The sequence below is a fragment of the Callithrix jacchus genome, chromosome Y (genome assembly GCF_049354715.1).
Source record: "Callithrix jacchus isolate 240 chromosome Y, calJac240_pri, whole genome shotgun sequence".
NCBI lineage: Eukaryota > Metazoa > Chordata > Mammalia > Primates > Cebidae > Callithrix > Callithrix jacchus.
Window position 1 is genome coordinate 7,869,997 of NC_133525.1, and position 72,089 is coordinate 7,942,085.

Consider the following 72,089-nt stretch of genomic DNA (forward strand, 5'->3'; position numbering starts at 1 on the left):
CCAAAGTAGTAATAAATGGCCAATCCAGAGTTCTTCACTTGCAAGCCATGTGTCACCAACTCTTAATTTAGAGGTCAGATAAAGGTCTGTGAGGAACTGAGATAGGAGAAATCTGAAGAAAGAAGGAAGGATGTGGAGAAAGCTTGAAAATGGAATCCATATAGAATCCATGGAAAGGATCAGATGGCTGTTCATGAGATGGTAAGGGATCGCAGGTGTTCAGACAGCAGGTTAGGTAAGGACATGGTATAAGCATGAACAAAGGGGAGATTGATTGCTGGTTGTGTATATGATAAGCAGCTGTCAAAGAACTGCAAAATGGTTAGACTAGAGACTTGAGTGTTTCCAATCCAGGCTCTGGACAATTCATTTGTCTTACACTCCATTTTCTGATTTGTGAATGAGGATTAAGCATCCCTTTCTTACGTGGTAGAGTACCCCAGAGCTAAGAGAAATTGAGTATGTTAAGGGCCCCATACATGGGAATAGTTCGTTATCAAAACACTATAGCTCTTCCTCTTCCTCCTTTGATGAGGATGATAGAAGGAGACTTATCATGAAAATGAATGAATGGAAGGCCAGATTTTAACTAAACATGAATGAAAGAGAAAAGAAAAACTGATAATTCTGAATTCTTTAATTTTTTTGAGACAGGATCCTGCTCTGTCACCCAGGCTGGAGTGCAGTGGCATGGTCATGGCTCACTGCAGCCTCAACCTCCTGGGCTCAAGTAATCCTCCGACCTTGGTGCCCCAAGTAGCTGGGACCACAGGCTCATTCCCCCACATGCCTGGCTAAATTTTGTTGTCATTTTGTTTGTTTGTTTGTTTGTTTGGTAGAGGTGGATTTTTGCCATGTTGCCCAGGCTGCTCTCAAACTCCTGGGCTCCAGTGATCCACTGCTTTTGGCCTCTCACAGTGCTGGAATTACAGGTGTGGGCCACTTTGCCTGGCCACTTCTGACTCCTTGTTAACAGGAACTGAGAAAAGACATTTTCTTTGGTTTTTGCTATTTCTGTTAATATCAGTGGTATGGATCTTCATTTACTTTTTGTGACATTGTTGAGAACTATCAGCCAAAAATTTGTGGATAGGTTTTCCATCATTACTGATTCCAAGATATCATAAGCAAACCGATTCATTAGCCAAATATCGATCAATAGCACTATCTGAAATTTTGCTTTCCTGCTATTTTTAGTAAAAATGAACAAACCCCTCCCAAAAAAAGCCTCTTGACAATTACATCAAAGTTCAGTTTACATCAACACAAACTCTTTGCCCCTTCTCCAGCCTCAATTCATCTGTATTTAAAATCTCAACACATCTGTTACACTAACTTTTACTGTCTAAAATCGAACCTCTCTTTCTAAGCACCCAGGGATTTTTATCTAAGGCAGCACTAACTCTAAGTTTTATCTAAGTCACTCTAACTCAAGAATGTGATATTGTCTTTGAATAATTCCTGATATTTATAGGTTTGACCTCCTCTATTGCTCTATTTCCACTGCCATTGCCTTTCTCCAGGTGACCTCTACCTTGAAAGACTAAAATAGACCCTGTTACCTTGTAGTGTCGTCTGTCTGTGGGCCATCCAGTCCCTTTGTCAATGTTGCCAGGCTATTATTGCCAAGATAGCACCCTCATCCCAATGCTTCCCACTTCCAGTACCTACAGGATAGTTTCTTCTTAAATAGCATGTATTTTTAGTCATTTATTGCTGCATAAATAAGTACTACATAATACCTTAAAGTAATAAGCACTGATTGTAATTCACAGTTTCCCATGGGTCAGGAATTCTGAAACTGTTTATATGGGAGGTTCCAGCTTGGCATTATCGATGAGGTTGCAGTCAAGGTGTTGGTCCAAGCTTCTGTTACCTGTAGGCTTAACTGTGGCTGACTGATCCACCCCAGATTCACTTACATGGCTAGCAAAGTGGTACTGGCTTCCAGCAGGAAGCCTCAGTTCCTCTCCATGTGGGTCTTTCCATAGGCTTGCTCGAATGTCTTCACAACATGAAAGCTGGCCTCCCCCAGGGGCAGTGATGCAGGAATCAAAAACAGGCAGAAGCTACATCCCTTTGATAATCCTGCAAGTCATAGAATTCTAATTCTACCACATCCTATGGTTCCAAAGAGATCATTAAGTCTGACCTACATTCCCGGGGAGGGGAAGTAAGCATCACCTTTGGAAGGGAAGACTGTCAAAGAATTTGTAGACCTATTTTAAAACGACTACAACTTTAATTACAATTTCTAGTAATACACTCAATCTACTTTTTCTTACAGTCTCCAGTATCTCTTTAGGTAGAATACTTTTGAATTTAAATCCATGAGTCTCATTGTTAATTTGAACAAAATACAGTAAGTATACTGTTATTTTCCATGTCTTTCTAGGCTTATGAAACTCTGCAGCATATATACTATACTTTTGTAGAAGAAGTGGCATCAGCTACAATTGTTACAAATTGTGCTTATTTTTCCGCTGTTTTCACTCTCCCAAAACATGTTCCCATTCAACCAGGCAGGTTTTTCTACTCTTCTTGTGCTCCTTGTTTTTCACACTGCTTCCATTGCTTTACAGAGACCCTTCCTCTTTGCTTTGGTCTGCCTTTCTAAACCCTCAGGACTTATGACAGGCAAACTCAAGTCTCAAATTCTGCATGAAGAATCAACTCATATCTCAGTCATGTATGGCCCCCTCAGTTCCCATCACTCATACACTCACATACACTTATTTTTATCTGATTCTATTCAGTGCAGCACAATTTTATTAATCCCTTTTTTTCCTAACAACGTACTTTCTACCAAGTACTCATGAAATATTTGTTGCAGGATGGAATTAATATTAGATTAAAATGTTTCATGTAATGCAATTATCCAAAGTATATTATTTAAATGTGTATTCAATATAACATTTTTAATAACATATGTTTGCTCTTCTTTGCACTGCATACAAATGCTGCAGACTTTTTTTACATATTTTAATTGAAATTTTATAAAATTTACAGTTCAAAAAAGCAGATCCACAAACATAGTATTTAAAAAATACTTGAGGCTGGGTGCATGCCTGTGATTCTAGTGCCTTGGGAGGCCAAGGTAGGGGGATTGCTTGAGGCCAGGAGTTTGAGACCAACCTGGGCAACACACTGAGACTCCTGTCTCTCCAAAAATAATTTTCTTTTTAATTAACCAGGTGTGGTGGCACGCGCCTATAGTCTCAGATACCTAGGAGGCTGAGGTGGGGAGATTGCTTGAGCCCAGGAGGTTGAGGTTGCAGTGAGCTATGATCATGCCACTGCATTCCAGACTGGGTGACAGAGCAAGACCCTGTCTCCAAAAAACCCCAAAAATTGAAAAAAAAAATACTTGAAGGTTTCCTGAAACAACTAAATTGTTCTCAATTTTTAAGTTTAAATGTAAATCAAATAACATAAAAATTAAGTTTCTCAGTCCCACTAGCCACATTTAAAGTGCCTAGAAGGAATATGGGGCTGGTGGTTGCCATGTTTGACAGTGAAGCCCAATATCATAGAAGAACGAAAGAAATTTGGGATGTCACTGGTTTGTGAACTAACCTTTACTAAAAGTAATGCTTAGAAGTGAAATAGTAGAAAGAAATATAGCTTGTGTCAACACTGTGTCTGATCACACTCCACTAATGAAATTTCCTCAGCAAGTCACTGTAATGAGAATCATATCAGACTTCCTTGTGATCAAATCCCACAGCTTAGTTGTTGAATCTAAAAGAAATATAATTTCAAATCTAAACATAGCAGAGCAAAGTAATTTGGTTTTAATAACATTACTCAAGTCTAAAAGATTAATTAATTGCATTGCATTGAAATCACTGAATTGAAACAATTGCACTGAAAACAATTACTTTGCAATGAAACACAGTAAAACATCCTGAAACATCTCTCCTCAAACCCTCACACCACAAGAGCTGTCCCTGATGCCACTACTCTTTCTCCTTCTGAAACTCTCCCTCAAAATCCTTAGCCTGTCTTTTCTTGTCTTCTCCTTCTCCTCTGTGCCTCCTTGAAGAATCTTAGAATTTATGTTGATCTGAACTTCATTCTTGCAATTTATCTCTTTGAACATTCTTCTCATTAGCAAAACAGGCTACCCTCAATAACCACTCAACACTGAGTTCTCCTTGGAAGGCATAAAATTATGACACAGAATTTGGGAAGCCTCTGAATGTCAATGTTTCTGTATTATCATATTACTAGATAGTACAAATCTTATCTTGGTTGCTCCTAGGACTAAAAGACACTTATTGCTCTTTGATTTAAAAATACATAGGAAAGGTTGCACACGTTTTTGAAGTGGACCAAAAATATTGGATGTCCTCAATGTATACAGGCTTTGTTTTGGTTTTCCGATTCTTTAGTGTCTTTGGGTATTTTGAGCTATTTTATAACTCTGTAAATTATCTATAGAAAGAGAGTTGTGGCCTAGAGAAATTCAGTTGTTTATTTTTTATTTTTACTTTTTGCCCTGTGAATATTGATCAGTTTGGCCAATGTTGCATTTAATGAGTAAATTTATTTCAGCATTCCTGATAACCTATATCTGCAAAATTATTACTGACTATGACTTTTATTATTTTTCTTAACTATCTGGATTGGAGGAGGGACAGCTTGTCGACCAATAAAACAGGTCTTTCTCAGTAAAATTAGGTTACCTGCCTAAAAACTGGCACGGGAAATGAAGGAATGTATACTTGTAAATTTTTAGTGATTTCAAAATGTGCAATAGTCTATTAGTTAAAAGTTTAGGTTGTGGCAATCATCTGATATCAGTTCTAGCTTAGCCCACAAAGCTGTGTAACTTTGTTTAAGATATTTAGCTGCTCTGACCCTGAATGTATTAGAACTTACAATGTTTATTTATTCATTGATTCATTCACTCAGCAAACATCTATTGAGTACATAATTTACCCCAGACACTGTTCAAGGCTGTGGGACACACAGGAAACAAAAGAGACAAGTTCGCCGCTTCATGGCACTTACGTTACCTTGGAAAAGACTAGCAGTAGTTAATAAATTGGTCAGGAAATGCCCAGCAAGTATGAGTAAAATGAGGAAGAATAAAGATATGGAAGGAAGTTACTTTGGATAGGGCTAATATGGGTGGTTTCTTTATGGAGGCTGAATTTGTTGAGAGATTTGAATGAGGTGAGAGCCTGCCATGTGACTCTGTGGGAAAGAGTTCTCCAGGTAGAGGGAATTGTATGAGAAGAGCCAAGAGGCATACTAAATAAAACAAAGCAAAACATAAAATAAGAGACCAATCTTGTTAGAAGGCAGTAAACACAGAAAAGATGAGAAGAGATCCTTGTCATGCCATATATCTTGTGATCACTGTAAAAATCCTTTAGTTCTATTTTGAACTTTGAATGTATCTTTTCTCTATGCATAATGTTGAAAAATATTGATTTATTAAGTTATATACATTTCTAAGTGTTACCAAAGTTTTTATTTTATGATATCAAAAATCAATATTTATTAAAATGACTATCAACCTAAAAATTAGAAAAGACTTTAAGAATCACAAAACTGCTAAGCTCTAAGCTCCACGCAGCAGATATGAGTTTTTCGAAAATCATTTTTGCCTGAAAGCTCAGATTTCCTCATTAGTCACCAATACTGTCAATTGTTTCCTGAAGGTACCGCTTACTTTGCTCATCTTTAAGAAAACGTCTGGCAAATATCCAGGTCTGAATTACTATAGATTGTCAATAGCTCTCTCAAATAAAAATATTGGTTCTTGAACAAGGTGGCTGATCCAGCTCAAAACTCAATCAGTTACACCAGTGCTTTTCCTTGAGATAATTGTTATGTTTATGTAGGCAATGGGCTTATCTTACATATATTTCCCATTTTGTCACAGAGAATATTATAAAGATGTGCTCAAGAGTTGCAGTTTAATAACATTCATAATTTGTATTGCTTAATTATATATATATATATATATATATATATATATATATATATATATATATATTATTAATTGAAACTGGCCTATTTGCTTTTTGCTCATGGGTGATGGTGAGGAACACAGTGACTACTAGGGCTGTTTGATGCCACTCCTAAGATGCTGGCAGTTAGAAAATATTTCTATATTGTTGATGCTTTTGTTTATGCCCTCTGCACTATTAGTTTAGGAGGAAGAGACAGAAGAGGGTTATAATGCCTCTCTTTTAAAGAGTTTGACTTTTTTACCCCAAAAATAGTCTTTAAAAGTTCTGTAAGTTTCCATTTCCTCAGCCACACATTAGCTACTTAGCTGCAAGAGGCTGAGACGTATTGGCTTTCAGCTGGAGACCAAGGCCTTCTGTCTTTACAGTTTAAAAGATGACAGGCCACTAGCTGTGATGGACTGAGACTTCTCTGATGATGAGACGGAGCAACCTCAGACTGCCCCAACAAACTATATCCAGTTTACATTTTTGCAGCTAATACTTGGACTAACAGAAATAGCAATGATAATGATAATGGCTCATATTTATTAGGTCCTACCATGTGTCATGCATGATGCTGGGTGTTTAAAACTTCTCAGGAAGAATACAGAGGAAAACCAAGTTGCTGAGCTCGAAACTGGACTGGCTTCACTCCTGCGAGAATCCATAGACTGAGCTCTTCTAAGCACTGCCTTGCCAAATACTCTGGGCTCCAATTATAGAAAGGAAATACCTGCTGATGTGTTTCTTTGAAAGGGTCTAATTTAGAGGACAGTCTATCGGAATTTTTTTTTTTTGAGTTAAAGTCAAAATTACTCAATGATACTTATTAAAGCACAATAAGGAATAACTCATGACTTGTTCAAGCACAATGAGGAATAACTCATGAGCATTGCAATGGGTATAGCTACCACAACAATGAGATTTTGCAGTGGGAGAGAGAGACTGATCTCACCTCTAAATGTAGCATGGGAAAGTGGGGATTAAATTAAAAGAGTCAGGGATAGGTGGAGTGTCAGTGGATGGAAGATAATGAAGAAGAACTTCAGGGAGACAGGGGATTCTGGCCAAACCAATCTAACAAGTGTCTTGCGGAAGACAGGCTAGGGAGATCAGACCTGGGGGAGGTTGGAGGATGGAGGATGAGATTAGGTATAGAGGGGATGATCAGATAAACCCAGAGTGTGGGTGGGTATTCCTTCTAAACTGGCATCAGGGTTCTTGCTAAAACCGGTTTTTACAAGGAAGTGCACAGATAGGCCTAGAAGAAGATTCAAAAGCTTGACCAAACTTTGGACAAAAAGTTTTTGTCAATTACAAAACTATTAAAAAAGATTTAGTTATGCTAGAACTAACGTGAGAGTGTAGTTACCAGTTACTTCTTTGATATGTAGCAAATCATATGCAGTTGCCATCTGTCCCAGACTAAGATTTAACCATCATTTTAGAATTTTTTCTTATTAAAATAATGTATAAATTTACTTATTAGTTGTTTCATAACATAATATTTCTTAACTGCTTTAACATTCTTAGACTATGTCTACAATCCTATGTAGTAATACCTTTTTGTATTAGCCATTCAATAAATCATTGAATATTATTAATATGCTATGTATATGTGTACATGTATATAAAAATGTGATGTGTGTGTTTAAGCTAATATTGTGTGTGTGTGTGTGTGTGTGTGTAGGTTTAGAATACTGGTGAATAGAAAAAACACTCGAAATCTGAATTATGTCCAGAGGCATGAGGCTGTATCACAGAGGTGGAGATGCATTCAGCCATAGAAAAGGAACCAGCAGTGTTCTAGACTTGAAGGAACAGAAGGGAATAAAACAAATTCCTGCTATTATGAAGCTTGCATTCTAAAAGAAGCAGAAGAAAACAATAATAAACAAGTAAATGTTTTTGTTATAGTAAATACAATGAAAAGCAAAGCAGGTGGATGAGAACAGAGAGTAGTGAGGACACAAGGTACAAATTTATTGGATGATATCTGAGTTATTTGGAGAAGCAAGCCACGGATATGTGTTGGGAGAGTCCTCCAGGCAGAGGAATCTGAGAGCAAAACCCTACAGGTGGGAGTGTGCTTGGAGCATTCAAGAAACTGGGAGAAATTCAGCATGGCTACCGGAAAGCACGTGCTGTGGTTGGAATGCATGTGTCTCTTCATAATTCCTATGTTGGAACCTAATCTCCAGTGTGACAAGACTTTTTTTTTTTTTTTGAGACAGAGTCTTGCTTTGCTGCCAGGTGCCAGGCTGGAGTGCCATGGCGCGATCTCGGCTCACTGCAACCTCTGCCTCCCGGGTTCAAACAATTCTCCTGCCTCAGCCTCCTGAGTAGCTGGGACTACAGGCACGCGCCACCATGCCCAGCTAACTTTTGTATTTTTAGTAGAGATGGGGTTTCACCATTTAGCCAGGATGGTCTCGATCTCTCGACCTTGTGATCCACCAGCCTCGGCCTCCCAAAGTGCTGGGATTACAGGTGTAAGCCACCGTGCCCAGCCTAGTGTGACAGTATTAAGAAGTGAGGCTTCTGAGGGAGTGATTAATTTGTGAGTGCTCTATCCTCATGGATGGGATGTGTGCTTGTATAAAAGTGGAACAGAGCACCTTAGTCCCTTTTGCCTCTCTGCCATCCCTCCATGTGTGGACACAGCATTTGTCCTCTCCAGAGGAGCAAGAGGACACCCTCTTGGATGTAGGGCATGATTCCTTACCAAAAACTGAATCTGTTGCACCTTGATCTTGGACTTCCCAGCCTCCAGAAACATGAGAAATAAATGTCTATTATTTATAAATTATGCAGTCTGCGTTATTTTGTTAGAGCAGATGGAATGGATTAAGGCATTACATAAAGGACAGGGATGTCATTCTATTAGGTTATAGAGATGATGCAGAGTGCATCATGTGGAAATTTAAAATTTTATTCTACTTGAAAAGTGGACAAATGAGGTTATATTCAGTGTCAAAACAACAGACTGAAAAGATCTGACATATTTTTAGAGGATAGACCTGGCTGCTTGGCAAGGAATAGATTGTAGGTGGCAAAACCATCAGCAAGGCCACTTTTTAGGAGCGTATTTCAATTGTACAGAGGTGAGAAGATGGTGACATTCACTAAGATGATAGCAGTGGAAATTGGTTATAGGTTCCAGATATATTTCAAATATAGCCAATAAAATTTGGATGTGAGTGAATATGGAAACTTACAGAGATTTCGAGACAGACCCTGAGGTCTTCCAGGATGTAAAATTCTTTAAGCTTATACTTAATAAATAATGGAGACCAAGAAGAAACACCCTGGAGGCAGAAAACTTGCCAAGAGCATATTACGGAATCCAGGGGAGGAAAACACTTCAAGGAGCAAACACTTACCAACTCCCAAATGCTGCGGATCACTACAGTAAGACGAGGACTAAAAACAGTCCTTGATGACCATGACAATAAAATGGTGTAGACCACAGTCTGACTGGAATGGGCTTGTGGGCTCAGAAATGCCTTAGAAGGGATGCCAGAGCAAAGGAACTTAATACAGAATATAGGACATCTTAGTCTAGAGAGGGATGAGAGCACCTATGGAAGTCTTTTAAAAAATAGGATGTAGCCAGGCGTGGTGGCTCACACCTGTAATCTCAGTACTTTGGGAGGCCAAGGCAGGCGGATCACCTAGGTCAGGAGTTCGAGACCAGCCTGGCCAATGTGGTGAAACCCTGTCTTTACTAAAAATACAAAAATTAGCTGGGCATGGTGGTGTGTGCCTGTACTCCCATCTACCCAGGAGATTGAGGCAGGAGAATCGCTTGAGCCTGGTAGGCAGAGGTTGCAGTGAGCCGAGACAGCGCCATTGCACTCCAGCCTGGGCAATAAGAGCAAAACTCCGTCTCAAAAAAAGAAAGAAATAGGATGTATTATAGAAAGCTTATATGTTAATGATCCAGTGAAAGAGAAAAATAGTGATGAAGAAGAGAGTAGGTACATCATTCAGCAGAGGTGGGATCCAGAGAAGAGTGAAAAAAAGATCTGATTCTGGTTGTGCATCTGTAACCAAAGAGAGCAATCTGTGTAGGCAAAGAGAGGTGGGACATTTGGTGGTGGGATTGCATTTCATGCTGAAGGTTTCACTGTAGAGCTGAAAACTTTAGGAAACAGCAGGAAAGGACAAAGGCAAAAGGAAGAGAGTTAGCCTATCAATACAACTACCCTTGTTAGGAAACCAGCAAAAGAGTGGAGTTATTTCTGCCTCAAGGAAGTCTTGGGGAATTGGCAAGGGCTGTTAGCCGCTAAATGCTTTGTCTTTCTCTAAGAGCAGAATTCCATGATGAGCTATTCCTATTCTGTGTTACCATTTGGTATAATATCCACAACTGTGAAAATATGAAGAGACAAAGTACTACACAGAAACTTGCTGTGACTCATTTTCTATTCGAGGAAGAAATAGTTATTTATGCTTCCATTGAATAAATCTGAATTTGCAGCCATAGCGTATTATCCTTTTTGAATAACTCCACTTCCTTAAAAAATATAGCACTAAAGTTTGGGGAAATTGAAGTACATGCAGAGAATCCATCTAGACAGTGAATTTGAAGAAGACAGATAATGTTTTTCTCATTCTGCATTTCAAAGGGGTTAAGAATGTGTCTACTGTAAGTAACATGGAGGAGAAAGTATTTGTGTTTTAGAAGTTGAATTGCATCAAAGACCCTTTAATGCCTCATTTAAATTAATAGGACATTTCTTGCTTTTTCATCCAGGACATGCTAAAGATTCATTTCCTTGAATGTGAAAGTGGGTACTTCAGGAAAAGTAAAAATCAGCACCATTCTTTTACTATTAAAACATCAGGGGCTAGAGGTATAAATAGCATGGGCTTTTGGAAAACATAGACCTGACTTCTTCCTTCATTAAAGGACTTCCTCATGCTTGCCTGGAACCTCTGTTTTCTAGAACTTGCCCTCCCTTGAGAAAGGCCCCAGAATCTTGCTAAATTATATAATGGGCTCACAACGTAAGTATAGAGAATGAGCTATGAATTAGCACATCAGACTCATTTTCACTGATAACCTGATTTTACACTGTACATCTCATTGCTATAAGTAAAAGCAGACGGGATACTCTGCTCTTTAATTCTCTGTTGCTGGCCTTTTCTCAGCAAATCAGTCCAAGTATTTTAAGAATCTGGAAGTGATTTCTTTTCTTGCTACATTTATATATGAAATAGGGAAATACCAATTTATCCCAAGTTCAGTAGACTCACATCCAACATGAACAAGTTAACTTGCTGCTGAATTTTCTGAACAGTGACACCTTAATGGGTCTGCCCCAGAAAAAGACAAATGGAAGTGTTTGGGGAGCCCCTTGGGTTTCCCTTAGTACATGGGCATAGGAGATTTGTAAAATGGGACAGTCTTTACACATCGTCATTCCTTAAAGAGAGAGTCCTTGTTTTTCCTTTGAGAAATATCCAAATGAGATTATTCTAGGCTGATGGAAAATGAAATGAAAATAAACTTCAGCTGTATATTTTCCCCTGCTACGCTTTAAGAGAGAACAAAATTAAGACATAAAGCCTGCTAGTTTAATGGCCTTTAGTAGGTGAGCAAGCTTGGATTCTAAAGTCAACCTCATTGGTTTCTTTTTCATTTTTATTTTTTGAGACAGAGTCTCACTCTGTCATGAGGCTGAGTGCAATGGTACGGTCCCAGCTCACTGCAACTTCTGCCACCCAGATTCAAGTGATTCTCCTGCCTCTGCTTCCCAAGTAGATGGGATTGCAGGTGCCCACCACCACACCCAGGTAATTTTTATATTTTTAGTAGAGACAGGGTTTCACCACATTGGCCAGGCTGATCTCAAACTCCTAGCCTCAAGTGATCTGCCCACCTCAGCCTCCCAAAGTGCTGGGACTACAGGCATGAGTCGCCATGCCTGATGTAACCTCATTGGTTTCTAGTCTCAGATCTGCAACTATTACCAGTTACCTGATCTCACATTTGTTCTCCCACCTAGAAAGTCAGGGATTGGTAAAGGTCTCTTCCAGCTTTAAAATTCTACACATTTGCTGAATGCAACCCATACAGAGTTTGAATTTTCTATAAGAGTATATTATTTCATATTCATGAGCCCTAACCAATCCAGCACCGTTTGGATGTTTGACCACACCCCTATCTTAAGATTTGCACTTGATGGTGCTAATTTGATAAACAACATTATAATTACTAGTAAAGCAGGAGAAAAGAAAGAAGAGAAGAGAAGAGAAGGAGCAGGAATTAAAAGAGCAAGTGGCAAGAGGATGTGTGTTTGAGATGCTTGAAGCATGGTCCATAGTAAAAGTGGAATACGAGTCTTATTGATAGTAACTATTCATTCTGAGTAGTTGGTGCTTCGCTTATGCAGATTCTAGGTAGCTATTTAAAGAATAAATTTCATCTGTGTATGCAAATGTACATGTGCATGTGTATGCTTTAAAATTATTGCTCAATCACTGACACCAAGTTGGTTTTCCTCTTCAAATTAATTTATGGGAGAGCAAAATGAAACTGAAACCTCAGATGAATGATCAGACTCTTGTGATTTTATTTCAACATACCATACCATTAAAATGACACAGGTCATCTTTGTGCCATTAGGATTAATAGAGATTTGTGAGCTTTTGAAAGCCCTTTGAAATGTTCAAATTAGAGGAATTAAGTTCAATTTTAACATAATAAATCTAATTGCTGGTTTTTCTGAACTTCAAATTAAGAAGAAAGGCAATGTCTCCTCTTCCCACCTTCAAATGTCTTTTAATGTGTGCAGTTACCACAGAAACTTCAAGTTCAAAGGCAGGTTTCATCATTTTAGCTTGAATTCTTAGAAAATATACCTGAATAGACTTACCTAGACTTAACCATGACAAAAAAAAAAAAAAAAAAAAACCCAGAGTCCAACAGGCCCCAGCCTCAGCTAAAATTGCAGCTGCCTAAAATGAACTTGTGAGGTCTAACTTTTCAGCCTCATTCAGATATGTCTCCAAATAATCTCGGCAGAATGTGACCCCACAGTGTGTGTGATTGTATTTCTTTCCAGTTTTTGGAAAATTGCTTAAGTACGAGATGTTCTGTACCCAGCCGTCTTAGAATAAATAGCATGTCATTTTTATGACTTTTAATCTTATAGCCCATCACCCACCTTCAATTTATAGATGCAAGGTAGAACCCCTTTTAGGGAAAAATGACATACTCAAGGGCAGAGAACCATTGAAAACAGAGCCCCCACTTATTTATTGACTTATGGTCCCCATTCTTTCATAGCAAAAGTGATCAATGATCTACTGCTGTACTTTGCTTTTCGATAGCATCATCACATTCATGAAACTAAGTCTAGATCATTGGATGAGACAGAATAAATGTTTTCTTTAAAAATATTTAGAATATTTATTAACACTGATTAGTAAATCTGTTTAGTATCTCATTTTGAGGGATAACGTAAAAAAACACTCAGTGATTTAGTATGCTTTAAAAATATTTTTAATTTTATTTTAAGCTCCAGCATAGAGGTACAGGGTGTGGAGTTTGTTACATAAATAAATTTGTAACATGAATGCTATGGTGTTTGCTGCACCTATGGATTCATCACCTAGGTATTAAGCCTTGCATACATTAGCTATTTATCCTAATGTTCCCTCTTAGTGTGCTATTATTGATAAATGTGATGATATTCTTTCATGGATGAAAATATGAATCTCAATGTCTTCCTCATTTCAGGTGTTTCCAGGTCATTTTGTAATGTTGAAACACCAATGGAGTGTTTTAAATTGATATTGCAGTGTCAGATGAAAGGTTGTCCAAGATTTGTCCCCTTGCTTTTTGGATACAACTTTTATTCATATTAGCATATAAGCTATAAGGGCTTTTGCTTCAGATTTAATTTCTGATGGGGTCTGAATGTGTGACCCTATCTTCTCAATTTTTTTTTTTTATTTTTCTGCCTCATTTATGTTCTGAAAGAGCCTCCCCAGTTGCCAAGGCAGGTGTCATGTAAATACTGCTTTTTATTTTCCCCACTGGGAAAAGATGATGTAAGATTCTCTTAGTTTCCTATTGTAGCTATAATAAATTACCACAAACTGAGCAGCTTAAAATAACACATTTACTCTCTACAGTTTTGCACATCAGAAATTTGAATTAGTTTCACTGGGCCAAAATCAAACTATCAGCAAGGCTGGGCACCTTCTGGAATCTGTAAGAGAAAATCTGTTTTCCAGCCTTCTTCCAGCTTCTAGAGTCCAACCTTATCTTTTGGATCATGCCTTCTCATTACTCCAGCTCTGCTTTCACCATTCCAGCTTCTTCTCAGACTCTGATTACCCTGCTGCTGTTTTCTTGTAAGAGTCACGGTGACAACTTGAGCCCACCCAGAGGATATTCGTTTCTTTGACAAGACCTAGTTCCATCCTGTACTACCTCTATAACTTTTTCTGATAGTTAATCTCTCTACTTTAAATATCAGAATCCTCATTTTTAAGAAGGGAATAATAAGAATGACTACCTCAGTCAGTTTGGGGAAGATGGAAATGAGAGGGACTATATGTATATGGACTAATATAGACTATACATAGGAGACTCTCTATAGTCTATTGTGTGTATATATATATATATATATATATATATATATAGTCTTCAGCACAGTCTGCCTGCAAAGGGAAGTATGCATACGTTAGGCCTTTATGTAAAGTAAACAATCAGAATAAAAAGGATGTTTTCATTTTGAGAACAATATTCGAATGAGGTAGGACCAAAATAAGTTTGTGAAGAATAAATCTCATTTAGACCAAAGAAGTGATTTTGAACTTTGAAGTGATTTCGCTAAGATCTATTACAGTTACTTTGAAGACTACCTTACCCCCATATCGTTTAAAAGAAGCACTTTGATGAAGTTGATAATGATGATAATGATGATGATGATGACATATGTGTATGTGATTTTCTCTACAGGACATTTTCTCAATATACAGTTTTTATACTATCTATTTTTAAATAAAATATACAGATTTTTATTATGTTCATGGTTTATGTGTGTCAGGAACGCAAAGTATTTCTGGTACCCTCTTAAGTTCGCTCTCTGAGGCCTATAATCTAAACTGACAACAGATGGATTATGGGAGAACAAAAGGTTTATTTCCATGAATATGAGAACTAACAAATGAACTAGCAAGTTAGCAGGTGGCTAAAGTTAGAGGCCTATATACCTAACTTACTAGGGGAAAGCAATGGGGGAGAAAAGGCTTCTATAGGAAGAACAGATGGTTTATTTAGGAAAGATAAATCGATTTTTAGGAAAACAAACAGGAGATTAAAAGATGTGTGATAATCACATTTGTTTATGCAGGTAGATGTGGCCTTTTTCTCTCCTTCCTGGCCTAGAAACTCTCCCAAGAGGGAATTTGTGGTAGTTTACTCTTGGTTTCTCTCCTGGGAGTAGACCCACCCTAAAGTGGGGATTTTTGCAGCCTCATTTCTCACAAGGTTCTGCTTCTGGTCAGATGAGAGAAGCTTTAAGACTTCTTTCTGCATCTGTTGAACCTCAAATATCTTCAGTATAAGATAATCTTCATACCAACTCTGGAGTTCTGAGTGGGTTACCACATGTGTTAAGTTTTCCATATTAAATATAAGGATTATCAAATAAATAATATTTAATTATTAAATATAAGAATTGTGGCTTATTCTTTTTGAGCCCAGTTGTTGGCCTGCAGTTGATATTCAATAAATGGAAATTTATTAAACGAATGCCAAAGCATGAAAACAAACTTAATTAATCAACATGATTTAATCAACATGATTAAAAGAGAAGTGTCGGCCAAGACTTTCAGTTGCAGTGTGAAAAGGTACATCCTGAATTAAAAGGGGAATTTGTTGACATGTATTACTAGGAAGCATATTGTGGGTCGTTCAAGTCAAAGGATGATCTGCAGGGAGCAGGGATCTGGAGAATAGAACTAGAACTCAGTGACAGCAGGACTGTCTCTCTGTCAATGTCCATCATGTATTTCTTAGATTCCCAGTGTATATTGCTCTTTTCATAGCCTATTACAATTAGCTTTTTTTTTTTTTTTTTTTTTTTTGAGACAGAATCTCCCTCTGTTGCCCAGGCTTTAGTGCACTGGTGCAATCCTGGATCACTGCAATCTCCACCTCCTGGGTTCAAGCAATTCTCCTGCTTCAACCTCCCGAGTAGCTGGGATTACAGGCACATGCCACCACACCTGGCTAATTTTTTGTATTTTTAGTAGAGATAGGGTTTCACTGTATTAGCCAGGATGATCTTGATCTCCTGACCTCATGATCCACCTGCCTGGGCCTCCCAGAGTGTGGGGATTACAGGTGTGAGCCCCTGCACCCAGGCTATAATGCTCTTTTTCTAGCCAATTACAGTCAGCTTTTTAAATGTACCATGGAACACTGGACCCCTGCATTCCCAGGTTAGCAGCATCACAAGATAAGAGACACATTTACACTGAGTTCTGTATGAGTAATCCAGAGAAAATTGATAGGATGTAATTTTTAAATATGTTTAGTTTTTAATTATGGATATGTGGAAAGCAGAAACTTCTGACTGGTCACTTAACTACTCTGAGTAGCTCTGGGTCACTTAACTAGTCTGAGGTTGCGTGTATCAGGGATAGGGGGATGTCAAAGAAGAGGAGGATAGACTTTCCCAGAAGAAGTGGGGAAACTAAAGACTCCAGGACAGTAGAGACTGGACTCTGAAGGAGCACTGAATTTTTACATATATTTTTCCTTTTAATATAGTAAAAGAGACATTGTTTTTATGCCAATGATGGTAGTACTGAAATTGTTATTATGGAAGAATACATTTTTATTCCCTTTTCTTAAATTTGTTGAAAGGATCTGAAACATTCTATAGGTTCATAATTTTTTTTCTCTAAAGGCTGCACAGTAGATTAACAAAAAAGTGGATGTTGATTTTAAGGGAAATAAGTAACTTCCCTAAGAATAACACTTCACACAGTAGGCGAGGAGGCATTCAACCAATACTTGGTAAATGAATGAATTATCCAGACATTTGATCAGGGTATTTAGACCATAATTTTTTTATACAGAGTCTGCAGATTCTGGGTATATACATGATTAGTTATTGGAGTGTTCATCAACACTCTGCTAGAGTATCTTTAAGTTTACCTAAGTGTGAAATGTTTTATGCCTAGGATTGGTGGAAAATGTCAATGATGGCAGTGGAGAGCTGGAGAATCACATTAGAGAACAAAATTACAGACATTCTGATAGATAACTTCATAGTGTGATTCTAATGGTTGGAAAATCTAGAACAAGATCTAGATTTTCTAAATCATTTCTAAATGATTTAGAAGTCATTTCTAAATAACTTAAAATGTTGGGTGTTTAGGTCAGTTATTACCATTTTTGTGTGTGCACCAAGGTGCTAATGGATATCAGGTCTGAGATACTGAACTCCTTGCATCATAGATTTCCAGGGGCTCATCCAACAAGGGACTTTCTTTCTTGCCAGGTGTCTTTGTGGTGGCCTCTCTGAAAATGGGTGGTGCCACCCCTGCATAGTTATAACTGTATTCTGCCCAGTGTTGTTCTATCTTTTCTTTGCTTCCCTATAGTAGAATTGCCCTCCACAATGTGAACTTCGTTAAGTATCTTAAAGATAAGATTTTAGAGTTAAATTCATTGGAAAAACAATCTAGATCTTCTCTTAAGGAAAGAAAAAAATGCAGCACCCAAGCGTTCAACTGCTTTTGATTTGACTTTCAGTCCTGTGATGTGCCTTACTAGGGATAAATATTTATCCTGATGTACATTTGAAAGAGAGTTTTCTAATAATCTGACAGTTTTTTGAAACAAAGATATCTTGGGTATAGTCTCATGTCCACGTACTGATTAAATTTTTCCAGGAAAGAGGCATATCTTTGAGTGATATATCATTACGGCAAATTTGATTTCATTTTATGTTTATATTTCAGTGACAGTCCTAATACCCAAATCAATGTGCTTAAAAAGAAGCCCCCTTAGGTTTCTTCAAGTGATTTATTGCCTTAGTTACATTACTGCTTCAGGTGTAATCAGGAATATTTGTCTTCATGTCATTGTAAGGGAGATATGAGATAGGATATGCTAATGTGCCTGTCTTTGTACATAATGTTTTATTAGTCTTTTGTTTGTTTCAGTCTCTTAATTAGCGACAGTCATTTAAAGCCATCCATCTCTGTTCAAATTTATGTAAATCATGTAAGTTAATAATGAGAATTTCAAAGGACTCTGTTTGTCAGCCTTTATTTTGAGTTTATTAGTCTATTAGATTGTTTGGCTAAATAAAATATCTTTCTTTAAAGCTATAAAGCTAAAAATCCATAGATAAAATAGTAATCAAACATTCTTAAGGATGATTTTTTGTTTCACACCAGAGTACAAACAGCATTTGTGAAGTTCCTAGCTCTTCGGAAATCCCAGTGTTGCTTGTGCCTTCACGAAGCCCCCATCCATAGCTTACGTGACTGCTTAGGAAAATGATAATGTCCTGCTAACATTTACTCCTAAAGTGCCATCTTGAATTTATTGACTCACTGCAATTTAAAACAGACTCTTTATAGTTTACTAATGCTAATTGGAGGTAATGCTATCAAAGTTGATTAAAATGCTTGTTGGTACCATAATAAATGAACTCTTAATTATAATCTTCTTAATAGTTAGCTCACACAATCAAGACAAAAATTATCACTTAGTTTATAGCTTTGCATAGTCATTGTGCTCTTCCGCCTTCCCATTTGGGTTGCATTGTTTTGTTCTAAATCTCATATGGCAGATAGGTGGGAAGTGCTGCTGTGCAGTTCTCAGCAGTTTATTGCCAGGGTCTCTTTCCATTTATTGTCATTAGCAAAAGAGTCTATCTTCCTGTAAGATGCGTGAGTATTGGTAGTCTCAGTAAAATATCAGAATTACCTTTTTTACAATCTAGATTTTACCAGCAAATGTGCTTGCTGGCAAGGTGATAAAAGTTAATGATATTATTCCTGGGCTCAGACTGTTTACCGGATAGCAGTGGAAACAGACTCTGGCTAGACTCTCATCTTTCTAGTGTCAGGGACTGGACTATGTCCACTATTCTGTCTTCATTACTTTGCACACATCAGGAACATCACAGCGACACAGAAAGACTGGTTGAATTAAGGAAAGGTATGTGTGCCGAGGAGGGAAAAGAATGTGACTGCAGGGGACAAGGAGAATTTAGCACAGCTGATGATGACTTTCGAGCTGCCCATAGAATCTGTAGAATTTTTCCAGGAGATAGAATAATGCAAATTTCCTGTAGGAAACTGGAAACTTGCTGTTTTCCAGCTGAGTGATGTTCAGGGTTAGGTGTCAAGTGAGGCTGGGATGGTGGGGCATATCAAGAGTGGGAAGGTCTGAGTGGCATGCTGAGGAGTCTGAATTTCATTCTCCACGTTAGGGGAGCATCAAAGATGTGCATTTAGGGCATATTCCAGATAAAAATTTGGAGGGTCAGAGAAGGTAGTAGAAGAGAAGACGAGTTCATTTACTTAGGTATACTCAGGTTACCAGCTAGCATCTGAAAAATCCCTGTGTTTTTGAGGTTTCCATGTTAGCTGAATGTTAGTCCTAATCCTATATCTGCCTCTTTTTAGCTCAGTAAGTTGTTCCTTTTATTGTTGATCTTGAGTGTGCTAATATACATGATGAAGATTATAATACTAATTTGAAGGATTGCTTTTTAAATGTTAGTGACTATAAATATAAAGTATTTGGAACATAGTAAGTGCTCTTTAAGTACTGACAAAGAATATAAATTACTTAATAGTATTTTATATCAACCCAATTTGAAAAGAGCAAAGGATTTCAATAGATGTTTATACAAGGAAGCTATAAGAATGGCCAAAAAGCACATGAAAAGATGCTCAACGTTATCTGCTGTCAAGAAAACGGAAATCAAAACCACATTGACATACCACTTCACATACACTAGGATGGCTAAATAAAAACATTGATAATAACAAATGATGGCAAATCTGTGGAGAAATTAGAACCATCATGCACTGTTGGCAGGAATGTAAAATGATGTATTTACTTTGGAAAAATTTCTGGCAGTTCCTCAAAAATGTTAAACATAGCATTACTGTACTACCAAGCAGTTCCACTCCAAAAAATATACCCAAGATATTCATTAAGAGAGATGAGAATATGTCCACATGCTGGGTGCAGTGGGTCACACTTGCAATCCCAGCACTTTGGGAGACTGAGGCAGATGGATTGTGTGAGTCCAAGAGTTTATTTTTTTTTTTTTTGAGTTGGAGTTTTGCTCCTGTTACCCAGGCTGGAGTGCAATGGCACAGTCTCGGCTCACTGCAACCTCCGCCTCCTGGGTTCAGGCAATTCTCCTGCCTCAGCTTCCTGAGTAGCTGGGATTACAAGCACACGCCACCATGCCCAGCTAATTTTTTGTATTTTTAGTAGAGACAGGGTTTCATCATGTTGACCAGGATGGTCTTGATCTCTTGATCTCGTGATCCTCCCACCTCGGCCTCCCAAAGTGCTGGGATTACAGACATGAGCCACCGCGCCTGGCCGAGTCCACGAGTTTAAAACAGCTTGAGCAACATGGCAATACCCCATCTCTACAAAAAATTATTTGAGTATGGTGGCATGTTCCCATAGTCCCAGCTACTAAGGAGGTTGAGGTAGCAGGATCACCTGAGCCCAGGGATGGCAAGGCTGCAATGAGCCTCTGTTGTGCCACTGAACTTAGCAGGTGCAACAGAGTGAGATTTTGTCTCAAGGAAAAAAAAAGAGACAATATATCTCAACACAAAACTTGTACATGAATGTTCATGACAGTATTAATTAAAATACCCCAAAGATGAAAACAACCCAAATGTAATCAAGTTATAATAAATAAAAGTTATTGCATGTATACAAGGATATATTATTCAGCAATAAAAAGAAATGATTTACTGATACAACATGGATGATCCTTGAAAATACTATGCTAGGTGAATGAAGCCAGTCACAAGAAACTATCTATTGTATAATTTTAATTATATGAAATGTACATGAAATATCCAGGATAGGCAATTCTCTACAGTGGTTGCCTAGGCCTGGAGTGTTGGGGAAAAGTGGAGGGTAATAGCTAAGATGATACAAGGATGTTTTGGAGACAAAAGATGTTCTAAAATTAATTGTGTTGACTGTTGCACAACTGTGCATATATTGAACACTATTAAATTCATTCAATATAATCTACTTTAACAGGTTAAATTATACGATATGTTACCTCAATAAATCTGTTATGAAAAGGTAAAAAGATAATAATCAATGGGTATATTGAGCACTTAAAACATGAAAAGTGATAGACATAAATTATGTCATTTACTTATTGAAGAAAGCCCCATTATGAAATAGGGACACTTCTTATGTCATATACAGACAAGGAAATTCGGACTTAGAGGTATGGTTAGTGTGGAATAGTTGAGGCTCTTTTTAATTACACACACACACACACACACACACATATATATATATATATAACATATATGTTTATTATATATGGTTACACATATATATATAATGTTACATTTGCTGTTAGACTATCAAATAAATACATTTTAGTAATGATAATCACGTATAGTTTACTCACCTATAGATCATTCACTAGCTTCCCTTATTCTTTCTCAGGAACCTATTCTCAGACTCAAAGCAGCCCTCTCCAGCTGTTCCTACTATTGCAATTTTGTGTGCAAATGCCCTTCATCCCATCCCAGAGAAAAGGATATCTGTTGCTGTCTACTCATTCCCCTTTCTGAGCTGTCCCTGACATCAATTAGGCAAGCTGAGATATTCAGGAACAGAAAGGTCTCTTGTAAAACTAACGGCTTAGCACAACACCTGTCATAGTAAGTACCTTAACAATAGCTGACATTTTGTAATGCTTGTGAGTACAAAGCATTTTATGATATGCCTTTGATAGGCATTATTTCATTTAATTATCACGGCAAATCTATGAAGAGATGTAAAGTGACTAACTCATTCGGGTTTGCTGAGAACTCTGCTATTTTAACACTGAAAGTCCAATGTCCACAAAACATTATATTCCCAAGCAAACCAAAAATGACTGGTGAGACCTAAGAGAGGATTCATATTGGTTCACCTTCTGAGCCAGGAATTTAACAGTGTGCATTGTTTTTCTATTCAGAAATGGAAAAAATTTAAGGTACAATTTTAATCCTTGTCCCCTTTAGCAAGTTAATTTTCATGACATATCATTTGTTTATTGTCTCAACAAGCTTCATGAAGAGAAGCTAAAGACACTCTCAGAATAGCAACCAAGTGTATTTTAGGACACCTTGGTAAAGAAGTTAATACAGCAATTAAGCACACCTGAAATCTTGTGTAAAATATAATTAAATGTTGCTTAGAAACTTTTTTTATTGAACCAGATGAAAATATGCCTCGTTTAAAATGTCAAATGGATCATTCTTCCATTTTTTTTTCTTGGCTATAGAATGACATTTCCATGAACACTCATTTCTGGTTTAGCTATCTAAAATAAACACAATAGCTATTACCAATTATTTAGTTCCTACTGAGCAGTTTGTCAAGGATTTGTGAAGGCAATGGCATCAATTGATATTCCTTCCCTTCCTCTACTGCCTGTTCTGTTTAAAGATAACATGGTCTAAGTCTTGGAATTAAATTAACCTACCTTCAGGCCATTGCCTCCAAAATGCAGTTTCTATCTTTACCTCTTGTAGCCCACAGCAAAATGAAGTTATCTCTTTTTGGCGGGTTATTGACTAAAATGAGAATTCAAAGTTTACACTGTGCAAGAGGGAGGATAGTGTGTGTAGAAAGTGAGTTTTCTGGATGTTCTGTTCCTATCAGCTTTGTGGACTTACTTCCTTGAAGATTATGAGGCCAGATAGGCAGCTACAGTGGTGATGTAGTTGAGTGACTGTATCCGCACGAAGATAAGCTGCCCATCCAAAGATCTACGGAGTGTTCAGCATGGTGTCTGGCACCACACACACTCAAAAAAACGTTAGTCATATCCCCTCCCTCACCTGAGGAATGAAAAAGTGCATGGTCCTCAGTTCTCTGTTTATACTGAATCTGCTAGGAAGTAGGATTTCTGAAGGCTGGTACTAAATGTTCCTTGTTCGTTGCAGCCTTGGCATTGCCAAACACATGCGTGACTAATAGTAATCCTCAAAAATATTTTATGAATTAAGAAATGCATTAATTAGTTTTTTATTAAGGTGTATCTCAACAGGGGAAATTATGTGTTTTGCCAATGGAAGATACAGAGAATATGGAGATCACTTTCCCTAAGTTTTTATTTTTTATGGCTGTCTCTCACAAATCTACTTGCATCTGGTTGGAATATAAACAGTGGTCAAATTATAGCCCTGGTTGCAGGTCAATTTAAGGCCAAGTGACTGGCATCATAAATAGTAAAACAAAGATCATCTCTCTTGTATACCATTTAAGGAATTCATGTCTATTTGTTGAAGAAAATGATTGTCCCAGCAGTTGTTCAATTTCTCTTTATTGTCTAAGAGGAAAGGTAATTCCACTTTAATAAAGATCAAGGATGCAAGAACATAATGAAAACTGCAATTGCATACAAACAACCAGGTTCTAAAAAGTAATAGTCAACTTCTTTATTGTTTCTACATTATTGGCTATTAAAAAGTAAATTCCCCAAATGTATACCACCCATTACAGACTAAAATCTAGCCTTAGAAAGAGATAAGCATGATATATTTTCCTGGACTGATGAGCATTAGAGCATCAAGTTCCCATGGTTTGTCCCAGTTCTCCCAAAGTTGTATCTACTCAATCCCTTGTTTGAGCTAGTTTTGTCCTGGTCAGCAAAGTTATTGGAAAACTAAGTTCCATGATTTAGTGGCACTTGGGACCCAGCCATTTCTCCAGTAGATTTTTGTATCTGATATTCCACAGTTAAATCTGTGCCACCTGGTTTGAAATGTTTCTGGTTGGCTCCGTCAGCACCTGCTCAAGCTAACCACCCTCTCTAAGCTTCACGGCCACAATCCAGTACCTTGATGAGTAGTATGATGGTGATGACAAGGTAAAACAAAAATTACTATTACTTATGTGGCTGAATTCTGTCTATATGTTTTAAATATGTGAATCATTTTACTGTTTGCATTCATTCTATAGGTTTTAGCACTGTTCCCTTATGGAGATGAAGAAATTATCTCCTCCTCCTCCACCCCCTATTCCTCCTCCCCCTCCTTCTCCCCCTCCTCCTCCTCCCTCCTCCTCCGTTCCCCTTCCGCTTCCCCTTCCCCTTCCTCCTCCTTCCCCTTCCCCTTCCTCCTCCTCCTCCTCTTCTTCTTCTCCTTCTCCTTCTTCTTCTTTTTTGAGAGGGTATATCACTCTGTCAGTCAGGCTGGAGCACAGTGAAGCAATCTTGGCTCACTACAACCTCTGTCTCCTGGGATCAATCAATTCTCCTGCCTCAGCCTCCCAAGTAGGTGAGATTACAGGTGTGTGCCACCATGCCGGCTAATTTTTGTATTTTTAGTAGAGATGAGTTGGGTGGATCACAAGGTGAGGACTTCAAGACCAGCCTGACCAACATGGTGAATCTTCTTTTTAAAGAAAAAAAAGTCAATTGCTTGAGGTCACCCAACTTAGGAAATGGAAGAGACAAAGGATTCAAATAGAGGCATTCCAGTATGGGAGCCCACACTCCTAACCATTGTATTATACTCTTCATACTTGTGTTCTTATTTTCTGCTAGGCCCAGAACCCTTTGTAGAGCCTCAGACTCTTCGGTGGATCGTTTTCTGTTTTACATCTATCCCACCTCCTGCTGGGGATTCTGTCTTGACTCCTAATTAAATCACCTAGCATTTGCTCTCATACTCTGGTAAATAGAGTTTGGCCATGAATGGCCTTTAACCAGAACAATATTGGTCACCCTTCCCACTCCATCAGTATTTCAAGCAACACATGCATCTAAATCTATGCCTTCAAATTTCTGAATGCCATTAACTTTTGGGCTAGTTGTGCCTTTGTGGCAGTGCTATGCTTATCCTCTACCCAGTTGCTTCTAGTACTGTCTTTCAACCCTGAAAGTTTGTATTGACAAAGCCTCAGAAAACCCATTTCATAAGGTGTAGAAGAGAAATAGATGGAGATCAATGAGGGAGGTAATCTGTAGAAAAGAGACAGAGTGCCCCTCTTAATGCCAGGATAGTTTAGTATATCAGTGTAAATTATGTCACACATGCATAGCATAAATGGTATTGGGCTGCAATTTATTTCATCTCCCCTTTCTGCCTTCTCTCCAGAGAGCTCAGCTACTTCAAGTAAAAATCCCATTACCTCCCAAACTATCTCTATGTGACGTACATGTGGCCAGTGTTGTCATCCATAATTTACAGGACTCTTTATATGGGTAAGCATCTTGCTCAGAGTCAAATGACAATACCAGTTGGCAAATTCTTTGGATCAATTCTGTCCTTTCTGATTCACTGTGATTTGTGAGCACACGGGAAATGCTCAATGTGTTCTTACAGGCACAGACTTAACATGCTACAAGTTAGTCCACATCAATCTCAGAGGTAGTTTTAATGCTGCCTTTTTCTACCACGGGATTACATTTGTCTCTACTTTCTAGGCACAGTTCAAAATCTTCGCATTATTCCGTTTCATGTTAAAGACAGATGATGTGAATTTACAATCAGAGTCAACTTGGATGATTTAGTGTTATCCACTCAATGCATATTTATTTAATATCCACTGTGTTCCAGTCACGTTGCTGGGAAAAGCAGTACACAATCAGATGAGGCTTCTACTCCCATAGAGTTTAAACTTTAGTTTGGGTAGAAAGAGAGATGATAGGAGAAAAAGCACTTAATATGGTTTAATTTAGGATAAATGATATTTAACACAAAAAATAAATGATGGTGATACAATACATAATTCCGTGGAAGAGTGGAAGGAAGGGGTATTTACACAGATGAATGATAGCCTTTCTGAGGAGGTGATGAGATAAGGAGATAGACATGCAAAAACTGGTGAAAGTGTATTCTGGATAGTGGGAAGAGTAAGTGCAAGGCTGTGAAGTAGGACTGAGCTTGGCATGCTCTTGTGGACCTTGCAAGAACCATTGTGGCTGGGGGTGTTAGAGAGTAGAATTAAAGTAGGTATGAAAGGTAGGCATAGGCTGGATCATATCAAACTTTGCAGGTAATGGGTTATTTATTTATTAATATATTTACTTGCTTATTTATCTACGTATTTGCTTATTTGGAAGTGTTGTAGGAAGCTCCCAATGCTACTTAAGGATAGTGACTAGACGTAACTCAGATTTTTAAGTGAACCTTCTGGGTGTTGTGGTGAGACAGGGCAGTAGGGACAGAGAATGGAAGCAGGAAAACCAATGAATAGGTATTTGCATTAATCCAGGTAAAATCTGAAGATATTTTAACCACAGTGTAATAGATAAATCTATTTTAAAAATCAGCACATATGCACTGAGTAATCCCTCCATGCAAAGTATCCAGATCATCAGGCTTGTCACACTCTTATGGGTTTTTGCACGCATAATTAATTGCATGCACTCTTTTTCCTAAAACTCTTCCACCCTCTTTTCTTGAAAAAGAAAAGAGACAAAGCTCCCCTCTTAATGCCAGGATAGCCTAGTATATCAGTGTAAATTATGTTGCACATACATAGAATTAATGATATTTGGCTGCAATTTATTTCATCTCCCCTTTCTGTCTTCTCTCCAGAGAGCTCACTACTTCAAGTAAAAATTCCATTACCTCCCAAACTATCTGTATGTGATGTAGATGTGGCCAGTGTTGTCATCCATAATTTAAACATAGATTTCAACATAATCATGTTGAACATACATGATTTCAATAGATTTTTGAACATAGAAATCTATGTTTCAGTAGATTGCATGAAATCATGAAACACAAGTTTCAACATAAAAATACATTTCTCCAGTGATCATTTTCTAACCATGAAATTAAGGCTATTTCTCCCATAGTAACTTATATTTCCCTTATCAAGCAACCTATTCTCTCTCTCTTTTCACATTTATCTCTGTTCCCTCCAGATTGTAAACTGTTTGAAAGAAATAAAAACATTTACAAATTCCTTAATGCATTCCTTGTTAGGGCTGCCATAACAAACTATCGCAGACTGTGTGGCATAAACACCAGAAATTTATTTATCATCGTTTTGGAGGCTGGGTGTCCAAGATCAAGATGTCAGCAGGGTTGCTTTCTTCTGGTACCTTACTCCTTGGCTTGCAGATGTCCGACTTCTGGCTGAGTCTTGGTCTTTTCTCTGTGTGTGCACATCCCAGGTATCTCTTTATGTGTCCAGATGTCTTCTTTTTTTTTTTTTTTTTTTTTTTTGAGACGGAGTTTCGCTATTGTTACCCAGGCTGAAGTGCAATGGCGCAATCTCGACTCGCCGCAACCTCCGCCTCCTGGGTTCATGCAATTCTCCTGCCTCAGCCTCCCTAGTAGCTGGGATTACAGGCACACGCCACCATGCCCAGCTAATTCTTTGTATTTTTAGTAGAGAAGGGGTTTCACCATCTTGACCAGGATGATCTCGATCTCTTGACCTCATGATCCACCCTCCTCGGCCTCCCAAAGTGCTGGGATTACAGGCGTGAGCCACCGCGCCCAGCCCAGATGTCTTCTTCTTACAATAGGCAAAAGTCACATTGGATTAGAACCCACCCTAATGGCATCATTTTAGCTTAACTACTTCTTTAAATGCTCTGTCTCCAAATGCAGCCATATTGTGAGGTACTGGCAGTTAGGACTTCAACACAGGAATTTTGGTAGACACAGTTCATACTGTGGTAGTCACTGTTGTTTACACAGTATCTGGAGCATTGTGATCACTCAATAAATATCAGCTGATAATGTTTATCTTTAAGGTTTTAATAATGATTATATCAAAGGATGTTTGGTAATACCCCATTTATAACTTCTGATATTTGTTTCATGTATAAGTCAGATTTGAACCATGGGTTCAGCTTGCTGTGCATTAGGTAAAATAATTAAGTGGCAGCAGGCCTCTTTATTAACCAGATTCAAAGGTTACAGCAGGTGTAGATGTTGCTAAGTCTTGGGATCTTCTATTGATGCTCCATTTTAAGCGCAGAATTGTAAAATTTCAGCATTGATGTGTGTTTTGGATAATAGATTGAAGCAGATACTCTCATAGCTAAAATTATACTCTGAGAGTGCACCTATTAACACTGCTGGATGCTTGGAGTTTTGTCTTTTTACTTTGAACTTATTCATTTGACCCTCTTAGGTCATACTGATCCTTTGATATGTCAATGCAAAATATGTCTATTCTGAATTTTACGAAGCGTGATTCTGCTTTTAACATAGACCTGGTCAGATCACTGCCCTGCTTAAAGACATTTATATCTTCCATCACCCTTAGAATAAAAGCCATAATCTTTACCATGGTCTGCGATGTACTGAATGCCCCTGTTTACCTCACTGGACTCATACTCTCTCTTTTAATGGCCTCTGGTCATAGCAGAGTTTTCTCTCTCCCTTTCTTATTCCAAGTATCACATATGTCAGCATGTGCTGTTATCTCTGTTGGAAAATCTGCCCCTCCATCCTTTCCCACATAATGCATACATTCCAAGGTCACACAACATTGACTTAGGATAACTTTTTGAAGTATCCCCCCTTTCCTCAAACAGGTAGATCTGTTCCACTTGCTTAGGCTCCCACAGCTTTTTTTTTTCTCCTGTCTCTTTCACAGCCCTTTGATACTTTCAGTGATTTACTTAAATATGCATGTGTTTGACTAATGTATGCCTCCATGCTAGACCACTGCAATATGTTGGAGTTACTGGGTATCTTTTTGCTCACTGCTGTATCTCCAGGGCACCTCACAGTTTAATACTTACTCCTGCTCAATGAATAGCTATTGATAGAAAATAAAGCTGAGATTCACAGAAACATTAATTTATTCCTTGGTAATTCCAAAAGGGGTGAGAAGACCCAATTTTATCGTACCCACTGACATGGTTATAATGATTATAAATAGGTAATCCTTGGCAAGATCTGAAGGCCAAGTTGGATTTAAAAACTAAGAATAGATCAACCATGGTGAATTCAAATTTTAACTCACCTGCAGGAACCGTCAGCTCAGTGGGTAAGCTCTGTTACACATGACACACGATTTCAGTGACAACATTCAACATAACTTGAAAGGATTTGGGTGGGAGTAATGCTCCATATCTTTTCTATGTATGTGAATGAGCCAAGAATGCCAAGTATTTTTAAAAGTTGAGTAAAAATTCTACTTGGAGAATGAATGCATATGAATGATAAATCTAGTCCCCAAATAGAATGTGTCATTGCTAATCATTTCCAGTCTCCTATCTGCCTGCAATGCTGTGAAAACCCTCCACTGTGTGCTACTTTCCTCCTGGAGAGATGTAGAAATCTTGAGAAGGTAAAATAAAAGCTTCAAGCTTAATTGGGTGACAGTGAAAAGGAAAAGAATTATTGTTTAAAACTTAGTTTTCAATAAAGCCAGTGGGATAACTGGAAGAAACAACATCTCATACCTTCTCTCAAGCTGACATTTAGTTATTAATGAAGATATAGAACACCTCTTAGTGGTTTACTTAAACCCATTGCCAGAATCTGTAGACAATGACACTGCGGATTTCACCCACTCACCAACAGCTGCCTTTCAGTAGCAGTAAACAATGCTTTGGCTCTTCAGATTAAAAATCAAAGAGGCAAACACACCGGGGCTTGCATCCTGCAGTTAACTGTGCTGAGCTGAGAACATGCACCTTGCAGCAAGCTTACAGGTGCCTCTCCCTGTGTTGTGAAAACCCATGGTCTATTTCTCAAGGCAATCTGTGTGTGTGTGTGTGTGTGTGTGTGTGTGTGTGTGTGTGGCAGTGACACCGATGGAAATGGAGTGTATCTGTGAGTGGAACATTGAAACATGGAGGAAAATGAGTTTTGGGGGTCGTGTATGAATAAAGAATTTTGGCCGATATGGTGAGTAAAAAGTAGTTAATCTATAGCCCAAAATCTGATTATGGATTCAGGTTAACAATGTCTCATTTTCTTCATTCATAACCACTTTGTTGAAGTAATTTTTCAGGTATTGATTATATCTCAGCATTTCATTGATTTATTCTTGAAAGTCAAACCATCTATAATTTTCAAAAAAGTCCCTCAAATTAAAAGCAATCTATACTTTACCTTGACACTAGAAACGCAATATAGGATCTCTTTCTCTTTCTCTCTCTCTCTCTCTCTCTCTCTCTCTCTCTCTCTCTCTCCCTCTCTCTCCCTCTCTCTTCCTCCCTCCCTCCCTCACCACCCCCCACCCCCACCACACACACAGAGACACACTCACGACTTATGGGTAAAAGACAGGAAAACTGTGTTTTTTTTTTCCAGTTGTTGAGGCTGTTTTTACTTAAGAATATGATTAAAGTAAATGAAGTCCTATATTTACTAATCGAACCTAGCAATATTTATGTAGTATTATCCTAGGAAGTTTTTTAGTAAAAGGGTACACAAAGCACTTTCTGTGTCCTACATGAGAGTAAAATGTGTTTAGGTTTTAGTCTAGTACTTTCACAGTGTAGGTTCTGCCTTTTCCTACTTCTTTAACAATGGGAAAATAATGGCCCTCAATTTTCCCATCTACAAAATGGAAAAAAATAGCAATATCTATTGATCACCAATAGCAACTATGGTGATATGAAAAGGGTATTATGTGTGTAAGAAAATTCCTCTATTCTTGGAAGTAGATCATCTCCAATTTGGAAATTTTCATTTTCTTCTTAGATACTAGGGTGCAATGAAGACCCAGTCCAGAAAACAAGCACTACTACAGTCGGGAACTGAGTGATGGGGGTGGGCAGGTGGGGAGCAGAAATACCTAATTACAACAAGAAGCATGAAGATGCAAGAATGAAAGTACTTACCAAATGTCTATACAGGAAGGCCAAGCATGAATCTTTCTGAAAGGGATATAGAAAAAGAGTTATGGTAGGTGGGTGATATAGGAACTGTTTCTTGAAGGATGAAGGATTTAAATAATTATCATCTATTGTCTACAAAGCCATATGCTAGGGTTCAATGAAGGCATTAAAAGAACTGTTTATATGTCACTGCTGTGACTATTAAATCTTTCTATAATCACTTGGGAAAGTAATATGAAAAAGAGAATTTCAATTACAGGCCTTCACCCTAGAGAAACTCTTCCACCTAGAAGTAAAAGTTAAATGCAGCACTGTTTAAAGTGTTGAGTGAAAGGGAGGCACAGCCACTTGAGGATTTTGAATAGGTTAGTGGCATAATATGACTTGCCTTTTAAAAGAATAACTCTGACTGTTTCATGGAGAGTAGATGTAGGGTCTCTGAGGAGGAGGCATGCAGAGTGGGAGAAGACTATTCAATAACCCAAACAAGACAAGACAATTCAGAGTGGTCACCTGAATGTGGGGAGAAGTAGTTGGATTCTGAATATATTTTGAAGGTAGAGTTCGCATTATTCAAAATTGTGAAAAATTCATACAAGGTGATACTATTTGGCAGATTAAAGCAATGAACTCGGTTAATCATATAACAGAAATCTCAAAAATAATGTAGAATACAAGAAATGAGATGAAACATAATAATATACTATAATAGAATGTATGTGAATTAAGAAAAAAAACTCACAGTATGATATATTGCTCATGTATTATATAGTATGTGTCTGTTTAAAACATGGATTGTAAGGACGCATAATGAATTAATGATTGTTTTTAACTGGCTGGACAGAATAGGAAGAAGGAGGGACTTGGAATGGAGAAGAAAAAATATATGATTTCAACTCTGTTTTTTTTTTAATTTGAAAAATTGTTAATAAATATCATGGAGACAGCTATGTAGTATGTATAAAGGTTGCTTGGTGTATTTCCTTTCTATATTTTAATTTAAAGAAAAATGGAAAAATATAAAGATTTATAAAAGAATAAATCTCTATGATCACTTAAAATATATAAATGCACACATAAATATCCCTTGTGTTAAGGGCTATCCGGAAACTGTTTTAAAATTCTGTGGAGACAGAAAAATGGCATGATTAAATTTCAGAGGAAGGTAAAAGGGAGAAAGTTTTAGGTAGTATTTAAATATATGATAGTATTTAAAAAGGTTAATATTTAAGAAAGCAAATTCTTCCAGAACAAAACAAAAGCAAAAATAGAAAACAACCCACCAACTATTGGAAATAGCCTTAGATTTCAGCTTCTAGTATTTAGAGCCAACTTATAAGGCTTCACTTTTTCATCCCACTCTAAAAATAGAGGGCAGATTTCCATCAATGCCACTATGAGATAATATTGTGCAGCAAAAGAGAAAAGAATGAATCTATTGGAACATTTTTATTAAAAGAATTTATTATGGCTTTAGATATCAAGACATATAGAAAAAAGAATGTATTAAAAGTGGATAGTGCTAACATTTTGGTAAAGAGGGAGTAAAATATATGAAAGGTTGAAATCTCAAGATTTTCAAAAGCAAATATGAGCTAAAAGAGCTCAATGTCAGTATTCCACTAGGTTTAATCTAACAAATTGCCAGCTAACTTGATGATTAACTGAGAGACTGGCTTCTAAATCAGCAGGCTATTAAGTGTAACCTAGATAGCAATGCAGAAGCAAATTTAAAATGTGGGAAATACCTGGAGTGCAGCCAATGTTTGAACAAGCTGGTCTAACCAGGATATTGATGCAATCAGTTTGGTGCAAATGGCATCCTACCATCACCACCAACACCACCACCATGCACAAATACCCATCTCCTGGTGAAATACCACCTGATCAACCTTGAGTGCTGCTGATAAGTTCAGCAACCAAACCGAATGTCAGGAATATGAGCTACTATAGTTGGGGAGTTTGGTTTACAGAAATCAACTCATTTCTCTACCTCACCGGTGTCCAAACCAGAGGAGCTATAACGTTCTGTAAGAGTCATGAAAACATACTGTGCTACCCAAGCTTTGTCTCACTTTCTGACTCTTTGTTATCATGTGGCTTTAATTTATCACTTCCTGTTATGTGTGCATAATATTCTCACACATTGCCTGACAAACTCGGATGTGAACAACCAGCAATGAGGCAGAAGGATGTACCAATATTAAGCCATGATGAGGTGCCTATAACATTGGAGTTTTTAGTTATTTCTCCCACAGCTGATCCCCTGTACAAAAGAATTGATACACATATTTCCCTTTCTTTCTGTACATTACTCATGTATTCACTACATAATTATGTAAACCTTGTTGGTGATAATCCATCACCAAATGAGCTAGAAAGCAGGAGCATCTTTCATGATTCGTTGTAGTAATTGTCTCTGGAAGTTCTCTTACCATTTATTTATCTCAGCTGGACTTGGTCTATAAATAGCTCTGTGAAATGATGGACAGTTTTCAAGGTTTGTTGGCATGGAATCAGTACGTGGCAGGAGAAACCATTTGAATCAATTATATTACCCCTGGCAGGGTTATCATGGAAGCTCTAGTTCTTCCTAGCACTTCGCTTCTCCTGTCCGAGTAGTATTGTCTACATATCTTTAATTAGAATGGATGCAATTTATTTAGCAATGGAAAGCTTACTTAAGCAAGACCTGTGAAGGTGTCAGACAGAATTTAACCAGCCCTGCATATTCAGAGAAGACTAATGTAAAAATGCAAATGATTCTTCTAATTTAATTCCTCACTGAAAAGAAAAAAAGGAAAAAGGGGAAAACTATGTCTTTCTATCTGGAAGTAAGCTTCATTTGATTGTAAAGAAACTGTTTGATATTCCATCTTTACTCAGACACAAAAAAGGCAGTAGTTTTTAACCTCTTCTGCTGTGAATATAATAATCTATCATATACATTTATTAACGTATTATCTGGCACTGCTGTAGCATTTAGTATTGCTTAGAATGCTTTCATATTGGGTGCAATCCACAAGTTAAAACAGGACCAATTACTGAGTCCCCTGTGTGCCTGGTCTTGTGGGGTTATGAAGATGCATTATTCTCAAGGCATGAACAAATAAGTTGAGAGACCGATAAACAGGCAAACATAACACCGATCATAAAATTCATGTTACAGTTCTAAAGGATGCTCTAAACAGACTAAGAACAACTTAGTAACTTAACAGATGTGGGGGATGGGAAAATTTAGAACACACTTTTTTGAGGAGCACATATTTGAAATGAATTTTGAAGGATAGGCAGTAACTACTTGAGTGGCTGGGGAAGAATGAACGTTCAAAAGGAAAAATACTGTAAATGAAAGAACATGGATTACTGAAAGATATCGGTATGTCTAAGGAACTGCAGATAGGCTTATGGGGCTGCTGAAATGCTTCTAGCATCATGCTAGCATCCAAAAGCTGGGATCCAGATCATGGAAGAACGTGGATACCATCCTAAGAATCTTAGTTTTATCTTAAAGGCAGTAAATGGGAACCATTTCTACTATAAGGAAAGCGAATGCATTACACTTTGGAGAAGATCATATTAGGTTTCACAAAATTTTGCAAATGTTATCATTTTAGTTTCTTTTTAATATAAAAGTTTTATCTGCCACAGAGGTTTCAAAAGAAGAAAAAAAAGTTGTATAATAATGATATAGGCAGAAGGCACTTCTGTGCTTTTCTTTTAGAGAAAACACAAACATTTTCTCACAAACTTAAGATACTCCCAGGTAAATGTTAGAAGTCAGAAGTTTAGACTGTAATTTTTAGAAGGCGAGAAACTCTATCCACCTTGAATCCTTGTGTGTTTTTTTTTCTAAAATTCCTTCTCTTAGGAGGGAGACTGTGCCTTGAAAGGTACCTTTTTGAACACAAGTATTTTCCCCACAACTGTATCAAAAAAGGTAACAACAATCCTTGTAATTATTTGTTGTACTCCTAACCAAATGCACCACATCCCTGGACCTATGCATTTGACAAACATGTTCCCCTGTTACTTTACCACTACACTGTAAGGACTTTGTTAGCCCCTGAGTTTACAGATGAAGAAACTGAGGCTCAGAAAATAAAAGTGAAAAGCCCAAATCAATGGGCCAGCTTTACTGAGAAGTCAGTCTGTTATTTGAACCCAGGCTGTTTTTATTCTACAGTGGTGGGACTCAGCTACAGCAAACATTCTTGGATGTAGTTGAACACACATGTAGCACCCTTTTAGACTACAAGACTCAGGGTTGGACAGAATGTAAATGAAAACAATAAACATAAAAGGCTACATTCCATGGCCTTTATGACTAATGCACCTCTAGAAACTTCTGCTTTTGAATACTTGAGTAACCAATTTGCAAGCTGTTGGGAAATTTAAATTTGCGTGAAGTTTCCACACACCCTCTAAATTATCACACTAAGTGCTTTTTGTTCCCCCATTACCTCTGAATTCTCTACCATTTCTTTTGTGAGCCTGATGTTTAAGGTTACTTTTAAAAATGAATGTGAAATAAGTTGTATTTCTTCTGTCATTATGGCACTGATGGTATAAATAAGTCCAAGAAATGCTTTCCATGGCTGCGCCCTCTACACATGAATGAGGTGCGTACCCGAGGCTCTCTGCCCAGCTGTCACACTGCATTCCATTCCCCGGAAGCCAAAGCCAGTATATCTGAGAGTATCTAATGTCTCCCTAATACCAGTGTAGTTCATGGGGAATATCAAGTGGACATCAATCTGATCCTTTATCTCATGTAAGATACATTTATTATTCTCATGTTGATAATAAACAGACCAACCATTGATTAAAAGGAACTGCCATCATTTTTTTAAAACAATCTATTGTCATCATGCCCATATCATACAGTTCACTTGTTGTTGACTTTATATTTTAAAACTTTGTAATGAAGCTCACTGATGTGGTTTGGCTATGTTCCTACCCAAATCTCATCTTGAACTGTAGCTCCCATAATACCCATGTATTGTGGGAGGGACACAGTGGGATATAATTGAATCATGGGTACAGTTTCCCCCATACTGTTCTAGTGATAGTGAATACGTCTCACTAGATCTGATGGTTTTACAAGGGGAAACCCCTTCTCTTTGGCCCTCAATCTCTCTATTGCCTGCTGCCACATAAGACGTGCCTTTCACCTTTCACCTTCCACCAGGTTTGTGAGGCTTCCCTAACCAAGTGGAACTGTAAGTCCATTAAACCTCCTTTTCCTTGTAAATTACCCAGTCTTTGGAATGTCTTTATAGCAGGGTGAAAATGAACTAATACACTCACCTACTGTGGTTAGTCATGTTCGTTTACACTAGCAATCACCACCTAGATGTTCTTAATATCTATGTAGCAATCCTTTCTCTATGGTAATTGTCACAATAATTCTGCAAAGTGTTTGTGGTGGCATTTCACTAGCATACTGCTAATGTTTCTCCTATTCTGAAAATTAGAAACCCTAGAGTGGGCGTGGTAGCTCACACCTGTAATCCCAAAACTTTGGGAGGCCATGGTGGGTGGATCACTTGAGGCCTGAAGTTTGAGACCAGCTTAGCTAATATGGCAAAACCCCATCTCTACTAAACATACAAAAAAGTTGCTAGGCATGGTGCTGTGCGTGTAATTCCAATTTCTCCGGAGGCTGAGGCAGGAGAATTGCTTGAACTCAGCAGGCAGTGGTTGCACTGAGCCAAGATTACACCTTTGCACTTGAGCCTGGCAACAAGAGTGAAACTCCATCTCAAAAAGAAGATAAATAAACAAAATAAAATAAAAATGAGAAATCCAATCTTTATAAAGATTATGTGACTTGTTCCTCAGTACGCTGGGCCTGAATCTGGCCATGAACTTGGTAGCCTGGGCTTGCATTTTTTTGGTCTTGTTCTTATTGATATCAAATTACATGACAATATGAAATGGAATAGTTCCCCAAAGGAAACCCCAACTGCTATTACCAAAATAAAGGAAAATAGCTGCTGAGAAACCCAAACACTAGATTTCTACAACACAAACTTCCCTAAGTCTCTCAGATCTTTTTAGTTGAAAGTTGTATTAAATTGGCTACTCATCTTTGTACTTTCTAAAATCTCAACAACATTTTTTATATTATATCTTTGTATTTTAAGGATTATGTATTGCCCAGGATGGCAGGCAGTGGCATGATGATAACTCACTACCACCCTCAACTCCTGGGCTCAAGTGATTCTCTCAGCCTCCCAAGTAGCTAGGACCATAAATGCACACCACCAGATAATTTTTTATTTTCTGTAGAGACAAGGTCTTGCTATATTGCTCAGGCTAAGGATATTCCTACAGGCTTCTTTGCCATTAGAAAGTTTTCTCTTTAGTATAATCTGTTCACTGAGCCATTTTATCCAATCCATTAAGACTAATTAATGGCAAACTTATGTTTAAATTATATTTTCTGCCCAGCAATCTAGTAGACATTCTTTCACTTAAATTAAATTCTATCAATACAACCACATGAGGCACAGTTAAGTTTCCTATTTACTCAGGTACCTGTCAACTTGGAAATAAAATTTTTCTTGCAAACTTGATTAACACTCTTGTATTCACTGCTCACTATTTTGAGATATTCAGTATTTTGGGAACTGAACACAAAAAACTGCCTCATCTAGTATCCAATTGTTCATATGATAGCCTCTTTTGGTTTTTCTAGTTCATATTCCTTGTAGTAATTTTGGATTAAAGGATGAGATTTTATGAATTTACTAGATACCTTTCAACGCCACTTTGATGAAATATCTTACTGCTTGAGATTTAAATCTGTAATTGCAAAACCAAATAAGTGCCTTTTCTCACTTTCACCTTAGTTGCAGATACTAGCTATGTAGTCCCAGACGGAGTAGAATCTATGATGACCTTTTAGAAACCTATCTGCTGTAATCTTTAATGTATGAAACAGAACTAAATTTAACAAGCTATTTAACAAAGCAAAGCAATATGTCATATGCACACGCACACACACACACACATACATATATGCATATGTATGTGTGTGTGTGTGTGTGTGTGTATGTATATATAATCTGTCTGTCTATCTATTCACCAAACTGGAAAACTTGAAAACAGAACTCTATCCAGTTTGATACATTAAATACATAGTAACTTTAAAAAATTGAATTTTCAGATAAATTAAGTGGATACTTAAGTAGCAATCTGCTCCCTTGATAGGTAAGATAAGACTCTATTTTTAATTTGGGCTTCTAGAAAATGTAAAGACTCCTTCTGATGTATAATGCTGTGTTCTTTTTTCTGAATTCTCCCATATGTTTATGTTGCTATACACTCATTACAAAGAAATGATCACTAATCATTCTTCTGAAGCACAGAATTTTGTTTCTAGCACATTGTGGTTCTTAAAATATGAAAATTTGGTAGCAGTATGGAGATGCCCATTGTGTTTATTTACAATATATATGTGTTTTTTTGTGTGAACTACTGATAAGTATCATTCCATTTCCACAGCTCAACTGCTTAATTATTAAACTTTAAGAGCTATTTTGACCCTTGTATTATCTCCAGAGTTAGTCTAGATGAATTCCGTTATAAGCCTCAACCTTTTAAATGATGAATTTGAATATCAGAGATCAATATTTAGATTTATATAATATAATCAGTCTTCTGAGATCATAGTGTTTTCAATCATTTCTACTACATTACATAAATCTGGAACCAATCTCGCATATCCTCTCCCAGCTTCCAAGATGCTACATAGAATAACAGCTAACATTAAGTGAGAACAGTGTGTGTCAGGCATATGGGTAATATTTTATCCATATGATTTAATTTAGTTTGTTTTATGAGGAAGGTACTATTATCTTTCCTATCATATCAAGTGATTAGATAGCAAAAAATTAGGGATCATACTCAAGGTCACAGAGATAGTAAGTGATGGATTCAGTACCTGGCAAGCAGATTCCAGAGCCTTTTACATATAACTCCCATTTTCCATTCTTTCCCCCAGAGTTATCTGCCAGCATACATCTTCAACCGGTTCCCCATCTGCGAAAACTATTTCCATTCTGGGTCATTACTACTGTTGACTTTCTTGCCTAGATTGTTCTCTTACCTCTCATGTATTCAACTTCCATAAATTCCTCAAAGCTCAGCAGAAGTTTCACCTTCCTGGTGAAGATTATTGGAATATTTCAGTCCTACACCTAAAACCCTTTAAAAATCCCTCTTTCTACTAGGAAAAAGTCCAAATATCTGTGCCTAAAATGGAAGAACCTGCAAGATTTGGTTCCTATACACCTCTAATTTAATCTCTAGCTGAACTGGCCCATTTGGCCTCAATCACTCCCACCCCCACCACACATGCACCAGTTTCATACTTCACCCATATGTGTGAACTAGATCCCTAGCCCTTCTACTACTCAAAAGATTTGCCTCTTGAATTCTCCTTTTTCTCTTCTGCCTTGCTAGTTCATTTTTCTATGTTCTGCTAATATATATATATATATATATATATATATATCTCCATGATTTCCCCCAGAGGTATCTGCCAGCACACGTCTTCAACTGGTTCCTCATCTGCTAAAACTATTTCCATTCTGGGTGATTATTACTACTGACCTTCTTGCCTAGATTGTTGTTTTACCTCTCATATATTCAACTTCCATAAATTCCTCAAAGCTCAGCAGAAGTGTCACCTTCCTGGTGAAGTTTATTGGAATATTTCAAATATATATATACTGAGACATACTTTTTGCCCTCTAAAAGATTCCAGACACCCAAAGTAAAGATTACCAGCTAAGTAGGTAGATATCGAGGAGTAGTAAAGACACAGGAAGCAGGAAGGAACATCAGAAAATCTCAACAAATTATATTCTTCTCCTTTTAAAAAATTCTTAGAGACAGGGTTTTACTTAGAAATCGCTTTGTCACCAAGGCTGGAGTGTAAAGGTATAATCATGGCTCACTGCAGCCTCAACCTCCTGGGATCATGAGAACCTCTCACTTTGGCCTCCCAAAATGCTGGGATTACAGGAGTGAGCCACCATGCCCAGTTTTTTAGTTCCCTCATCCCTATATGATGGTAGAAAGAACCATCCCACATTTATTACACTTGTTTAAAGTCCCTACTAAACTTCTGGAATCTTTTAGAGGGCAAGAAGTATGTCTCAGTAATCTTGATATTCAGAATAGAACTGTAACTCAGTACCTGACATAAATGCTTTAATATTAATATTGATAACCATCATATATTTAGTGTTAATTTTGTACCAGATACTGTGCCTAGAATTTTACAAACATAATTTAGTTCTCATAACACCCCCATTAAGTATATTTCAATCTTTTTTTCCATTTTGGGAGACTAGGTCAGGTTACTTTAATTGCTCAAGACCATTCAGTTAGTTAGTGATACCACAGGAACTCAAATTTAGGTCTACCTAACTCTAAAATTTTACTCTCCATCCCTTTACTGCAGTAAGAAAGAATAGGTAGATAGATGGATGGATGGATTGACAAATGAATGGATAGGTGGGTGAGTGGATGAATGGAGGGATGGATGGATAGAAGGGCAAATGAATCAAGACTGTTTTTGGTCATTCCAAATTTTGTTCTTTTATTCTCTCACCTGTAATATCCAAAACATATATAAATTGTGCTACAATGTTTTAGCAATTAACCACACAGTAACTAGAGTTATATCTATTATTTTTATTCAACTTAAAACTCAAGGAAAGGATGATATTTCTTCATTAAATTGATATTACATGAGGCTCCTCTCGACTCTAGCAACAACCGTTGACTTTTTAGAGAAAGTGTAGGTAGTATGTTATGATAAGTAACTGCACGGGCTCTAGAACCAGACTGCCTGAATATGTTTGGCTACATCACTTACTATTTGTGTAACCTGGGCCAATTACTTACCTTCGCTGGGCATAAATTACCACAACTGCAGAATGAAGACAATATTGACTAGTAATTGGATTTAGTTTAAATGGTTGAGTATCATGCATGTAAATTTCTTAGACTTGGCACACAGTATATGTTCCATACATTTTGACTGTTTTTGGGGGAAGGTATCTCTCCCTTACACACGTTTTAGATATGATTTTCTTAATCACAAATGGTCTTACTGAGATAAGAATAACCTTAAACCACAGATTTGAACTTTATTTTATGTGTAGTATATCAAACTAACAATTACATATCTCTTTTGAGTGTGTGTGACAGCTCCTTAAATTATAGTCATTCTAATAAGGCTATTTTATGTAGTGTTTCCATTAATCACTCCAACCCCTGTAAGTATCACTACCTAAATCAAATTATATCATAGAGACTCCCCAGCTAACATGATAGAGCTTGAATTCAAACTCACATCTTGCTGAATCCAAATCCCTCCCTATTTTCTTAACCCCAGGCTGACTACTTTGTATCACCGTTTTAACCCAGCCTGGCAAGAGGTGTTCAGAGTCAAAATGGGTAGGCTTTATTTCCCAATCCCTGCCAGATACAAACACTACCTCCAAACCTGCCTGTATAGGTAGTCTTTGGGGAACCACTTTCATTTTTGCTATCTCAGACCAAATACAGCCAAATGGAAAGATGTCAGATTGCAAATGCCCCCAAGAGATTCTGTGTTTACAAGCTAGCAACAGTTTTGCCTTTGCATACGCAGACTTTAAAAAATCCCTGACAGGTAAACTGTAGCTATGTGTCTTGTTTTAACAGGAACTCCTACCCAGATGCATTTCCAATAGAGCAAACTCCCCATGGAGCCATGATTTTTTATCAGGTGTCTTCTGTTAGACACAGCTGCACAGGTTGGGTGAAATTTTATCAAAAATCCATTGGAATAATGAACAGTCTTCAATTTATAAGAGTCTTCTGAATATAAAATGCACGACTTGCTAGGAATAAATATCCTGACACAGTCTTGGTTTTGATCTTTCTTTCAAGCTCTTGAAAGGCAATAAGTATGTCCAATTAGGCAGTCTCCAGTACTTGGCTCAGACCCTAATGAAGAAAATAACACTAAAATAGGCAAATAAAGTAAGCAGCAAAAAACAAGAAAGAAAAGAATCAAGTAGGTGCAAAAAGGTGCGAGTAAGACAAATCAGATACAAGAAACCAGGTTATGTATCTACTTTCCCAGTCCATGCATGGAAATTTGGTTAAAGGCAAAGTAAGACTTTTGTCTTAGTCTATTCATGCTGCTACAACAACAACAAAAAACCTGAGACTGGGTGATTTCTAGATAATAGGAAGCTATATTCTCACAGTTCTAGAGGCTGAGAAGTCCAATAAGAAGATGCCAGCAGGTTTAGTGTCTGAAAAGGCTGTTCTTTCCACTTTTAAAATGGAACCTTGAATGCTGCATCAGAAGGGAAATGCTGTGTCCTTACATGGCAGAAGGGCAGAAAAGAACCAATCACTTCCTCAAGGCTTTTATAAAGACCCTGATCTCATGAGGCTCTGCCCTCATGACTTAATCACCTCCGAAATGACTTAGCTCCTTTTTTTTTTTTTTTTTTTTTTGGCCAGGATCACTTTAATTCCAAAATCTATGGTGCCTACCTAAGCCGTATCTCTTACTACCAACATAACAACATATTGGTGATTAAACTTCAACATATAAGTTTTAGGAAACACATTTAGACCATAGAAACCCCATTTTTAATGTACAATTGACATAATAAACTAGAAGCATCTCTCTCTCTCTCTCCCTCTCTCTTTCTTTGTTTCTGTCTCCCTCCCTCAGTTTCTCTGTTTCGCTGTTTGTCATTCTACTACTTTCTGAGTGGGTAAAGACCAGGAACTATGGGGTTAGGATTTGTTGTTGCTTTTTCCTCATCCCTAGTCTTACTGCTACAGTGTGTTCTTCTCAGCTTTAGGATAATAGCTGTTTCTCCTAGCTCTAGGACTAGCATATGTAACCTGTCTTTCACTTTCTTAAGCTAGCTAGCTCAAGTACTTTTTGCACTCCCATCTTTAGTGTTCTGTCTATTCTACCCTGGCAGTTACTGGTTTTGTTAAGTGTCAGAGCAAGAATCTTGATCTCTCTTACCACAGGGATTTCCTTTTTGTTTTTCTCTGCCTTTGTTTTTTTTCTGAAGACAAGGCTACCAAGAAGATTTCTGTATGAGGAAGATGCAATTGCTGGCATGTGTGAAAATTTGGTAGGATTCATAAACACGGCATTGCATGCAGCATCCTCTGCAGGTTCTGGGCTGGAGTATGTTTATTTATTTATTTTTAAAGAGGGTAGCTCCTTATCTGTCAAACCAACCATGTAATAGCTACATCTTTGTGGCACCTGAGTTAGCTGACTGAGTTCTATATATTCTCTAGTAGCAATCAAGCCTTATTTATAAGAGAATGCATTTTAACATTAGGAGAAATTGTCGCTACATTTAAACATATGTGTGAAAAGTGCAACTCCTAAGCCTTAAGTCTAATGCTTATATCAAAATACTGTCTATAAGACAATCAAGCACATCTTTCTGACAATCAACATGGCCACATAGTTCACACCAGTTAATCATTTATTCATAGCCTGAGCTCAACCAGAGTGGTAAGCATGAGAAAACAGAATAGAGAACAATCTGCATAAAAAATTAATACTTGTAATTTCAGATATTTCAGAATGTAAGTATTCTTGAATTTGGCAGACAGATATGAGCTGCTTAAAACTAGAATATAAACGTTTTTCTTAATGGACAAAAATGCATCATCCTGATGTCAGGCTTCAAATTATTGCTAATCTGAATAATTTCTATTCTGAAGGTGTTGTAGATAAATGCTTGCTGCCAAGGTTAATGACAACATCAGGAACAGAATAAATAGCTATTGGGTTAGAAAACAAAACAGAATAAGAAACAAACTGCAGATGGCTTCAACCGAAAAGGGAAGAATCCTCAAGAAACATCAATGAGTTTAACCAACATGAGTTTCTCACGAGCACTAAGGACGACCCCCTCTCTACCGTCTCCTCCCATATTTCAACACCCACACACTGAAAACCACAGCAGCCCCTTTCACTGAAGACGTCCGAACACCTCGCTGCGTTTGTATTCTTGCCGAGAGACCAACCTGAGCGGAGAAACAAAACCACAGGTGCTTCTCAGTAGGACAAACAGCCTCTGGGTCACCGGGCCCTCAGGGTGCTGGCACCTGGCTCTGGAACGCCTCTAGCCCCGCTGCCGTGTGAGACGCCTGGAACCGGACTGCGCGGGAAAGAGCCCCCGGCAGCCCAGCGGAAGAAGCGGAAACTGCGCCTCTCCGCAGCAGCCAATCAGTGCGACGGTGGGTGGGACGCGGTGGGGCGCGGTGGGGCGGGGCGGGGCCGCATCCGGGTGTCCTGCAGCTCCACCCTCCTCGGGCAAGCCACGTGTGACGAGCTGTCAGAGTTTCCGCCCAGTGGCGCTGGGTTCACGCGCAGGCCTGGCGGGCAGGGAGCCCTTTGGAATTGCGGGCATGGAAGTCCCACGGCCTAACTGCCATCATGAGTGTGGCAGGCCACTGACCCACAGCCAACACATGAAACATCTCACTTCATTAGGCAGGCCAGGCAGATGGTACTGAATGTTGCAATTCCAGAGGAGAGGGGGAGGGACCAGCGCGGGCTGCCGGGGCAAGGGCGGCCCGGGTGGCTTGCCGGAAGTGGGGCGGGGCAGGCACGTCAGAGGAGTGTCCTAGTACCTTGCCCTGTTGGAGATTATCTCCTCGGAAAACACCAGTGGCCAAATTCCACATGAACTCTCGCAGGTCTACGTGAATACAGGCTCCGAGTGTCATGCTCTCTCCCTGAGAATGCAGGTCTCCCAGGAGCATGTCTTCCGTCATGTGTCCTGGGCACCCGAGAGACAAGTCAGCAGGGTTGCCCATAGATGGCCTGAGTGCATGCCGTTGTGTACTGCCTTGCAGACTCCGAGGCTCCTGCAAGAGTGCAGCAGCCAGTGGGCTGCCTGCCGGCGACGATCGTCTAGAGGACCAAGGCCTGGCCTATGGCTCCTGGGCTCCTGAGCATAGCTACCCACGCTGTGGCCTATGACCCCAAGGCATGTGAATTGGACGGCGGCCCAGCAAAACTCCCCTGGAACCCTGGATCCACATAGGTGTGAGATGTGGTTCTTCTCAGCAGAGCGACACCTGAAGGAACGTTGTTCCCCACAGTGTAGGGGTGTGGAGGTGTGGGCTGGGCGATGCAGGCCGGTATCTGTGGCAGCCCCAAGCAAGGCACCATGTTGAGCCTGGAGGCAGAAGAGGGGGACTACTGTACAGAGCTAGGAAGTGGACTTGTGGTTGGAGGTGATGCTGGTGGTGGACTACATAATCATGGTTGTGGAGGTGTCGGCCGAGGAGGAGGCTGATGTTGAGCCACAAGACAAGGACCAGTGGGCATGGTGTGGCCCTGGCCCTGGCCCCTGCACACCTGGCTGGACTCACTGAAGGTCTCTGACTTGCAGCTTTGGGGCTTAAGGACCAGAGCTGTATCCTTGCAACTGCCCCTTCAGAATAGCTGACAGAAGCGGGTGAGCCTCAGGCTTCCAGAGGTGGAGTTTGGTGAAGCAAGGCCTGAGGTGCAGGGGGTCAGCCAGAAGGCGGCGGTGGGTGACAGGAGGGAAACCGAGGCCAGACGCCTGTAGACAGGAGGAAAGCTTGCTTGCAGGTGCTATAAGAACATGTGTTAGGGACTGGGACCCAAGCTCATTGCTAACAAGGGAGAGTAGCAGTGCCAGGAGCCCTTAGCACACAGCAGAAAGTTGAAGGGCATGTTTCTCCGGGAATGTCAATGGAGAAAGGGGAGTCTCCATGTCCATGGCAACTATTGAACTACCACCGCTCCCAAAGCCTGTTCCCGGGAGCTCTCTCCAGAAACACAAGATGCTCAACAGTGGTTCACAGTGCACGGGGATTCTGTCTTCTTCAAGACAGGCACCAGCACCTCAGACATGCTTTTATTCTCTGCTGGCACAGCACCTAAAGGGGTGTAAGCACTGAACATGTGTAACCTCCATTGTACCCATCAGAGAAACCAGGAGAATAGGACACCACATGTCAGGACAACAGCACAGCCTGCCCAGCACCCATCACACAAGGGCCACGTGAACTCTGGAACCCTAAGGAAGCAGCCACTTCACACCACAACACCCTGCCTCCCAAACCCACTGCCCAATTTTCTGTACCTGACCTCTGATGAGCACAGGCTTTCTCCATCATGCTCTACCTGGCTCCAAGACCATCACAGCCAGGACGGTGGCCCCACAGCAGAGTGAGAGAGGACCATCAAGGAATGGGGGGGTGCCACATCAGATGTCTGTGGATAGCCCTGTCCCATAATTCTAGTGCTGTTGCAAAGTTGCACGGTGTTTTATGTCATGCCCAGCCAATCTAATGGAAGCTCCTTACCGTCTTGAGTACCTGGTTCTACATGCACGTGCCGCCGTGCCCGGCTCATTTTTCGTATTTTTTAGTAGAGACGGGGTTTCACGGTATTGGCCAGTGTTGAACTCCTGATCTTGTGACTCACCCGCTTCTGCCTCCCAAAGTGCTGGATTAGAGGCCCCCGGATAATTTTTCGCATTTTCTAGTAGAGATGGGGTTTTGCCATGTTGCCCTGGCTGGTCTCGAACTCCTGACCTCAGGTGATCTGCCCCCCCCTGCCTCTCGAAGTGCTGGGATGACAGGCGTGAGGCACTCCGAGGTCTCACAATAGCTCAACTAAAAGTCGAGGAGACTTTGGTAGGCCGAGGTGGGTGGATCACGAGGTCAAGACCATCCCGGTCAACATGGGGATACCCCGTCTCTACTAAAAATACAAAACCAGCGGGACACAGTGGCGCGTGCCTGTTATCCCAGCTACTCGGGAGCCTGAGGCAGGAGGATCACTTGAACCCAGGAGACGGAGGTTGCGGTGAACCGAGATCGTGCCATTTCACTCCAGCCTGGGTCACAAGAGCAAAACTCCGAAAAAAAAAAAAAAGAAAGTCGAGTATCAAGAAATCCAGTAGGAAATCCCATCCACGTCCCTAAAAACCTCAGAAGCACTGAGACCCTCTGCTGTGAGTCCAAGAGTCCAAAAGCTGAATAACTTGGGGTCTAACTTTTGAGGGCAGGAAGCATCTGTCATGGCAGGAAAGACTAAGACATAGATCAGAGGACTCAGGCAGCCTAGATTTTCCATGTTCCTTTGCCTGCTTTTATGCCAGCTGAGCTGGCACCTGATGAGACGGTGCCCACCCAGATGGCGGGTGCGTCTCTTGTCCCAGCCCCCGAGTCAGATGCTTGTTTCATTCCCTGTTTTGAGACACAGTTTTTGTCTTGCCACCCAGGCTGGAGTGCAGTGGCGCCATGTCAGCACACTGCAGCCTCCACCTCCGAGGTTCAAGCGATCCTCCTGCCTCGGCCTCCCAAGCAGCTGGGATGACAGGCGTCCACCACCACCCCTGGTTGATTTTTGTATTTCTAGTAGAGACGGGGTTTCACCACGTTGGTCAGGCTGGTCTCGAACTCCTGACCTCAGGTGATCCACCTGCCTCGGCCTCCCAAAGTGCTGGGATTGTAGCAAGAAACCCAGTATTTCTCTGGAGTCCCCTTGGTTAAAAAGGCAGTCAATTCAATGGATTCCAGGCCTTAACATTTTATTTTTGCCGGGGCACTGGTGGCTCATGCACGTAATCCCAGCCCTTTGGGAGGCCGAGGCAGGCGGATCACCTGAGGACAGGAGTTCAAGACCAGCCTGACCGAGACAGTCCAATCCCGTCTCTAATAAAATCCAAAAAGTTACCCAGGTGTGCTGGCGGGTGCCTGTAACGTCAGCTACTTGGAGAGCTGGGGCAGGAGAATCACTTAAACCAAGGAGGTGGGGGTTGCAGTGAGCCCAGATCATGCCAGTGCACTCCAAGCTGGTGACACGAGGGAAACTTGGTCTCAAGAAAAAAAAAAATACATACATACATATATATATATATATATATATATATATATATATATATACACACACACACACATATATGTTGACACTATGACACAGAATATATCCCTTCTCCATGTTCTGCACATGTACCCCAAAACCTAAAATGCAATACACACTGGGGTCTATTGGGGGAAATAGGGGAGGGATAGTGGGGTGGTGGGGAGGTCAGGGAGGGATAACATGGGGAGAAATGCCAGATGTAGGTGACGGGGTGGGGGGGCAGATGGAGGCAGCAAACCACACTGCCCTGTGTGTACCTATGCAACAATCCAGTGTGATATGCACATGTACCCCAGAACCTAAGGTGTAATAAAAAAAATAAATAAAGTAATCATGTGAAACAGAAAATAAAAATATGCGTCAATGAATCATCTCATTCCATCATCTGAATGGCTCTGCCTCAACTTTCCTTTTTAGAAGAAGAAGAGTTCTTCTATTCGTGTTTTTCTTCTGGTCCCGTTTGGAAATTTATAATCAGCCTGAAAACTTCTAATGCGAATTATGTGTCCCGAAATGGGATGCGGAAATCTAAAACAATGGATATTCTGCCAGCCTCATCAAAGGCAAGATAATTCACGTTGGGGGTTATTCCTTTTTTCTTTTAATCACTTGATAATTTCTGGATTAAGATTCAAAACAGGGGCAACAATAAAAATCCGTGGCAGAATTCTCCTTAATTATAGAAAAGGGGGCTTCATAAATATGGAAATCCGTCCTTATCTGCGGATGCCCTGATTTTTCTATACTTGGGTGCGCTCTGAACGCAATTATTTGGTGATTAATCTATTTTTCAGACTTTCTGTTCGTCGGTTCCTTTTGATGATTCTGTCACTCTCTGTCTCCCTGTCAAGGTATTCCTACATGTATGAAAGGAGCCTCAATTTCTACATTTCCGAATGCAGCGTCCAGGCTCCCTGCATACAGGCATGTCCACCTTCCTCATCCTGAGGATCAGTCAGCTCTAGCTCCAACTGAACGGCTTACCTGAAATCTCTGTTCCCTCTTCGGGTGGCCTTGTCCTCGTGTAGTATTGCAGGGGATTGCGCCAGGAGGTCGCACGTGTCCATTCGTGCAGGTGTGTGAGGATTCTGTAGAGAACAGGACTAATGGCAGATATGTATATGTGTGATATTAGACACACAGACACACACAGTCAGACACACAGACACACAGAGACATAGACACACCCACCCACAGACACACAGACACACACACACAGACACACCCACAGACACAGAGACACACACACAGAATCACAGACACACACAGACACAGAGACACAGACACACCCACCCATAAACACACAGACACACACACACACAGTTAGACACACACACAGACACAGACAGAGACACAGACACACAGACACACAGATACACCCACCCACAGACACACACACACACAGAGACACAGACACACCCACAGACACAGAGACACACACACAGAATCACAGACACACACAGAGACACAGATACACCCAACCACAAACACACACACAGACACATACACAGATACAGCCACCCACAGACACACAGACACACACACAGAGACACACACAAAAACACAGAGACACAGACACAGCCACAGACACACACAGACACATAGACACACACACAGAATCACAGACACACACAATCAGACACACACACAAACACAGAGACACACACAGAATCACAGAGCGCACACACAGACACACACCCACAGAGACAGACACACACACACAGAGACATGCAGAGACACAGACACACCCACAGACACACAAACACAGACACAGACACACACACACACACAGACACAGATACATCCACCCACAGACACACAGACACACACAGACCCAGATACAGACACACACAAACACACAGAGACACAGACACACTCACAGACACACACAGAGACACAGAGACACACACACACAGAATCACAGACACACAGACACAGAGACACACACACACAGAATCACAGACACACAAACACAGACACACACACAGAGACACAGATACACCCACCCACAAACACACACACAGACACACACACACATAGAGACACAGACACACACACAGAGACACAGATACACCCACCCACAGACACACAGACACACACACACAGACACAGACCCACAGACATGCACACAGACACAGACATAAACAGACGCAGAGATACAGAGACACAGGCACACCCACAGACACACAAACACAGACACACACACACACAGAGACAGAGACCCACAGACACGCACACAGACACAGAGACACACAGACGCAGAGATACAGAGACACAGACACACCCACAGACACACACACACACAGAGACACACAAACAGAGACACAGACACACACACACAGAGACACAGATACACCCACCCACAAACACACACACAGACAGACACACACACATAGAGACACAGACACACACACACAGACACAGAAACACCCACCCACAGACACACAGACACACACACACAGACACAGACCCACAGACATGCACACAGACACAGAGACACACAGACTCAGAGATACAGAGACACAGGCACACCCACAGACACACAAACACAGACACACACACACAGAGACACAGGCCCACAGACACGCACACAGACACAGAGACACACAGACGCAGAGATACAGAGACACAGACACACCCACAGACACACACACACAGAGACACACAGAGACACAGACACACACACACAGACACAGACACAGATACACCCACCCACAGACACACAGACACACACACATACACACAGAGACACACACACACAGAGACACAGACCCACAGACACACACTCAGACACAGAGACACACAGACACAGGCACACCCACAGACACACAAAGACAGACACACACACAGAGACACAGACACACCCAGAGGCACACACAGACACAGACAGAGACACACACAGAGACACAGACACACACACAGACACAGACACAGAGACACAGATGCACACACAGACACACACACAGAGACGCAAACACACACACAGACACACACACACACTCAAAGGTGACCCCGGTTCCAAACTCCTTCCCCACGATTTAAAAAGTAAACCTGTCTCCCTGCCCAGCCGGCCGCGCACACGGCGTCCTCGGTGACCCGGGGTTCTGCCGCCTGGCGAGGGCCGTCAGGGTCCCTGACGTGATGCAGGCTGATGGCTCTCAGCCTCCTTCCCTCACGTCGACCCTGTAATCAATAATCAGATCGTGTTACAGCAATTCACCCCGTTGGCGGGAAGGTTGTGATGTGTTGGTTTGAATTAGGGTGACGTGCACCCGCCACGTGGCCCCCCTAATTGCAGGCTCGGTCGACTTCCAGGGTTTCTCCCCTGTTATTGTTCTGTGAAAGGTGCTTAACGAGCCTAAATCCTTAACAGCTTCGAAGAAACGCGGGGAGCAGGGGGAGAGGAGCAGCGTGGGGTGACACCCCGAAACCCTGTTGGCCGTGTGACCGGTCGCCCCCAAATGACCCTCATCTGCTTCTGTTTTGTTGCAAAGTCCTGCATCCCTTTGGAATCCACTGTACCCCAGGACGTGACGCAGATGACGTGAGGTTGTTGTTGTTGTTGTTTTTTAATAGAATTTTAGGTTTTGGGGTACATGTGAAGAACATGCAGGACTGTTGGGTAGGTACACAACAGACACACACAGACACACACACAGAGACACACAGACATATACACATATACACATATACAGGCACAGACAGACACAGACACACAGAGACACACAGGGACACACAGAGACACAAACAGACACACAGAAAAAAACAGACATATACACATATACAGACACAGACACACACAGACACACAGAGACACACAAACACACAGACATATACACATACACAGACACAGACACACACAGACACACAGGGACACACAGACATACACACATATACAGACACACACACGCAGGGACACACAGACATATACACATATACAGACACACACACAGACACACACAAACACACAGGGACACACAGACATATACACATATACAGACACACACACACAGACACACAGGGACACACAGACATATACACATATACAGACACAGACACACAGGGACACACACAGACATATACACATATACAGACACACACAGATACACTCAGAGACACACACAGAGACACATACAGACCACAGACACAAAGATACAATCAGAGACACACACACATACACAGACACACACAGACACACGCAGACACACAGACATATACACTTATACAGACACAGACTCACAAAGACGCACACAGAGAGACACAGACACACACAGACACACACACACATACACAGACACACACAGATGCACACACAGAGACACATATAGACCACAGACACACTCACAGATACACTCAGAGACACACAGACATATACACATATACAGACACACACACATACACAGATACACAGACACAGATATACCCACCCACATACAGAGACATACAGACCACAGACGCACATAGAGTCACAAACTCATACACAGGCACACACAGACACACACACAGACACACACAGACATACACACAGAGACACATACAGACCACAGACACACACAGAGACACACAGACATATACACATATACAGACACACACACAGACACACACATACACAGACACACACAGACATATACACATATACAGACACAAACACAGACACACACAGATACATGCAGACACACAAACACAGACATATACACATATGCAGACACACACACACACAGACACAGACACACAGACCCAGATATATCCCCGCACATACAGAGACACACAGACCACAGACTCACATAGAGACACACACACACATACACAGACACACACACAGATGCACACACAGAGACACATACAGAGCACAGACACACACACAGATACACTCAGAGACACACACGTGGCAGTGTGATTTGCTGCCTTCCTCCCCATCCCCTATATCTGGCATTTCTTTCTCCCCATGCTATTGCTCCCCAACTCCCCACCCCCCACTGTCCCTCCCCTGTTCCCCCCAACAGATCCCAGTGTGTAGTGCTCCCCTCCCTGTGTCCACGTGTTCTCGTCCTTCAACACATGGCTATCATGGAGAATATAGGCTGGTGATGAACCATGAGAACACATGGACAGAGGGAGGGGAGCACTACACACTGGGGTCTATTGGGGGGAATAGGAAAGGCACAACGGGGGGGAGCTGGGGAGGGATAGCCTGGTGAGAAATGAGAAACGTGGGTGACGGGGAGGAAGACAGCGAAACACTCTGCCACGTTGCACCTACGCAACGATGTCGCATGTTCTGCACATGTACGCCCAAAACCTAAAAAACGCAATCAAAATAGATAAATAAATAAATAAAAATCAATATTTTGTACATTAAAAAAAAAAAAAACCACAAGCGGCGCTTGGATTTCCGTTCTTGTGTGAGTTTGCCGAGAATGACGGTTTCCAGCTGCATCCACGTCCCTGCAAAGGACAGGAACTCAACCTTTTTCATGGCCGCATAGTATTCCACGGTGTGCATGTGCCACATTTTCCCTGTCCTGTCTATCGTCGATGGGCAATTTGGGTTGGTTTCAGGTCTTTGCTATTGTGAACTGTGCCACAGTGGACATTCGTGTGCTTGTGTCCTTATAGTGGAACGATTTATAGTCCTCTGGATAAATACACCACCCTCTTCCTATTTAAAAAAAAAAAAACATCCTGATAATTAAAAATACTGCAGAAAAACTGTATACCAGATTTTACCAAAAATAAAGGTCTTAGCCTGCTCTGCTCTCACTAGGAAAATTAAAAAAAAAAAGAAAGGCAGGATTCCTCACATTCCCAAATAAAAGAAAATTTCAAAATATTTATTAAGTGCGGTAGATGCGCTTGGTGAAATAAAGTTGACTTGGCCGGAAGCGATGGGTCAGACGTGTAATCTTTGCCCACACCTGCAATCCCAGCGTTTCAGGAGACCAAGGAGAGAGGATTCCGTGAGATCAGAGGTTCGAGACCAGCCTGGCCGACATGGAGAAACCCCGTGTCTACTGAAAATAAAAAAATTAGCCGGGCGTGGTGGCAGGTGCCTGGAATCCCAGGTACTCGGGAGGCTGAGGCAGGAGAATCACTTGAACCCGGGAGGCGGAGGTTGCAGTGAGCCGAGATCATGCCACGGCACTCCAGCCTGGGAGACAGACAGAAAATCCATCTCAAAAAAAAAAAAAAAAAATCGAGTCTTTTGAAAACCTTGGTAAAATGAAGAGAAATATTCTTCTTAAAACCAGACGGGGAGGCCGGGCGCGGTGGCTCACGCCTGTAATCCCAGCACTTTGAGAGGCTGAGGCGGGTGGATCACGAGGTCAAGAGATCAAGACCATCCTGGTCAACATGGTGAAACCCCGTCTCTACTAAAAATACAAAAAATTAGCTGGGCATGGTGGCGCGTGCCTGTAATCCCAGCTGCTGGGGAGACTGAGGCAGGAGAATCACTTGAACCCGGGAGGCGGAGGTTGCGGTGAGCTGAGATCTCACCACTGCACCCCACCCTGGGTGACAGAGCGAGACTCCATAAAAAAAAAATTAGACTTTAATACAAAGTGTCCAGGGAATCAGGTCACGACTCTTTATTTATTTATTTATTTATTTGTTTATTTATTTATTTATTTTTATTTTTATTTTATTTCTATTTCTATTTTTTTTTAGACGGAGTTTTGCTCTTGTCACCCAGGCTGGAGTGCAATGGCGCGATCTCGGCTCACCTCAACCTCCGCCTCCCGGGTTCAGGCGATTCTCCTGCCTCAGTCTCCCCAGTAGCTGGGATTACAGGCACGCGCCACCATGCCCGGCTAATATTTTGTATTTTTAGTAGACACGGGGTTTCACCATGTTGACCGGGATGGTCTCGATCTCTTGACCTCATGGTCCACCCACCCTCGGCCTCCCAAAGTGCTGGGATTACAGGCTTGAGCCACCACGCCCGGCTCTCAGTCCCTGTGTGGGAGAAGTCAGTCATTTCCTCAGCTGAACAACGCACGTTGAACACAAAATAACTGAGGCGGGTGGATCACCTGAGGTCGGGAGTTCAAGACCACCCTGGCCCACTTGGCGAAACCCCGTCTCTACCAAAAATACAAAAAAAATTCTCTGGGCGACGACTGGTCCCAGTTACTTGGGAGACTGAGGCAGAAGAATGGCTTGAACCCAGGAGGCAGACGCTGCAGTGAGCTGAGATCACACCACCGCCCTCCAGCCCAGGCGACCGAGTGAAACTCCATGTTGATCTCGATCTTCCAGCCTCCAGAACTGTGACCGATAAATCTCTGTTGATTAACTAGCCAGTGTGGCTCTTATAAAAGGGACACAGGGACTGGGGCGTCACGGCTCACACCTGTAATCCCAGCACTTCGGGAGGCCGAGGCGGGCAGATCACCTGAGGTCAGGAGATCAAGACCAGCCTGGCCAATGTGCTGAAACTCTGTTTCTATTACAGATAGAAAAATTGGTCAGGCGTGGCGGCACCTGCCTGTAACCCCAGCTACTCAGTACACGGAGGCGGGAGAATCGCTTGAACCCGAGACGCGGAGGTTGCAGGTGAGGTGACATCGTGCCACTGCACTCCGGCCTGGGTGACAGAACGAGACTCCGTTTGAAACAAGGAAACAAACAAAAAAAAGAATTCGCACATAGACATTGTGGAATACTATGCAGCCACGAAAAAGGATGGTTTCATGTTCTTTCCAGGGATGTGGATGAACCTGGAAACCGTCATTCTCGGCAAACGGACACGAACTGAAAATCAAACTCCACGTGTTTTCACTCATGGGCGGGTGTTGAACAGTGAGAACAGATGGACACAAAGAGGGGAGCCTCACACAGTGGGGTCTGCGTGGGGGGACTCGGGGAGGGACAGCGGGGAGGGTTGGGGAGGGTGATACATTTATGAGGCCAACAAACATATGAAATGCGGGACATCTATCTACACCATGGAATAGTATGCGACCATGAAAAAGGACGAGTCCCTGTCCTCTGCAGGAACGTGGAGAAACTGATACCAGAGCAGAAAATGAAAACACCCCAAGTTCTCTCCGACAGGCGGGTGTTGAACAATGAGAACATGTGGTCACAGGAAGGCACATGTGACTTAATGTCTCAACGTGACCGGAGCCGTAGCCCCGGTTTAGGGCAGGCCCAACTCCAAGACCCCAACTCGAGAGTCCCACATAGATTCCGTCAGAAATCAATCGATGCTCCTCTGGGGACCCACAGATGCCGAAGGTCCTCAGAGTTTACACCTTTCTGCTATACCTCCCCAGCCCCCTAACCCCTGCTATCCCTCCCCTATCCCCCCACGCCTGCTATCCCTCCCCAGCCCCCCAACCCCTGCTATCTCTCCCCTACCTCCCCACCCCTGCTATTCCCCCCTTAGCCCCCCACACCCTGCCATCCCGCCCCTATCGCCCCCTTAGTCCCACACCCCCACCTATCCCTCCCTTAGTCCCACACCCCCAGCTATCCCTCCCCTATCCCCCCACCCCTGCTATCCCTCCCCTATCCCCCCACCCCTGCTATCCCTCCCCTATCCCCCCACCCCTGCTATCCCTCCCCTATCCCCCCACCCCTGCTATCCCTCCCATGGTCCCCCACCCCTGCTATCCCTCCCCTATCCCCCCACCCCTGCTATCCCTCCCCTGGCCCCCCACCCCTGCTATCCCTCCCCTGGCCCCCCACCACCTGCTATCCCTCTCCAGCACCCCCACCCCCTGCTATCTCTCCATTAGACCCCCCACCCACTGCTGTCCCTCCCCTGGCCCCCCACCCCCTGTCTTGTAGCCTCCACTCCACACTAGCCCTTCCCTATCTCCCCACACCCTCCTTTTCCTCCCCTGGCCCCCCACTTCCTGCTATGCCTCCCCTAGCCCCCTCCCCCTACTATCCCTCCCCTAGTCCCTGCACTGCCTGCTATCCCTCCCCTATCCCCCCACCCCCATCTATCCCTCCCCTATCCCCCCACCCCCTGGTATCCTTCCCCTATCCCCCCATCCCCAGCTATCCCTTCCTTATCCCCCCACCCACTGCTATCCCTTCCCTATCCCCCCACCCACTGCTATCCCTCCCTTAGACCCCCCACCCACTGCTATCCCTCCCCTATCCGCCCATGCCCTGGTATCCCTCTGCTAGCCCCCAACCCCCAGCTATCCCTCCCTTAGACCCCCAGCCACTGCTATCCCCCACCCCCTGCTATCCCTCCCCTATCCCCACACCCTGCACTATACTTCCCCAGCCCCCCAACCCCTGATATCCCTCCCCTACTCCCCCCATCCCCTGCTATCCCTCCCCTATCCCCCACCCCATGCTATCTGTCCCCTATCCCCCCACCCCCTACTATCCCTCCCCTAGTCCCCCCACCCCCTGCTATTCCTCCCCTATCTGCTATCCCTCCCCAGCACCCCCACCCCCTGCCATCCCTCCCCAGCACCCCCACCCCCTGCCATCACTCCCCAGCACCCCCACCCCCTGCCATCTCTCCCCAGCACCCCCACTTCCTGCCATCCCTCCCCAGCACCCCCACCCCCTACCATCCCTCCCCAGCACCCCCACCCCCTGCCATCCCTCCCCAGCACCCCCACCCCCTGCCATCCCTCCCCAGCACCCCCACCCCCTGCCATCCCTCCCCAGCACCCCCACCCCCTGCCATCCCTCCCCAGCACCCCCAACCCCTGCTATCCCTCCCCAGCACCCCCACCCCCTGCTATCTGTCCCCTAGTGCCCCACCCAACACTATGCCTTCCGTATCCCCCCACACCCTGCTCTTCCTCACCTGGCCCCCCACTTCCTGCTATCCTTCCCCTATGCCCCCACCCCCTGCTATCCCTCCCCTAGTCCCCCCACCCCCTGCTATTCCTCCCCTATCTGCTATCCCTCCCCAGCACCCCCACCCCCTGGTATCCCTCCCCTACTTCCCCAGCACCCCGACAGGCCCTGGTGTGTGTTGCTCCCCTCCCTGTGTCCACGTGCTCTCCATGTCCAACACCCAGTTATGAGTGAGGACATGCGCTGTTTGCTTTTCTGCCCTTGTGTGCACAACAATTCTGGTTTTTCAAACTCACGTTCCCTTAGAAATATGGGAAACTACATTTCTGTGACCCCGACTTCAGACCAGAGAAGCAGAGCAAATTTATAATCATGGCACCATTTTCTTTCTTTTTCTTTTTCTTTCATTTTTTTTTTTTTTTTTGATGTTAGATTAAGGGGCCGGGCGCGGTGGCTCAGGCCTGTCATCCCAGCACTTTGGGAGGCCGAGGCGGGTGGATCACGAGTTCAGGAGTTCGAGACCATCCCGGTCAACATGATGAAACCCCGTCTCTACCAAAAATACAAAAAGTTAGCTGGGCGTGGTGGTTCGTGCCTGTAATTCCAGCTACTCGGGAGGCTGAGGCAGGAGGATCTCTTGAACCCGGGAGGCGGAGGCTGTGGTGAGCCGAGATCACGCCATTGCGCTCCAGCCTGGGTAACAAGAGCGAAACTCCATCTCAAAAAAAAATGTAAAAAAATCTAATATTTGTTACTCCTGATATGACCCACCCCATCACAGCTGGAGGAAAACAGATGGACGGAAGGAGTGATTTGGGGGGGACAGTTACAAATAAGTCACTTAATTATTTTTCCAGGCTGGTATTTATTACAAACTTTCAACTTTCTGTAATTTCTAACGTGACTTATTTTCAAAATGTACAGCGACAAAGTGTGGGGGAGTTTTTATTCCTTTTTTTTCTTTCTTTCTTTCTTTCTGAGAGGAACTCTCTGTCTGTTGCTGCCAGGCTGGAGGGCAATGGCACGATGCCACCTCAGTGAACCCTCCGCCTCCAAAAACGATAGATTTACAAGAAATGATTTCTGACCCATGATCCTGGACATAGGCAAGGAAATGACAGCACCTCAAGTTTTATTTTCTCTTTATTGCATTTTAGGTTTTGGGGGTACACGTGAAGAACATGCCGGATCATTGCATAGGGACACACGTGGCAGTGGGATTTGCTGCCTTCCTCCCCTTCACTTATATCTGGCATTTCTCCCCATGCTCTCTCCCCCCAACTCCCCACCCCCTGCTGTCCCTCCCCTATTCCCCCAACAGACCCCACTGTGTGATGCTCCCCTCCCTGTGTCCATGTGTTCTCCTTGTTCAACACCCACCTATGAGTGACAACATTTGCTGTTTGAGTCTCTGTCCTTGTGTCCGTTTGCTGAGAGTGGTGGTTTCCTGGCTCATCCGTGTCCCTGCAGAGAACGTGAAGTCATCCTTTTTCAGGGCTGCATAGTATTCCATGGTGTATATGTGCCACATTTTCTCTGTATTTTTTTAAAAAAAAATTTTTAATACCCAATGTAGTGAAGGGGAGGAAGGCAGCAAATCACACTGCCATGTTTGCACCTATGCAACTATCTTGCATGTTCTGCACATGTACCCCAACATCTAAAATGCAATTAAAAAAAATAAAATAAGCCCAATATTATTAAAAGTTGGTACGTTTCGGGTACTAGAGACTTAATTCAATGGGGAAACACATACATTACATGTGACATGTATTAAATTTCCTTTCCTTCCTTCTTACCCTCCTTACTTCCCTCCCTCCCTCGCTCTCTCCTTTCTTTCTCCCTCTCTCTTTCTTTCTTTCTTTCTTTCTTTCTTTCTTTCTTTCTTTCTTTCTTTCTTTCCTTCTTTCTTTCTTTTTTTAGACAGAGTCTTGCTCTGTCGCCCAGGCTGGAGTGCAATGGCATGATCTTGGCTCACTGCAAACTCCACCTCCGGGTTCAAGTGATCCTCCTGCCTCAGCCTCCCGAGTAGCTGGGATTACAGGCATGTGCCACCACACCAGGCTAATTTTTTTTCTGTTTTCTTTTTTTTTTCTTTTTGATGGAGTTTCGCTCATTACCCAGGCTGGAGTGCAATGGCGCGATCTCGGCTCACCGCAACCTCCGCTTCCTGGGTTCAGGCAATTCTCCTGCCTCAGCCTCCCGAGTAGCTGGAATTACAGGCACGTGCCACCGTGCCCAGCTAATTTTTTGTATTTTAGTAGAGACGGGGTTTCACCATGTTGACCAGGATGGTCTCGATCTCCTGACCCTGTGATCCACCCTCCTCGAACTCCCAAAGTGCTGGGACTTCCGTGGTCAGCCACAGCTATGTGGTTTATTGCATCTGACACCTGCCCACAGGTGTGGCTTCTGCCTCTTGCGGAGAAGGTTTATCAGGAGGTGCCACGTGTTACATGTTCTAGGTTCATCGATGGACAGACATGGGGCTGCCTTCCTGGGCCAGTTACTGTGAATGGTGGACACGAGACCACAGATCTCTCTGTAAAGTGGATGTGAGGCCACAGATTTCACTGTAAAGTGGACGCGAGGCCACAGATCTCTCTGAAAAGTGGATGCGAGGCCACAGATTTCTCTGTAAAGTGGACATGAGGCCACAGATCTCTCTGTAAAGTGGACGCGAGGCCACAGATCTTCCTGTAAAGTGGGCACGAGGCCACAGATCTCACTATTAAGTGGACGCGAGAACACAGATCTCTCTGTAAAGTGGACACAGGACCACAGATCTCTCTGTAAAGTGGACACGAGGCCACCGATCTCTCTGTAAAGTGGACGCGAGGCCACAGATTTCACTGTAAGGTGGACGTGAGGCCACAGATCTCCCTGTAGAGTGGACGCGACGCCACAGATCTCTCTGTAAAGTGGACGCGAGGCCACAGATCTCCCTGTAAAGTGGACGCGAGGCCACAGATCTCACTGTAAAGTGGACGCGAGGCCACAGATCTCTCTGAAAAGTGGAAGTGAGGCCACAGATCTCCCTGTAAAGTGGACACGAGGCCACAGATCTCCCTGTAAAGTGGACGCAAGGCCACAGATCTCTCTGTAAAGTGGACACAGGACCACCGATCTCTCTGTAAAGTGGACGCGAGACCACCGATCTCTCTGTAAAGTGGTCACAGGACCACATATCTCTCTGTAAAGTGGACGCGAGGCCACCGATCTCTCTGTAAAGTGGACACAGGACCACATATCTCTCTGTAAAGTGGACACAGGACCACAGATCTCTCTGTAAAGTGGACACAGGACCACCGATCTCTCTGTAAAGTGGACGTGAGGCCACAGATCTCTCTGTAAAGTGGACACAGGACCACAGATCTCTCTGTTAAGTGGACACGAGGCCACAGATCTCTCTGTAAAGTGGACGCGAGAACACAGATCTCTCTGTAAAGTGGACACAGGACCACAGATCTCTCTGTAAAGTGGACGCGAGGCCACAGATCTCCCAGTAAAGTGGACGCGAGACCACATATCTCCCTGTAACTTGGACGCGAGACCACGAATCTCCCTGTAAAGTGGACGCGAGGCCACAGATCTCCCTGTAAAGTGGATGCGAGACCACAGAGCTCTCTGTAAAGTGGACGCGAGACCACAGATCTCTCTGAAAAGTGGACACAGGACCACAGATCTCTCTGTAAAGTGGACGCGAGGCCACAGATCTCTCTGAAAAGTGGACGCGAGAACACAGATCTCTCTGTGAAGTGGACACAGAACCACAGATTTCTCTGTAAAGTGGACACGAGGCCACAGATCTCTCTGTAAAGTGGACGCGAGAACACAGATCTCTCTGTAAAGTGGACACAGGACCACAGATCTCTCTGTAAAGTGGACACGAGGCCACAGATCTTCCTGTAAAGTGGGCATGAGGCCACAGATCTCACTATTAAGTGGACACGAGACCACAGATCTCACTATTAAGTGGACGCGAGACAACAGATCTCCCTGTAAAGTGGACACAGGACCACAGATCTCCCTGTAAAGTGAACACGAGGCCACAGATCTCTCTGTAAAGTGAAAGCGAGGCCACAGATCTCCCTTGAGGCCACCAATCTCTCTGTAAAGTGAACGCGAGGCCACAGATCTCACTGTAAAGTGGACACGAGGCCACAGATCTCCCTGTAAAGTGGGCACGAGGTCACAGATCTCACTATTAAGTGGACGCGAGACCACAGATCTCTCTGTAAAGTGGACACAGGACCACAGATTTCCCTGTAAAGTGGACGCGAGGCCACCGATCTCTCTGTAAATTGGACGCGAGAACACAGATCTCCGTGTAAAGTGGACGAGAGGCCACAGATCTCCCTGTAAAGTGGGCATGAGGTCACAGATCTCACTATTAAGTGGACGCGAGACCACAGATCTCTCTGTAAAGTGGACACAGGACCACAGATCTCCCTGTAAAGTGGGCACGAGGTCACAGATCTCACTATTAAGTGGACGCGAGACCACAGATCTCCCTGTAAAGTGGACGCGAGGACACCGATCTCTCTGTAAAGTGGACGCGAGAACACAGATCTCCATGTCAAGTGGACGAGAGGCCACAGATCTCCCTGTAAAGTGGACGCGAGGCCACACATCTCTCTGTAAAGTGGACGCGAGGCCACAGATCTCTCTGTAAAGTGGACGCGAGGCCACAGATCTCTCTGTAAAGTGGACGCGAGGCCACAGATCTCCCTGTAAAGTGGACACGAGACCACAGATCTCTCTGTAAAGTGGACATGAGGCCACAGATCTCTCTATAAAGTGTGGGTTTCACTGATCGCCCGGCGAGTCCCGTCCACCCAGACAGTTCCTTCCACTCACACGTAAAAGAACCGAGAAAGAACGTGCAGAGGCCCAGGAAGAAGCAGATGTGGAGACGTCATGCGTGGCCGGGAGGACATGGTCTCCACGTGAGTCAGAGGTGCTTGTTGTGTTTCCAGCTCCTGAGCTGAGCCTGTCAAAGGGCTAGAATTGCAGGTGGAAATGAAGGAAGTAAAGAAAAGGAAAGAAGGAAAGAGAAAGAGAGGGAGGAAGGAGGGAGGGAGGGAATGAGTAAGGGAGATGGGGAGGGAAGGAAGAAAGGAGGGAAGGAGAGAGGGAAAGAAGGAGGGAGGAAGGGAGGAAGGGAGGGAGGGAGAGAGGGAAGGAGAAAAGGAAGGAGGGAGGGAGGGAAAGGAGTGAGGGAGGGAAGGAGGGAAAGAAGGAAGGAAGGAGGGAGGGACAGGAGGAGGGAGGGAGGGAGGGGAAGGAGGGAGGAATGGAGGGAAGAAAGGAGGGGAAGAAGGAGGGAGGAAGGGAAGGAAGGAGGGAGGGAGGGAGAGAAGGAAGGAAGGAGGGAGAAAGGGAGGAAGGAAGGGGAGGAGGGACATAGGAAGGAAGGGAGGGAGGGAAAGAGGGAGGGAGGAGGTAGGGAGGGAGACAGGGAAGGAGGGAAGGAAGGAGCAAAAGAGGGAAGGAGGGAAGGGAAAAGAAGGGAGAGAAGAAGGAGAAAGGGAAGGAGGCCGAGGGAGGACGACAGAAGCTACGGGAGCACGGACGGGGGGGGAAGCAAGGGGACGTTGAGGCTTTTGTCACTGCCCCATGGAAATTACCCCTCAGCACGCGAGACATAAATCTTCACATTCACATGATTAACCTCCCCTCTCCCGTCATCCCTGCCCTGTAAATCAGAACCACAAAGGCCGTTTTCTCTGCCATCAGCAGAAGACAATTGAACACACTCTTGTGCACACACGGGGCCCCAGCCCCCCACACTCCTGGCATTTTCTGTCCCCACCCCCCTCTTTTCGTCTATGCAACCAGCAGCCACGGCACGCGGGGCACCTGCATGCTGACGATGCTCACCCGACATGTGGGTCTGCTCAGCAGGTGACGACGGAGACTGGATCGAGACAATGTCGACATCTGGTCTAAGCAAAAAAGCAAAAAAAAAGAAATTGATTATTTATGACAGGCAACAAAACTCTCTCATTGTTGGGCGATTTGAAACACATGTTCCTGCAGCCTCCGGCCACCTTCACATCTTGAGGAAGGAAATAAGAAAACGGCCTAGACAGAGAAATGTCATTTGGAAATCGTTTTAATTTAATTTAATTTTATTTTTTTAATTTTTTTATTATTGCATTTTAGGTTTCGGGGTGCATGTGAAGAACATGCAGGATAGTTGCAGAGGTGCAAACATGGCAGAGTGATTTGCTGCCTTCCTCCCCTTCACCTATATCTGGCATTTCTCCCCATGCCAGGAAATCCTCGCACAGGAAAAGGTTCCAACCCCGGCCACTTCAACCGTGTCAGGAGGGTGGGTGCAAACTACCAGCGGACTGTGCGATCACATCCCAATACCACCTGCGAGTTCAACAGAAATGAGAAAATCGGTCTTCGAGGACCGAGAAATAGAAATGTCATTGCACCCGGCAACCCCATGGCTGGGTATCTACACGAAGGATTAGAAACCGACCTATTAAAAGGACACACACACACGTATGTTCGCTGCGGCACCGTTCACAACAGCGAATGCCTGTAACCAACTCAAACGACCGTCGGTGACAGACCGGGCGAGGAAAATGTGGCACGTAGACACCATGGAATAGTATGCAGCCGTGAAAAAGGATGAGCTCGTGTCCCCTAGCCCCCACCCTCCAAAACACCCCATTCTGGGATGCTCCTCTCCCTGTGCCCACCTGTCCTCATTGTTTAACACCCACTTATGAGTGAGAACCTGCAGTGTATCGATTTCTGTTCTTGTGTCGGTTTGCTGAAAATGATGGTTTCCAGCTTCATCCATGTCCATTCAATGGACGTGAACTCATCCTTTTACATGGCTGCATAGTATTCCATGGTGTCTATGTGCCACATTTTCCCTGTCCACTCAATCATCGACGGGCATTTGGGTTGGTTCCAGGTCATTTCTATTGTAAACAGGGCTGCAATGAACATATGTGTGTGTGTGTGTGTGTGTGTTTCTACAACGGTTGATAACCCTTTGATATTTGTGAATTACCCAGTTGTTGGGGAGAGAGAGCATGGGGAGAAATGCCAGATATAGGTGAAGGGGAGGAAGGCAGCAAATCACTCTGCCATGTTTGCACCTATGCAACTATCCTGCATGTTCTTCACATGCACCCCAAAACCTAAAATGCAACAATAAAAAATTTAAAAATTAAATAAAATAAAAATAAAAAGAGTGACAGAGCCTATTTTCTGCTTTCGGCACATAGCTACCCAGAACACACGGACACAGGGAGGGGAGCACTACACACTGGGGTCTGGACAGGGAAAATGTGGCACAGATACACCATGGGATATTATGCGACCATCAAAAATGATGAGGTCATGTCCTTTGTAGGGACATGGATGAACCTGGAAACCATCACTCTCAGCAAACTGACACGAGAAGAGAAAATCAAACACCACATGTTCTCACTCATAGGCGGGTGTTGAACAATGAGAACATGTGGACACAGGGAGGGGAGCATCACACACTGGGGTCTGTTGGGGGGAATAGGGGAGGGACAGTGGGGATGGGGGGTTGGGGAGGGAGAGCATGGGGGGAAATGCCAGATATAGGTGAAGGAGGGGAAGGCAGCAAATCACACAGCCACATGTGTCCCTATGCAACAGTCCTGCAGGTCCTCCACATGTACCGCAAAACCTAAAATGCAATTAAAAAATAAGTAAATAAACACAATCACACACACACACACACACACACACACACACACACACTGCCGGTGGCTTTTCGATCATTAACGTCCCTTCAGAAAGCCAGGTTCATTGAACGAAGTTACCGACCCCAAGATAAATGACACATGTCTCGAGCCCCTCTGAGTGGCAGATGGTTTTAAGAAAAAGAATTATAGCAAATAGGAAATAGAATTACCAACGATTTACAGGAGGGTTTAGACATTCGTCCCTGTCCCTAAAAGCCACACATGGTCCTGTCGACATTCATTTCGTCCCCGACTCTGAAAGGCAGGAAGGAACAGCCCTGCCTGACTGCGGGGACCTGGAAAGATTTATCTTGCCACACGTGGGAGCGTCGTGGCACCTGTGATCGCCCTGATGAACGAAACACCCGTAATGTGCCACACAACGTGGGTGCCGTGGTTTTGATGGGGCGGAAAGTGGAGAAACCCCATCTCTACTAAAACAAATACAATTAAGTTAGAAGGGTTGGGTGGTGTGCACCTGTCCCAGTGTGTGACTGCGTATCTGAGTGTGTGTGTCTGTCAGTGTGTGTGTGTGTGTCTGAGTGTGTCTGAGTGTGTGTCTGTGTCTCTGTGTGGGTCTCTACAGTGTCTCTGTGTATGTATCTGTCTGTCTCTGTCTCTGTTTGTCTGTATCTGTGTGGGTCTGTGGTGACTGTGTGTGTATCTGAGTGTCTGTGTCTCTGTGTGTTCTTGTGTGTATCTGTGTATGCCTGTGTGTGTGTGTCTGCATGCGTATCTGTGTGTGTCTCTGGTGTCCGTGTGTGTATCTGTGTGTCTCTGTGTGTATATCTGTGTGGGTCTGTGGTGTCTCTGTGTGTGTATCTGTGTGTGTGTCCGTGTGTGTCTCTGTGTGTCTGTGTCTGTATATGTGTATATGTCTGTGTGTCTCTGTGTGTCTGCGTTTGTCTCTTTGTGTTTGTGTCTGTGTGTGTGTCTGTGTATCTGTGTGGGTCTGTGATGACTCTGTGTCTGTATCTGTTTGTGTCTCTGTGTGTGTATCTGTGTGTGTGTCAGTGTTTCCATGTGTGTCTGTGTCTCTGTGTATGTATCTGTGTCTGTGTATCTGTGTGGGTCCATGGTCTCTGTCTCTGTGTGTCTGTATCTGTGTAGGTCTGTGGTGACTGTGTGTGTATCTGAGTGTCTGTGTGTGTGTGTGTGTCTGTGTCTCTGTGTGTTCTTGCGTGTATCTGTGTGTGCCTGTGTATGTGTGTCTGCGTGTGTATCTGTGTGTCTCTCTGGTGTCTGTGTGTGTATCTGTGTGTCTGTGTGTCTCTCTGTGTGTCTCTATATCTGTGTGGGTCCGTGGTGTCTCTGTGTGTGTGTGTGTCTGTGTTTCCGTGTGTGTCTGCGATGACTCTGTGTATGTATCTGTCTGTGTGTCTGTGTGTCTGTGTGGGTCCATGGTGACTCTGTGTTTGTATCTGTTTTTCTGTGTGTTTGTGTGTCTCTGCATCTGTGTGGGTCTCTATGGTGTCTGTGTATGTATCTGTGTGTTTGTATCTGTGTGGGTCTGTGATGACTCTGTGTATGTATCTGTGTGTGTGTGTATGTATCTGTGTTTGTCTGTGTCTTTGTGTGTGTATCTGTGTGTGTCTGTGGTGACTTTGTGTTTGTGTCTGTGTATCTGTGTGGGTCTGTGGTGACCGTGTATGTATCTGTGTGTGTGTCTGTGTCCCTGTGTCTGTGTGTGTGTATCTGTGTGAGTCTGTGGTGACTGTGTATGTATCTCTGTGTGTGTGTCTGTGTGTGTATCTGTGTGGGTCTGTGGTGACTGTGTATGTATCTGTGTGGGACTGTGGTGTCTCTGTGTATCTGTGTGTCCATGTCTGTGTGTGTGTGTATCTGTGTGGGTCTGTGGTGTCTATGTATTTATCTGTGTGTCTGTGTCTATGTGTATGTGTCTCTGTATCTGTGTGGGCCCGTGGTGTCTCTGTGTATGTATCTGTGTGTGTCTGTCTCTGTGTGTGTGCTGTGTATCTGTGTGTGTCTGTGGTGACTCTGTGTTTGTGTATGTCTGTGTGTGTGTGTGTATTTGTGTGGGTCTGTGGTGTACCTTTGTATGTATCTGTGTGTCTGTGTCTCTGTGTGTGTGCTGTGTATCTGTGTGGGTCTGTGGTGTCTCTGTGTATCTATCTGTGTGTGTGTCTGTGTGTGTCTGTGTCTGGGTGTGTGTATCTGTGTGGGTCTGTGGTGACTGTGTATGTATCTGTGTGTCTCTGTCTCTGTGTGTGTGTTGTGTATCTGTGTGTGTCTGTGGTGACTCTGTGTTTGTGTATGTCTGTGTGTGTGTGTATCTGTGTGGGTCTGTGGTGTCTGTTGATGTATCTGTGTGTCTGTCTGTGTGTGTGTCTGTGTGTGTGTGTGTCTGGGTGTCTGTGTATCTGTGTGGGTCTGTGGTGTCTCTGTGTATCTGTGTGTCCATGTCTGTATGCGTGTGTCTGTCTGTGTGGGTCTGTGGTGTCTGTGTATGTATCTGTGTGTCTGTGTGTGTGTGTGTCTGTGTGTGTGTGTCTGTTTGTGTGTGTCTGGGTGTCTGTGTATCTGTGTGGGTCTGTGGATGAGTGTCTTTTGTTGTAATGGAAGTGAAAAGTACATCACCTAAAACTGTCAACCACCAGCCTCCTTTCAAAGTCATGAGGTCAGGAGTTCGAGACCAGCCTGGCCAACATAGCAAAACCCCAATTCTAGTCAAACTACACAAATTAGCTGGGTGGGGTGTTGTGGGTCCATAGTCCCAGCTACTCGGGAGGCTGAGGCAGGAGAATCGCTTGAACCCGGGAGGTGGAGGTTGCAGTGAACCAAGATCACGTCCATGCACTCCAGCCTGGGAAACCGAGAGAGACTGTCTCAATAAAATAAAATAAAATGAAAGTTTTTCTGGTGATGGCATGTCACCGTGTCAGCCAGGAGGCTGTTTTTTGCTAAGTCTGCTATTTTTGGTAGAGTTGGGATCTCACTACATTGCCCAGGCTGCTCGAGAACTCCTGCTCTAAAGCAATCCTCCTGCCTCACCCCTACCACGCAAAAAGTGCTGGGATTACAGACATGAGCCAGTTACATCCATACCTGTAATCCAAGCACTTTGGGAGGCTGAAGCAGAAGGATGACTTGAGCCTACGAGTTCAAGGCCAGCCTGGGTAACTTAGTGAGACCACATCTCTCCAAAAAATGTTAAAAAGTTAGCTGGGCATGGTGGCATGGACCCTGTCTCTAAATAAAAATAAATGAAATGTAAAAAGACCCAGGTACTATGGGAAATTTATTTCCTTCTGTTTCTCAACCCCAAGTGAGCTGTCCATAGTCAGGACCCAATGCTCTGCTCCACAAAGTCATTCAGGGACCCAGGCTGCTCCAGATGCCCGTGTGTGCATCTTATTTTCTTCCCGGGTGACAAGGGGAGTCCCTGTCTCTAAATAAAAATAAATAAAATGTAAAAAGACCCAGGTACAACGGGAAGTTTATTTCCCTCTGTTTGTCAGCCCCGAGGGAGCTGTCCATAGTATTCGATGCTCTGCTCCACATAGTCATTCAGGGACCCAGGCTGCTCCGGATGCCCACATGTATCTCTTATTTTCTTCCTGGGTGACAAGATGAGACCCTGTCTCTAAATAAAAATAAATAAAATGTAAAAACACCCAGGTACTACAGGAAATTTATTTCCCTCTGTTTCTCAGCCCCAAGGGAGCTGTCCATAGTATCCGATGCTCTGCTCCACACAGTCATTTAGGGACCCAGGCTGCTCCGGATACCCGTGTGTCTGTCTCCTTTTCTTCCTGGGTTCCTGTGTCTTCTAGGGTTCCTGCTGACCAGCAGGACCTAGCATGGGAGATTCCATCCTGACACTGAATATTTTTTATATTTTATTTAAAATCCAGAAGGGGCTACTGTCATTCCTGCCACCTGAGACTCAGCCACTTGACCTACTGCAGCCAAACGTTGGAAGTGTCTGACTCTGTTCTCAGAGTGTGAGGAGAATGAGGGAGGGATTTTCATGGACCACCATTAGCTGTGGCCACAGTCTGACTAATCACATCACTAAAAGACCACTCTCTAAAAAGCATTTGATTTCTATGGCGTGGGCTGTGGCTTCAGGACAGCAATAAATCCCAAATTCCAATTTATCTTTATCAAAGGGACACCAAAGATAAACCACCTCCATCCGCATGTCTTAGGGTACCAGTGGCAGCCGTACCACCAATAGAATCTCCCTCAGCCTTCATCAAACCCTGTCCTTTTAAAGGTAACCTGGCACGGGGCCACGAGGAACACCCGAAGATTAATGAGTTCTTAAAGACAGATCAGGAGCACAGAGTTGAAGGCCGCAAGCATACTCTTGATGTTATTAGACGTCCTTTTTAATCAACGCAAGCAAGATCTTTGCAGTGCGGGTGTCTAGGAAGACCCCCTCAGGTACCAGTAGGCCAGAAGGTTGCTTGAGAATATTTATCAAACTCTAATTGAGGAGGTCTCGCTCTGCACCTGCAGATTATACCGGGGAGAACGGGCTTTTTGCAGAGGAGAGCTCAGAGAACGGTGATAAGCTGTTGAATTTGGCACCAGGAAACTCCAGGAAAAAAACAAACCCGAGAGAAAACAAAAATATGGAGCAGAGGTAAGTGGAAATTATCTAAGACGAACAAAAATCCTTTTTGCATGAGTGAGTCACATAAGGGGAATTTTACGGTGGAAATGGTGGGTGAAGCAGACACGGGGCTGGGGACTCTGCTCTTCGTGAGCGCATTCTGAATAACAGGAGATGTGTTTTCATTTTTTATTTCTAAAATTGTATTATTATTATTATTTATTATACTTTAAATTCTGGGATACACGTGCACAACGTGCACATTTCTTACACAAGTACACACGTGCCATGGTGGTTCGCTGCCTCCATCCCCCCTTCACCTACATTAGGTATTTCTCCTAATGCTCTCCCTCCCCAATCCCCCCATCCCTTGCTTTTCCTTTCCTAGCATCCCCACCTCCAGACAGGCCCTGGTGTGTGATGCTCTCCTCCCTGTGTCCATGTGTCCTTTTTGTTCAACACCCACTTATGAGCGAGAACATGCGGTGTTTGGTTTTATGTTCTTGTGTCAGTTTGCTGAGAATAACGGTTTCCAGCTTCATCCGTGTCCCCGCAAACACATATAAATACACACACACATATACACACATATACATATAAATACACACACATATAAATACACACACATATATACACACACATATATAAATACACACATATAAATACACACACATATATGCATACATACACACATATAAATACACACACATATACATATAAATACACACACATATACACATATACATTTACATATAAATGCACACACATATAAATACACACACATATATACACATATATATAAATACACACACATATAAATACACACACATATATGCATACATACACACATATAAATACACACACATATACATATAAATACACACACATATACACATATACATTTACATATAAATGCACACACATATAAATACACACACATATATACACACATATATAAATACACACATATAAATACACACACATATATACACACATACACATATAAATACACACATATATACACACATATATATACACACATATATACACACATATATAAATACACACACATATATACACATACACACACATATAAATACACACATATATACACACATATACATATAAATACACACATATATACACACATATACATATATATAAATGCACACACATATAAATACACACACATATACATATAAATACACAAACATATAAATACACACATATACATATAAATACACACACATACATACACACATATACATATAAATACACACAAATATATACACACATATACATATAAATACACACACATACATACACACATATACATATAAATACACACACATATACACACATATACATATAAATACACACATATATAAATACACACACATATATACACACATATACATATAAATACACACACATATACACACATATATAAATACACACACATATAAATACACACACATATATACACACATACACACACATATAAATATAAATACACACACATATATACACACATACACATATAAATACACACACATATATACACACACATAGACATGCACATATATTAAATGTGTATATAAAATGTGTGCATTATATATTAAAATATATATGTTTGTGTGTGTATATACACACACACACATACATACACTGACATATATTTTACAAAAATTATACATGAACTCATCCTTTTTTATGGCTGCATACTATTCCATGGTTTATTTGCGCCACATTATCTTTATCCAGTCTGTCACTCATGGGCATTTGGGTTGGTTCCAATTGTTTGCTCTTTCAAACAGTACCTCAGTGAACACACGTGTGCCTGTGTCTTTATAATAGGATTATTTGTAACTCACCATATATTTTTATTGACAAATACTAACTGCGCTTTCAACAAATATGTTTTAGGCTGGGAAGGGTGGCTCATGCCTGTAATCCCAGCACTTTGGGAGGCTGAGGCAGCTGGATCACCTGAGGTCAGGAGTTCGA